The 72,089-nt window shown below is 42.0% G+C and overlaps 1 protein-coding gene and 1 long non-coding RNA gene across 2 annotated transcripts; one reads left to right on the top strand and one right to left on the bottom strand.

Moving 5' to 3' along the window:
- Window positions 1-10,211: 10,211 nt before the first annotated feature.
- LOC121043782 (putative olfactory receptor 5AK3) lies at window positions 10,212-11,539 on the top strand. Its single transcript, XM_040495780.1, is given in 2 exon segments — window positions 10,212-11,219; window positions 11,221-11,539. Coding segments are annotated over 2 exon segments (942 nt in total). The 5' UTR covers window positions 10,212-10,523; the 3' UTR covers window positions 11,467-11,539.
- Window positions 11,540-30,101: 18,562 nt separating this feature from the next.
- LOC121043421 (uncharacterized) lies at window positions 30,102-48,915 on the bottom strand. Its single transcript, XR_005796825.1, has 2 exons — window positions 48,755-48,915; window positions 30,102-30,880 (listed from the first exon to the last, which is right to left on the bottom strand). It is a non-coding gene; the product is annotated as an uncharacterized LOC121043421 (long non-coding RNA).
- Between the last annotated feature and the right edge of the window lie 23,174 nt (window positions 48,916-72,089).

The following is a 72,089-nucleotide window of genomic DNA, read 5'->3' as shown; positions in this document are numbered from 1 at the left end:
TAATTAGCAAGATGGCTAACTTACCATGTTTTCACTCATATGTGGATCTTGAGAAACTGAACAGAAGACCATGGGGGAAAGAAAGGGGGGAAAAAAGATACAAACAGAGAGGGAGAAAGGAAAGCCACAAGAGACTATTAAATACAGAGAACAAACTAAGGGTGGATGGTGGGGTGGGGAAGAAAGAAAATGAGTGATAGGCATTGAGGTGGGCACCTGTTGGGATGAGCACTGGGTGTTGCATGTAAGCCAATTTGACAATAAATTATATTCATAAAAAAATATATTACTCTAGACCAAAGTGGAAGAAAATATAGCATCACACACAAAAGTTTGGAACAAGAATGACATGGGGAAGAGAATACCTATAGAAGCTTAAAGACAAAGAATCCACCCACCATCCCTCATGAGTATTCACTAGCTGCTCCCAAATGTAGCTGGTTGTCCGTCCATCCTCCTCTTATTCCTTCCTAAAAGAATTCCTATTTTATGTTGCAGGTGATGCAGCCAGGTAAAAAATATATTGCACTTCTCAGCTTTTTTTGTAGTTGCGATGGCGTGTATCTTAGGCCTTTGGTAAAGGTAACATATACCAGTGGCATAGAGTGAAGAATTAACCTTAACCTAAAGAACTATCGTATCTTTGTCTGCAGGTAACTGGCATGATCTATAGGCCCTGACATGTCCTTCCTAATAAGAGTGTTTTTGGCCACTGGACAGTCTAACATTGTGATTTATGATGGAAGCTTTGAGACATGCCATATCATTTTCAAACTCCAGGGCAACTTGGGACTAAATATACTATCCTTAACCTCCAGGAGAGGTTGAGAATGAAAGTTCAGCCACATGAGCATTATGTCATACATAGTGCCACAAAGAAACTGGATACTAAAGAATACTAAGGGTGAGCCTCGCAGGTCAGCAATACTCCATATGTGTGGCCACACGTCGACCTACAGAACGGTAATACATCCCTGTGTAATATACAAAATACATGGACATTTTGTGTTTGGATCCTCACAAACCTTGCCTTATGTATTTCTTCCTTTAACTACTTTCAATGTGTATCCTTTTATTATGATAAAACTAAAATTTGTATGTATTGTGTTTTCCTGATGTGTTCGCCAGTTTGGGCTCTATTTAAATTTCCACAGGTTGAGTATCTTCTACAGAAACTTACTTCTCACAGTTCTGAGAGTTAGAAGTCTGAGAGCAGGGTGCCAACATGGTCAGGGTCTGGTGAGAGCTGCCTTCTGGGCTTCAGACTGCCAACCTCTGCTCTGTTCTCAGTGGTAGAAAGAGCTAGAGAACTTTCTGGGGTCTCTTCTATAAAAGCATGAACCCTACTCATCAGGGCTGCACTCTCAGCTGTGGGTGCAGGGCTAAGCAAATCACAAAAGTGCAAGTCAAAACCTTCAGTGCTGTGACCCAAAGCCCTCACCACCATATACCAGCACCTTGGGTTACGATTTCAACAGAAGGATTTGGAGGGGCACAAATATTCAGTCCATATCACGAGAGTTCAGTGAGTCATTCCAGTGAATTATGAAACCTGAGGGTGACTGTGGAAAGATCCCCACATTTGTTACCAGCCACAAATGGGTGTAGCTCCAGGGATCCCTGGATTTTTGGCATCTGAAGTGACATCAGTCCTATGGAAACTGTTCCCTCAGACTGTGTTTGCTAAGCTTTTTGAAAAGGGTGATCCCAAGCAGCGGAGAGCAGGAAGAATGAGCTATAGAAAGACAGAACCAAGGAAAGGGTGAATAACTTAGCTGGCATACACCCTAGGAACTGGAACTCAGTCTCAGTCTCTGAAGGACCAGACAAGTATTCAATCCTTCTTCCCCACTGCTTGAAGGTCAAGATATTCTTGAGGCAGAGAAGCACCTATATAGGTACCAGTCACTGATAGCACAGACAATGGTGTCCACCACAGATGCATGAAATCGAGTAGCTGAGGAGAGAGACACAAGACACTGAGACCTCTGCTACCTATATAATACATTTCCAGCCAGTGAAATGTGAGTGGAAGTCTGCTGGATTTGGAGAAAGCTTTCATTTTCCTAATGAAGTGTGTATATATATATATATATATATATATATATATATATATATATATATCTCATTGTCACCCTGCCTTCCTGGATCATTTTTTCTGCTTTGAAAAGGGAATATGATGTCTAGCACTAGAGGAGACAGGTTAGACTGTGGGGCAACCTGCATATGGGAAAGGCTAAGTCAATCACAAAGTGCAAGTTAAAACTTCCAAACTATTGTTATAAAAGAAAAATAAGTCCCTGTTTTTTTGAGCCAAAGTAAATTGGTTTTTTTCTACCAGGAGTAGGACACATTCCTAACTGAGACACTGGTCATGCAATAAGTAATGCTGAATGTTGATTCACCAGCCTTTTGAATGTAACGCTCCTTCTCAGGTATGCTTGTTAATCAAAAGCTACAGACTCACTGAATCTAGCCTTCTATTCTCACTGATTAAAGTTTTCACCCTAGCAACTTTCGAGCCCAAAACTTCTCAAAATATCTTATTCCACAGACTGTTATCTGAAACATTCTAATGGCATAAAGTGCAATTAGGAAAAAAAGAGTATATTTATCCAGGGTTTATTTTTTAAATATATACTTTTTTTTTTTGAACGTTTATTTATTTTTGGGACAGAGAGAGACAGAGCATGAACGGGGGAGGGGCACAGAGAGAGGGAGACACAGAATCGGAAACAGGCTCCAGGCTCTGAGCCATCAGCCCAGAGCCTGACGCGGGGCTCGAACTCGCGGACCGCGAGATCGTGACCTGGCTGAAGTCGGACGCTCAACCGACTGCGCCACCCAGGCGCCCCTTAAATATATACTTTTTAGAAAAACAAAAGAAAGAAGACACAAAGAGTATTTTTCTTCAAGTAAACAATGATCAAGGTGCTAATATAAAATATGTTGTTTCCCCTCTCCCCCACCCCCTCCATCAACCCTCAGTTTGTTCTCTATATTTGAGAGTCTATTATGGTTTGCACCCCTCCCTCTCTGTAACTATTTTTCCCCTTCCCTTCCCCCATCGTCTTCTGTTACATTTATCAAGTTCCACATGAGTGAAAAGATATGATATCTTTCTATGTAAGCAATGAACCATACATGGGAATCTACCTCCAAAACCAAGAGCACGCTCTACACACTGTATGTTAGCCAAGTTAACAATAAATTATATTTAAAAAATAATAAAAAAAATAAAAATCTCAATACATAAAAAAATTTTTTTAAATATGTTCAAATAGTAGTAACTGTATTCGCCACATTAGGGACATAGGTTCCTAAATTTAGACTAGCTTTGATTTCTTTTTTTCAGAAAACCATGTTTTTTTTACTGATTATGATGACAAGGTCAACTTTCTGGACCTGAACACAGATTATTAGACACATTAGGAACTGTTCAACATAATTTATCACAAGAAAATAATTTGAAGAGTTGTTTTATAAAAGGCAACACACACACACACACACACGAGTCCCTATGACAGGAACATGAATTAAATTTATCCTTTGTAGAAAGCTTGAATGTTATTCATCAGAAAATAACTACTCAACATTGTTTATTCCAATTCCAGCTCAGCTCCTGGAATCTCAGATTCCTGAGGGAACCAGTATTGATTCCCTTAGGCCCCTGCTCTAAACTCCCCAATTAGAAGGAAGCACAGAAAGACCATGGTGGTAATCAGCCCACACTGCTGCAGAAAGAGAATCTGGAGGCAACTCTGGAGTAAGTAAAACAAAGCAAATCCCATTTTTCAAATCAGCCATGTTTTCATCCCAGCGTGTGCTGGAAATGGTGGAGCAAAAGGGTCAGAACCAAAGTTCCAGTATGCTTCACCCAAAACCAGGAATAAGCCTTTCATCCCTGGTGATACAACAGCAATGGAGGGAGGGAACTGAACTGGACTGGGTACAAATGAACAAAAGATTGAAAGGCTGATTGAATGAATGAATGAATGAATGAAAAGTATACTATTGTATACTATTGCATGTGTTTTTGTTTGGTTTTTTTGTTTCATTTTGTTTTGTTTTGTTTTGTTTTGCATGTGTTTTTATGACCAATTCCGAGTAGCCATTCAATGCCTGGTCCTGTGCTGGGAATTTTACATCAATCACCTCACTTTGTCACATCATTACAAAGCAGCCTTTACTTCTTTCTCTTCCTCTTCCTTTTGAAAACAATTAAAACTATTTCAAAAAGAAATGGTGATGAAATTTATAAGTTTAAAGACTCTCTCCCCACTCCCATGCCCAAGGATAACCACTAAACATTTGATGTGATTCCTTCTTGAGCTTTTTCATGGATAAATAAAGAAAATGAGAAAAAGAGAGAGTGGATGTGAATAAAAGTGTTATTTTTAAAGGGTCCACACGTTATGTATTATTCTGCAGCTTTCTTTGCTCATTTGACAGTAAGACAGGAACACCTTTCCATAAGAGCATATATTTATCCCATACATTTTGGCCAGTGTGTTAATCTCATAATAAGTTTCTCTTCTGATTTATTTAATTCTATTTCCAAATTTTTGCTTTTATAAGCAGTGTTACGATAAACATCATGACCTTCTAAGTAATTCTGTGATCCCATTTTACAGACACTAGACCTGAGGTCAAGGGGAGTTACCCCTTTGAATCTATGAGGTGGTATGATCAAAATTCCAACCCAGGTCAGCCTATTCACTTTCCCTTCCACCTCATGGTGCTGCATATAAAGGAAGCTTCAGAAGCACCAGAGTTCAGTATAGGGTAGTCACGCTTGGGGGGTTGTCTCTTCTACTGGTTGTCCATAGTTCTTGAAAAAACGTCCCCCAATATCTCATGCATTTTATTTAAATTCAAGATGATTACATTGAAATGGTAAATGTCAGGATTCTATCAAGATTCTAAGCCGAGTAGACTCATGAGAATTCTAGCTTCCTCTGACCAGTGCCTTCACCCACTGGATAGAAGTCTCCTTGAAAGGGCTCTATTTCAACCCTTACCCCTCACTAAATGTTGAAGAGCACTATTTCTTTTTCCATCACTACAGAATTAAGCCACTCTATTCTTCAAGATATTTGAAAAAACCAGACTGCCCAGGAAACATTAACAACAGGTGCAGTTTGCTAAACTCTCCACCACTAAATGCACTTTCTTAGCTAAAACTGATCATCTCATCTATGGAGCTACAGCTCTGCCTGGCTTTAGTGACATGAGTACAGGAGATTTCTTTTTTTTTTTTTTTTTAAATGGTTTATTCAGAGGCTTTTATTTTTTTTTTATTTATATATGAAATTTATTGTCAAATTGGTTTCCATACAACACCCAGTGCTCATCCCAAAAGGTGCCCTCCTCAATACCCATCACCCACCCTCTCCTCCCTCCCACCCCCCATCAACCCTCAGTTTGCTCTCAGTTCTCAACAGTCTCTTATGCTTTGGCTCTCTCCCACTCTAACCTCTTTTTTTTTTTTTTCCTTCCCCTCCCCCATGGGTTCCTGTTAAGTTTCTCAGGATCCACATAAGAGTGAAACCATATGGTATCTGTCTTTCTCTGTATGGCTTATTTCACTTAGCATCACACTCTCCAGTTCCATCCACGTAGGAGATTTCTACTGATATAGTGGGGACATGGCTTTTCCTTTGTGAGGGATTTCTGTTATTGAGTAATATTTAAGGTGCATGAAAATATATTTAAGATAATGTAACAACTATTCATGGAGCCACCATCTAACTTCTGCGACTTGCTTTTTGTTGCTCATCATTCCATTTGAGAAATTTATCCACATGGATTTTCTGGCTCCAGCTTACTGAATTTTCACTACTTTATTTAATAGTATATTTTTCTGTGATCAACAATGCTTTGTGTGTGTGTATAAATATATTTATATGGGTACACTTACACGTGCATGTATTCATGTGTATATATATCCTTGCTTATGTGGTCAAGAATTTCTCTAGAATATGTACCTATAATGGAAATTCAGGAAGGCATATATTTAATTTTACTAATATTTCCAAATTTGCCCCCAACATGATTATGCTAATTTACCTTCTACCAGAAATATATTATTCCACATCTTCACCAAAACTTAGCATTTTAAACTGAAGAATACAAAATTATTTTTCAATGCAGCATTAATATATAATTATCAAATAGTGAGTTGTGTTTACTTTCACATTTCTTTTTTTTTTTTTAATTTTTTTTTCAACATTTATTTATTTTTGGGACAGAGAGAGACAGAGCATGAACGGGGGAGGGGCAGAGAGAGAGGGAGACACAGAATTGGAAACAGGCTCCAGGCTCTGAGCCATCAGCCCAGAGCCCGACGCGGGGCTCGAACTCACGGACCGCGAGATCGTGACCTGGCTGAAGTCGGACGCTTAACCGACTGTGCCACCCAGGTGCCCCTACTTTCACATTTCTATTGACCATTTAGGTTTTCTTTTCTATAATATCCTGATTGTATATTTTGTAAATTTTTCCCTTGGGATAATTTATAGAAATTCTTTACATATACTGGATGCTAATTACCTGACATTTATATATGTTGCAAAAAAAAAAAAAATTACCTAAGTAAATTTCTAGTCAGTAATTAGCCTCTTCTCTTTTACAATGTTGGTATTTTTAATTTAAAAATGGTTGGATTTTCAATGTTTTATTTTTTGTGCATTCATGTCCTATTTAAGTATTTTTCTGTATATCTAAGTCATGAGTATTTTGTTTTGTTTTACTCTCAAAGCTTTACAATTCAAATCTTTAATCCATTTGGAAATTATTTTCATAAAATGTAAAGTAGGAATACAAGATTATTTTTCATGTGTATAAACATTTATAGCACCAATGTATTGGACCATTTTTCACTGACGTACATGCTCCTGGCTTCATACATCAAGCTTCCAGAGGCCCATGGGCCTGTCTTTTATTTCTTTTTATGGATTCCATTGATCCATTTGTCCACCCTCACACCATTCCACACGATAATGTCTTTACTACTATCACTTTTTAAGAAGTTCTGATTCTGATAGAGTAAGTTCTCATCCTCTTCTCCTTTAAAATTGTCTTTGCTATTTTTAGGTATTTTCTCTCCCACATAAATTTTAGAATAAGTTTGTCAAGATGTATGTAAATTTCTTCCAAATTTGCTTAGAATTACATTGAATTTGTAGATTAATATGGGGGGGGATGTAATGTTTACAATATTGAGTTCCTCTCCATGATCCTGGTCTGTTTGGGTCTTCTTTAAGCCTTTAAATAAAGTTGTATTATCTCAATAAGGGTCATGAACATTCTTTCTTAGATTTATGCCTAGACACTTTATTTTTGATGTTATTATAAGATAAATTTTTTAATAACACTTTTGATTTCTGGCGAACAGAAATTCAATTGATTTGTTTATATTAAACTATTATTAAATAACTTTACTAGGCTCACTAAGAATTTATCTGCCAATTCTCTAGGATTTTTTATAGAGACAATTACATTATCTAAAGCTAATAACTGTTGTGGTTTTTCCTCATAATCATTTTACCTTTCATGTCTTCTTCATTTTGTTCTGGCTTCTGAAAAAATACTGAACAGATTCAGTCATAACAAGCATCCTTGTCTTATTTTTTATAGGCACTGTGTCTCATGATTTAATAGTAATTATGTTTAGTCCAGCAATGCAGTAACTTTTACCAGGTTATAACAGTCTCTACCTGTTTTCATTTTTGTTCTATTGAATCATGAAAAGTTATTGAATTTTACCAAACAATTGTTCTGTATCTATTGAGAAGATCATATGGCTTTTTAAAGAATATATCGATATGGCAAATTATATCAATAAAATTTCCAATGTTAAAAAATGCTTTCATTCCTGGGATAAATACAAATAGGTCTTGATTACTGATGGTAAGTACCTTTTCGCTGCTTCTGATGTTTCTTTCCTGCAAGAAAATTCAGTCTGTATAATCGCAGACTCTCTATCCCCATCTTATCCACTAAGTTCCTAAAAAGATGGCATGACAAGTCTGATTAGTAAAACTGAGAACAATCTGGCATGTTTTGCCCTGCCTTAATTCTTAGCAGCAGTCAACCTACTAAAGCCCATGCTCCCCTGAACTCCCAGAGGCACTTTCCCACCATGTGCAAGAGGCATGTTCCTATCACTGTCATTAAGACTGGGTGGGAAAAATATCAACTTATGGTGTTCATTGGCAGCAAATAATTTGACTAATAAACTTACAATTTGGGGCATGCCTGGCTGGATCAGTTGGGGGAATATGCAACTGTTGATCTTGGGGTGGTGGGTATGAGCCCCATGTTGGATGTAGAGATTACTTAAAAATAAAATCTTTCCAAAAATAAATAAATAAATAAACCTAAAATTTTCCCCCAGGTGCCCAAAGGTGATATTATGGTCCCCATACAGACATTATCTTTTATTTATCAACTTGTTCAAATCCAAAAAGGAAGAGAATAGATATTTACGAGAGCCTCTTTGATATCCTAGAAACTGTTTCTTTAATACATGAATGGATTTGGTCAATGAATGTGTATTTAAGTTGTTTGCATCTAAATTCACAAATGAGGTTGGGTCTAATTTTCTTTTCTCATATTTTATTTATTTTGGTTCCAATGCAATATTGACATGAATTGGAAAATGTTCTTTATTGTGATTTTCAGGAAGAGCTTATATAATATTAGAATTCATTGTTCCAAAAAAAATTAAAAAAAATAAAAAATAAAGAATTCATTCTTCCATAAATGCATGATAGAACTTTCCTATAACACAATGGGGACAGTGTTTGTTTGAGTAAACTTTAAAATATCAAGCAAAGTCATTTAATGGTTTTAAAATATTTAAATATATTTAAATATTTCACACACACACACACAATCACTCCAACTGTTATCACTACCCATTTAATCTACATTTTTCCTAAAAATTTTTTTTAAACAAAATAAATTTTCCAAATTATATGTATGGAATAAAACACAGTTCAACAAACATCATGTAGCAGCAAACAAGTATAAAATGGATAGTAAGTTTTATTACTATGTTTGACTTTCCTGGGTAAATGAATCAAGGCAGGAATGGAGTTTATTCCATTTTTTCCCCAAAAGAACAAACAATAGGGGAAAAAATAAGGTTTGTTATTTTAAATGTAGAGATTTCTGGTCTACGGAGAATACTATAGACAAAGATAATAGACAACAGAATGTAAGAAAATTTTTGTCAAGTCAATAACAGAGTGCTCAAACTATATAAAGGAAGAGCATCCATCCATAAATTGACCCACAGAGATATCGATAAAAAATATGATTCCAAAATTCTACAAAAATATACTATACAAAGATCAAATTAGTTTCTGGTTAGAAAATAAAACAAATTAAAATGGAGATGTCACTTTACAAGTATTTTCTGGTATAAAAACTATTAAGAAAATACCAATGTTCCCAAAAAAGTGAGGATATGGGAACCCCCATGAACAATTAGCAGGAATGCACACTGGTGCCTCCATTATGCAATGTGATCTGGAAAACTTGGTCAAAATAAATACATGCATACTCTAAGAGTCAACATTTTTTGTTCCTAGAAAAATTTAGTTATTTGTAGTGGACATACAGTGGAAATAAAAAACACTGAGTTATTTGTGGTGGAAACAAGTTGTAGGTGGCCGACTACCCATTGTTAGGAAAGCACATAGGTAAATTATGATAGATAGACACCATAGAGTAATGTTACTCAGTGTGTGGTCCCTGGACCAGCACCCCAGGTCCTGGACTCTCTGTTTCCACTCAATGATGTAATAAGAATTGAAAGTGAGACTAAGCATCTAAAACTATTACAGAATTTTGACAATGCTGATAATTTTTTATTGCTATATGCAACAATATTGATCCATGACATATTACAAATTTTACAAAGAAAATGCTCCTTTACCATAGATAACTTGATAAACACTTCCATAAAAGACTCTACTTGGGCATGAGTCCATGATAATAGAGGGAGCAGAATTAGTAAGGAGACAGAAAGAGTAAGGTGTGAATACAGAAAAAAAATTAAAGGAAAATCATATAAAAATTTATGGGTAAATCAAGATTTTCATACATAATAATTTATGTAAAATGGGATTTATGAATTAAAATGTATACAGCATAAAAGAAAGCTTAATTTTTAAAAGTATGTTTTCATATGTCCCCTAATTAATAGACTTAAGAAATAAACAAAAGCTTAAATTCTTAGTATAATTAAAGAGTCAGTTTTCACTCTCATAACAAAGAAACTGATCCATGGCAATTTTCCCAAAACATAGATCTAAAGTATCTAAAGTCAGATGTCAAGGTATAGACTTTAAATGTGAGTCAATTGTCTCATAGAAAATATCCTCTGACTCCATTGTGAAACCAAATATTATACCATTGCCAATTCCAAAATTAGTTAAAGGACCACAAGGTCTTAGCTTTCTCTGCTCTTCTTTCTTTACACCTTTCCAGCTGATACTTAATCTTTGCTAGCCATGGAACAAAACAATGGCACTGAAATAAGTGAGTTCATTCTCCTGGGATTTGCTGGTCAACGCAAGTCGTGGCATATTCTCTTCATAGTATTTCTAGTGATCTACGTGGCCATCCTAGTGGGCAATATTGGAATGATCCTACTCATCAAGATTGATTCTTGCCTTCATACCCCGATGTATTTTTTCCTCCAACACTTGGCATTTGTTGATCTCTGCTACACCTCTGCTATCACTCCCAAAATGCTGCAAAACTTTGTACAAACAGAGCAATCCATCTCATTCATAGGGTGTATGGTGCAATTACTAGTCTATGGTGCTTTTGCAACGACTGACTGTTACATCTTGGCTGCAATGGCAGTGGACCGGTATGTCGCCATCTACAATCCACTCCACTATCCAATAGTCATGTCCCAGAGAGTCTGCATTCAACTCCTATTTGGCTCATACTTCATAGGTGTTCTAAATGCCTCTGTAAACACAAGTTTTACTTTTTCACTGAACTTTTGCAAATCCAATAAAATTAACCACTTTTTCTGTGATGAACCCCCAATTTTAGCTCTCTCTTGTTCCAACATTGACTTCAACATCATGCTGCTAACTGTCTTTGTGGGGTTTAACCTAATGTTCACTGTGCTGGTTGTCATCTTTTCCTACATATATATCCTGGCTGCCATCCTGAAGATATCTTCCATTGCAGGGAAGAAAAAAAGCCTTCTCCACGTGTGCCTCCCACCTGACAGCAGTCACTGTTTTCTATGGGACTCTGTCTTACATGTATCTGCACCGTGGGACCAATGAGTCTCAAGAGCAAGAAAAAATGGCTTCTGTGTTTTATGGCATCATGATCCCCATGTTAAACCCCCTCATCTACAGCCTGAGAAACCAAGATGTGAAGGAAGCCCTAAAAGTGGTTACAAAGAAGTGCTTCTGGTTTGATCATTGATTTCTGATTTTTTACACTTGTAAACAAGACTGACAGTGCCAGTTTTTAAGAAATCAAAACCAAACTTCCAAGCAACATAAGAAAATTTGCTCAATCTTTCTAATACTGAGCTGCAAATTAAAGTTTAACAGTGAGATAACCAGTTTAAAGTAACTGGCAAAACTGAAAAAGAATCATAACACTTACTAATTGCTGTGATGCAAGGGCAATCATGCTCTCATTCATTGTGAATAGAAAATTGAAGTGTTACTTCACCCTAGAAATTATCTGGCAATATCTTTTTTTATGTTTTTAAATTTATTTTTGAGAGAGAGAGAGAGACAGAGTGCAGGTGGGGGAAGGACAGAGAGAGAGGGACACATAGAATCCGAAGCAGGCTCCAGCTCCGAGCTGTCGGCACAGACCCTGATTGGGGGCAGCGGGGGGCAGCTGGGTTCAAACTCACAGACCATGAGATCATGACCTGAGCTGAAGTTGGACGCTTAACCAACTGAGCCACTCAGGCACCCCGGCAGTATCTTTTTTAAACAAACAAAGAAACATCTTCAATTCAGAATTTCAGACGTGTAAACTGATCTATGGAAATAGAAATTCCAGTCTATAAGGTCATATATTTAATAGATATTAAATTGCAGCATTGTTTAGGAAGATAAGACCAAGAAAGTGAATATTGTTCAGTAGGGAAATAAATTCGTATTTGTTATGATTCCAAAATCTGTATCTGTTGCTACATAGCAAGTTTCTACAAATTTAAGGGCTTAAAACACAATTATTATTTTATGCTTTTATGGGTCAGGAATGTGGACACTGCTTAAATACATCCTCTGAGATGCTACAATCAAGGTGTCAACCAGGACTGAGAACTGAGGCTCAACTGGGGATCCAGTTTCCAAGCCCCCTAATGTAATAGGCAGGACTCATCTCCTTGCAGTTGTAAGACTGAGATTCCTGCCTTCCTACTGGCTGCCAGCCAGAGGTTTCGCCCAGCTCTTAAAGGCTATCCACAGTCTTTTCTGTGTGGCCCTCTCCATAACCCCTCTCATAACATGGCAGTTTACTTTTCAAAGCAGGGAAGCCATACGGTTGATCGGTATATATACCATGTGAAACAAAACACACCTCTATGCCCAAATCATACTGCCATTTCAAGACTCAGTCTCTCCTTGAAGTTTTCCCAGCTTAGCCTTTGTTTTTTGCCAACTTTCTACCCCTTGGGGGTAATTCTTTCTTCCACTGAGTACCTACAGCACTTTATTTATTATTTATCACTTCCTATATAAATTACTTACTTATAAGACTCTCACTACCATTTATACCATTGTCTTTCTATGACCTTTTAACATCTGGCATAGAGCCTTAGACACAGTAGGTATTCTATAAATATTGAATGAATAACTGGTGATAAAATACAATAATACTGACAGCTTTCTAACTGTAAGTTCTGTGAGTATGTAGCCTACACTAGTGGTCTTTAAAAACCTATCTGTGGGCAGCAGTATTCAAATGACCAGGAAAAGTTTTTAAAGTGCAAATAATCATTGCTTAGTCCTGGTGGTATTGATTCAGTAACATTAGCCAGAGGCCAATAACTATAAATATCTATACATGCAGAGTGTTTCTTAAGTTGCATGGTCCACTGGAAAGCAGTATTTAAGAGCACAAGATTTTAAATAGTTTACTATGTAGTTGATGTCCCAACTCTGTCACTTGCCAATACTGTCCTTTACAAATTATTTCATCTTTCAAACCTTGTTTCCCATAACAACACATATCTCAAGAGATTTTTTTTTTGCTTGCTTGTTTGTTAGTAATAGGTAAGCTAAAGAATAGAAATCATAGTACCTGGCACTAAGGTGTAGCAGTCTTTATAAAAATACCCTCATTTCTCTCTCTCTCTCTCTCTCTCTCTCTCTCTCTCTCTCTCTCTCTCAGTAAAAAGTCTCCCAAAACAAAACCAAACAAAAAGTCTCCCAGGGTTTGCAACATGAAATCTTTCCCCTCTGGGAAACTCCTCTCTTTCAGCAGAAAACTAACCAATGAAGACTGTTTTCTTTGATCCTGTCTCAGCATCTAGAGGCAGACACTCGAGGGAACAGACACTTACTCCCACACCTCAACTATACACTCTTTCTGTGGAGAAATCACTTGGTGAAACATAAGCCTGCACTAGCTGGGGGAGGGGTGGGGGGGGTGGAAATCTAAAGACAAATCCCCTGTAAATAAATCAAATTGAATTTTTCCTGTTCAGCCGTGCATTATTTTGACAGGGGGGAACCACAATAAAATCTATAGGGTTAGAGCCAATGTGCCAATATAATTAACTCCAAGGGTGGGTATAGTCATCTTCAGCAAAGTAAAAATGTAAATGGAGAGAGGAAATTATCAATCATATTGAGAAATTATGAAACGGTCAGAGAGATGACAGCTAACATATTAGCCATGATGTCCCCAGCTGAACTGAACAACTTTTACAGAATATAAGCAATAATAAGACAAGGCCACTCCATGAGTGAGATGAATTCAGACAGAGAAAAGGCCAGTCTTGCGACGATGTCTGAAAAGTGACAGGAACAAGAACTCAAATATTCCCCTTTCCAACGAAAAGGAGTAAACATCCCTTCCCTAATCACTTTAATGTCTCTCTTTCTGGTATAAATTACAAAAGTGTCTAATCATCAAATGCCTGGTAACACTCAAAACAGAACTTGCGTCCACTTCCTAAATCCTTCTTCAAATCACCCAGCGCAGGTCTAAATCCTTCAAAAGTCCTTCTCAGTTTCCTCTTCTCCAACACGCGGGGCGCTCTGAGATGCAACGTGGTTTTCCTCACTGCAGCAGGTGAGGGAGGCCCGTCTACATCTGGGCTCCTGGTGTTGGTTGGCTATTGTGTGTTGAAGGTGAGAACTGTGCCACGTGCATCTATTACCTCTCTTGAATTTGGCTTCTCTTTGTTACTCATTTTCTTACCGCAAAAGAAACTAATATGTGCCCATGATCTTTTAAAATATAGCTGGTCTTAAAGTTATTTTTATTCCTCAGCTTTCTTAAGTTTGCCATATATTTTTCCAGATGGAGTTTTCCTCACATAAGCACGCGCGCGCACAAACACACACACACACACACACACACACACACACACACATAAACACACACAGATTTTTAGTTAAAAAACACTTCACATACTATATACATTTTTCTGCAAAATGCTTTACTTACCTAACAGTACGTTATTAACAGTTTTTCTAAAAAATACACAGAGATATACCCCATTATTTTGGGGTGTTTCATGGAACCATAAACTATAGATTCACTCTCACTTATTTTAGCATCACCCTACCTACTGCTTATATTTTGGCATTAAAAAAAACAGTACTTCGTAGAATCCCCTGGATTTCTGGGTTTAAAGTCAATTTTTTCCATCTCCTTCTATCAAAGACAAAACGGAAGTTGAGGGAAATTACAGTTGCTGTCCAAGATCACCTACCTACTGGATGCTAGATTCAAGATGCAAATCTCGATCTTTCTGACTACAAAGTCTATCTACGTTTCATGGCAGGTGATATAAAATAAAACCTCAAGGTAGCTTGGATACGATATAGTTTGGACAACTCCAAAATGCTTGTATTATTCATCCAGTTAAAAGCCCCTTCCAGAACTTCTACTTCTTCCCAAGATGGAGTAACAGGGATTGGATTTACCCTCCTACCTGAAACATGAAAAAGTGAACAAAATATATAAACTAATGGTTTGCAAGACACTTGCATCAGGCTATAAAAGACAATGATTCTTGAGAAGCAGCAAACAAATGAGCTGTAAAATTTCCCAGACTTCTGCCTTAAGAAAGTTTCCAGACCACAGTGCAAAAAGGTTAGTAGACTTTCTAAAGGAATGGAGCTGAAAATCTGGACAGACCAAGGAAACCAGGGTTTGCAGGACAAGACACTGAAGAAAAGGAGTTGCACAGACAGAAAACCCTAGATGTGCAAAGGGCCCCTCAAATATTTAGCTGAAAGCTGGTCAGTACACTTTCTTCCTCTATGCATTTTTTTCTCTCAGTAAAAATATGTAATATCTGTGTCTAAAACTATAGAAATCTACAATGACCTTTTTGTCGATTTTTCTCTTTTCTAGTAGGTGACACAGGCAGGGATCAAAATAACTTTAAAAGCATATTGCAGAATTCATTCCTTCATTTCATCTATTCCCTGCCTTGTTCCCAGGAAAAGTTTAAAGTATATTATGGACTCTCTAAACACAAATTTTAATTTTTATTCAAGAAAGTTTAACACACTATAACACAAAGCCATTTTGTCAGATGTCATTCTGCAAAGGTGATTTTAATGGTGAAATGCCCATTTAATAAGTGAACATAAGCTTTATATTTAAGGCAAATTATTCTGCAAAACTTCATCACAGATGATCAGAGATTGAGGTAACTTCAGTGAACACCAGCACCGTAATCCAATGATGTATAAAAGAATAGAAGGTGAGGAATGTACCTCCTTGATCCTTGTGAGTTTTCATATTTTCTGGCAGATGTGAGCATAAAGAGAAGCAGAGAAATTGGTAGAAAAATGACACCTTTGCCCTAAGAATTGTAAAAGAGAACCTGGAGAAAATCAAACACTGGGAATAAGTCTCCTGGAAAATCATTTCATGGAAGAATGGAATTACAACAGCATCATTCCATGGAAAAAAGCCATGGATGTTCTTCTTTTATGTAAGACAGTTTATTAAAAGCCTGGAGACAGAATCAGACTTATTATTAACTAAAATTAGTATAGGCTTTCTACATGTCCACATATAGAAAATACATTATCTCGTTAGCTTTAACAAAATAATCCTCATTTCAGATTATGAAAAACATGTAACCCCTATTTTCACATTATGTAACTCAGAGCAGTTGAACAATCTGTTCAAACCACATAACTAAATGGTGAAACCAGGGTTTTAATTTAATCCCAGAGACTGCACTCTTGACTAATTAGATAGATAAATGATTGATTGATAGAGAAAGAGAGAGAGAGAAAGAAAGCATTGGAGGAGCAGAGAGAGAGGGAGAGACAGAATCCCAAACAGGCTCTGCACTGTCAGCATAGAGCCTGATGTGGGGCTCAAACTCACAAACTGTAAAATCATTACCTGAGTCAAAACCAAGAGTAGGATGCTTAACCCAATGAGCCACCTAGGCACCCCCAAGGCATTTTTTTAAGTTTATTTATTTTGTGAGATTGAGAGGCGGGGGCGGCTAGCAGAGAAAGAAGGAGAGAAACAATCCAAAGCAGGCTCCACTCTGACAGTGCAGAGCCTGATGCTGGGCTCAGTCTCACGGACCATGAGATCATGACCTGAACTGAAATCAAGAGTTGGCTGCTTAACCAACTCAGCCACCCATGCACCGCAGAGTGTTCATGGAATTTTTAACCGAGCTCTTGTAACTATATATCTTACCTTTTCATTACCTTTCTGCAGTTCTAATGCCATCGGTCACTTTGTCTGTCCTGAACCCCCAGTGACTCTTCATGCTCCCATATACATATCAGCATAGCAATCACTGCCTTCGTGGAGTTGAACTTGAATATTGCATCAGTTGCCATGATTGTCATCATATTCTCCTTCACATATATCTGGCTGCTGTCCTGAGGATGTGCTCAGGGACAGGGCTGTGGTTCCCACCTAATAACTGGCACCATGTCCATAGGACCCTCTCTTATGTGTATTTACAGCCTGATTCTAACAACCCCAGGAAAATATGAAAGTGACTGCCATGTTTTACACTTGCAATTCCTATGTTGGACCCTTGATCTACAGCCCAAGAAACAAGGAAGTGATGCAAGCAAGAATACAATAGCAAAGAAGTGTTGAGGAACTGGGCCTTGTTTCCTAATATTAGGCACGAGGAAATATCCAAGCAACAGTTTTTCACAAGAAGCTATTTGCTCAAAGCAATTTCTCCAATGTTGAGATTCCTAAATCCCTAAATTACATGAAAGGTTACCAAAAATCTTCACAGAGATGAATCTATCTGGAGAGCAACACAGCCCTTCTGCCTAATGAGCAAGCCTCTCTTGCTAATGACTGATCTTTATAAAGAGTATGAAAAAATAGCAATAAATATGCTTACAGCAACATCATTCAAAGAGTATCTGAAAACCAGCCAACGCAATATTAATCTGAGAAAAGCAACATCCACTTCCACGAACAGCTAAGGTAGAAAAGAGAACTTTTTGTACACTGGGAAAGCAGGCGAGAGTCCATAAAGACATCTGAGGTAGATTGGAGTGCAAAAGAAAATATTAAGCAAATATCTATGAAGATCCAACACAGAGCAGAACCTCCAGGATAGTCAACAATAAAAAACTCTTCCCAGATCCTATAAGTACACAGATCTCATATTATCCCATCACCAATAGTGCCCAGATGCTCTCTGCCAAGATCTGAAGCCATTGGAGACCCCAGAGACAGAGGACACCTCCAATTGGCCAATGGCTGTGGTGACAGCCATGGCCAGCAGTGAGCTACCATAACAGACTTCTGACATCAGGCCTAGCATCATTCTGCCCAGTCACTAGCATGGGCTGGAAAAATTATGGAAAGCTCTCACCCAGCATCACAAAATCTTGTGGCTGTGTCAATGCAGACAAGCTCTGTGTCAATGCAAACAGTGACAAAATTTCCCTTAACCCAGCATTTCCCAAAATGGAGTCCAGAGAACTTATTCTCACAAGCAGCTCAACATGAAAAGGCCTCCAAGGACAAGAAGTAGTAAAAATTGTAAGTTAATCAATATCCTATTTGTTTACCACTGAACTTTCCAGAAGTATATAACACAGGAACATGCATTTTGAATCTCTAAGACAGAAAGAGCCTGAAGTATTTCCCAAATTTGTTGGGCCGCAGGACTCTTTTTAATCTATGGGCCATTGGCTGTACTGTCTGGATTCTAAAATACACATTTCTTTCATGATTTAATATTTCAGATGTTGGGATTCTCTTAAAATCCAATGTACACTTAACAGAGCAATAAAATTATTGTAAAATTCCTGCTGACTGTCAATCTATCTAATATAATATGACATAATATGGGAAATACACATTAACAGTTTGGAACACAAGTGTCCTGTAGTACGGTTTGAAAAATACCTCTTTTTTAAAAAGAGCTGTTTAAATATGTTTATAAAAGTAACTAAAGTGGGCACAACTTGGGCACGAAGCTGGGGGAGGAGCCAAGATGGTGGAACAGCATGGAAGGTTTTTTCTGCATCTCCTGTCCATGAAATACAGCCAGATCAACGCTAAACCATCCTGCACACCTGAAAAACCGATGTGGGGGTTCACACAACAATCTGCACAACCTGAACCACAGAACTCAGCAGGTACGCGGCATGGAGAGGTAAACTGGAGGAGAGAGAAGCCACAGAGGGAAGGATGCTGTTTTTGCGGGGGAGAGAGGACGGAGTGGGGGGGCGGGGGTAGAATACGGAAAAGCACCCCCCCCAAAGCAGCTAGAGAGAAAGTGGAAAAGCGGAAACAGCCGCAGGGACTGAACTAAAAATAGAGAAAGGAGAAAGGAGAGGGTTTAAAATCCATTAAAACTTTATCAACAGAGGGAGCTCAGAGTCTGAAACTCCGCAGCTCCATACCTGGAGGTGCTCTGGTGAGAAGGGCGAATCCCCAGGAGCAGACTGGGGTCCAGGTGTCTTCAGGCCACATGGCAGAGGCAGTTTCCCTGCTGGGAGGACATCTGGTAGAGGCAAAAGCGCACAGGCAAAAGCGCCAGCAGACCCCGGAGAACAACCACATTCGCTGGTGCCAAAGCAGGGTCGTGGAGGGTGAAGCCTGGTACCAGATATGTGTTGTGATTTTCAGTAATCCCTGAAATGCTGCTGCTACACGATCACGTGAATTTTTTCTGGGGTGTACTGGCATCCAGCCACAGTCTCTGGACATCAGCGGTAGCACGGTCTCGCGAACGTTCCTGGGGGCGGCCGCGGAGACCATTGCTCATTGCTCAGCGAGACCCTCCCACAGAGGATCTGAGCCGGTCAGAGCTGCCATCCCTCCGAACTGAGGTGTCGGGCAATACGGCCGCATCTGAGATAAAACTCAGGAGGGAGGTGCCGCCCGGCAACCTGACGGCTTGGTCACAGACGGTGTAAAAGCGGGGAGTGGATAGAAGCCGGAGAAAAAGGACTGGTGCATGATTGTTTGTCAGGGAGAGCGCGGAGATCTGATCGGAGAGACTGGATGCCTGGGTGACGCCATGTTCATCCGTCCCACGCATGCGCATACACACCTACAAACACCACAGCAATCCACCCCAGTGAGCTAAGCAGCGCCATCTACTGGAGAACAGGACCATTACACTAAGCGCTGCCCAACTGGGCCAACCTTGCTCTTCACGAACACCACAAATTTCTCCACCTGCTTAGTTTACTGACTATAAAGTCCTTCATAGTTTGACTTCTAGGAGAAAACAATGTAATTTCAATCATATTCCAGCCTGTTCGCTGGTCCATCTATTCAATTTTCTTTGTTGTTGTTGTTTCTTTTCTTTTTCTTAAATACATAAAGAGAATAAATTTATTTTTGTTTTCAATTTTTTTTTCTTTTTCCAACGTTTATTTATTTTTGGGACAGAGAGAGACAGAGCATGAACAGGGGAGGGGCAAAGAGAGAGGGAGACACAGAATCGGAAACAGGCTCCAGGCTCTGAGCCATCAGCCCAGAGCCCGACGCGGGGCTCGAACTCACGGACCGCGAGATCGTGACCTGGCTGAAGTCGGACGCTCAACCGACTGCGCCACCCAGGCGCCCCTCAATTTTTATTAAAATATTTTTCTTTATTTTTTCTACTATTTTTTTACTTTTTTGTAAATTTATCAAATTCTACTTTAATTCCGTCGTTTCATTTTATTCTATTTCATTGTATCCATTTTCTTAAATTTTCAAGTGTTTTCCCTTTTTTTCCCCCTTTTTTCTCTATCAAGCTCCTTTCAATAACCAGCCCAAACCACACCTAGGATCTAGCATGATTTATTTGATTTGTGTGTGTGTGTTGTTTTTAATTTTTTAGCTTTATTATTTTTACTTATTAATTCCTTTTCTTCCTTCAACATCATGAAACAAAGGAATTCACCCCCAAAAGAAAGAGCAGGAAGAAACGACAGCCAGGGACTTAATTAACACAGATACAAGCAAGATGTCTGAATTAGAATTTAGAATCATAATAATAAAAAACTAGCTGAAGTCAAAAACAGATTAGAATCCTTCTATGTGGAGATAAAAGAAGTAAAAGCTAGTCAGGATGAAATAATAAATGCTATCACTGAGCTGCAATCTCAAAGGGATGCCACAGCGGCAAGGATGGATGAGGCACAGCAGAGACTCAGCATATAGAGGACAAACTTATGGAGAATAATGCAGGAGAAAAAAGAGGGAGACTAAGGCAAAAGAGCACAATTTAAGAATTAGAGAAATCGGAGACTCATTAAAAAGGAACATCAGAATCACAGGGATCCCAGAAGAGGAAGAGAGAGAAAAAGGGGTAGAAGGGTTATGTGAGCAAATCATAGTGGAAAACTTTCCTAACCTGGGGAAAGACACAGACATCAAAATCCAGGAAGCACAGAGGACTCCCATAAGATTCAACAAAAACTGACCATCAACAAGGCATATCATAGTCAAATTCACAAAATACTCAGGCAAGGAAAGAATCATGAAAGTAGCAAGGGGAAAATGTCCTTAACCTACAAGGGAAGACAGATCAGGTTTGCAGCAAACCTATCCAAAGAAACTTGGCAGGCCAGAAAGGAGTGGCAGGATATATTCAATGTGATGAATTGAGAAAATATGCAGCCAAGAATTCTTTATCCAGCAAGGCTGTCATTCAAAATAGGAGAGATTAGAAGTTTCCCAGACAAACAAAAATTAACAGCAACATGCAGAAGGTTGAAACTAGACCACTTTCTCATACCATTCACAAAAATAAACTCAAAAATAAACTCAAAAGGACCTAAATGTGAGACAGGAAACCATCAAACCATAGAGGAGAAAACAGGAAAAGACCTCTCTGACCTCAGCCATAGCAATTTCTTACTTGACACATCCCCAAAGGCAAGGGAATTAAAAACAAAAATGAACTACTGGGACCTCATGAAGATAAAAAGCTTCTGCACAGCAAAGGAAACAACCAACAAAACTAAAAGGCAACCAATGGAATGGGAAAAGATATTTGCAAATGACATATCAGACAAAGGGTTAGTATCCAAAATCTATGAAGAGCTCACCAAACTCCACACCCGAAAAACAAATAACCCAGTGAAGAAATGGGCAGAAAACATGAATAGACACTTCTCTAAAGAAGACATCCGGATGGCCAACAGGCACATGAAAAGATGCTCAACGTTGCTCCTCATCAGGGAAATACAAATCAAAACCACACTCAGATATCACCTCACGCCAGTCAGAGTGGCCAAAACGAACAAATCAGGAGCCTATAGATGCTGGAGAGGATGTGGAGAAACGGAAACCCTCTTGCACTGTTGGTGGGAATGCAAATTGGTGCAGCCACTCTGGAAAACAGTGTGGAGGTTCCTCAGAAAATTAAAAATAGACCTACCCTATGACCCAGCAGTAGCACTGCTAGGAATCTACCCAAGGGATACAAGAGTACTGATGCATAGGGGCACTTGTACCCCAATGTTTATAGTAGCACTCTCAACAATAGCCAAATTATGGAAAGAGCCTAAATGTCCATCAACTGATGAATGGATAAAGAAATTGTGGTTTATATACACAATGGAGTACTACGTGGCAATGAGAAAGAATGAAATATGGCCCTTTGTAGCAACGTGGATGGAACTGGAGAGTGTTATGCTAAGTGAAATAAGCCATACAGAGAAAGACAGATACCATATGTTTTCACTCTTATGTGGATCCTGAGAAACTTAACAGAAACCCATGGGGGAGGGGAAGAAAAAAAAAAAGAGGTTAGAGTGGGAGAGAGCCAAAGCATAAGAGACTCTTAAAAACTGAGAACAAACTGAGAGTTGGTGGGGGGTGGGAGGGAGGGGAGGGTGTGTGATGGGTATTGAGGAGGGCACCTTTTGGGATGAGCACTGGGTGTTGTATGGAAACCAATTTGACAATAAATTTCATATATTGAAAAAAATAAATAAATAAAATAAAATAAAGTCTGTAACAAGAGATGAAGACGGGTGTTATATCATAATTAAGGGGTCTATCCACCAAGAAGACCTAACAATTGTAAACATTTATGCTCCAAATGTGGAAGAACCCAAGTATACATAAATCAATTAATCACAAACATAAAAGAAACTCATTGATAATAACACCATAATAGTAGGGGACTTCAACACCCCACCCACACCAGTGGACAGATCATCTAATCAGAAAATCAACAAGGAAACAATGGCTTTGAATGACACACTGGACCAGATGGGACTTAGCAGATATATTCAGAACATTTCATCCTAAAGCAGTGGAATATACATTCTTTCTTAGTGCACATGGAACGTTCTCCAGAATAGATCACATACTGGGACACAAATCAGCCCCCAACAAGTACAAACAGATCAAGATCATACTGTGCATATTTTCAGAACACAACGCTATGAAATTTGAAATCAACCACAAGAAAAAATTTGGAAAGGTAACATATACTTGGAGACTAAGGAACATCCTACTAAAGAATGAATGGATTAACCAAGAAGTTAAAGAGGAAATTAAAAAGTACATGGAAGCCAATGAAAATGATAACACCACAGCCCCAAACCTCTGGAATGCAGCAAAAGCAGTCATAAGAGGGAAGTATATAGCAATCCAGGCCTTCCTAAAGAAGGAAGAAAGGTCTCAGATACACAACCTAAACTTACACCTTAAAGAGCTGGAAAAAGAACAGCAAATAAAACCCAAAAACAGCAGAATACAGGAAATAATAAAGATTTGAGAAGAAATCAATGCTATGGTAACCAAAAACAAAAACAAACAAAAAAACAAACAAACAGTAGAACAGATCAATGAAAGCAGAAGCTGGCTCTTTGAAAGAATTAACAAAATTGATAAACCACTAGCCAGTTTGATCAAAAAGAAAAAGGAAAAGACCCAAATAAATAAAATCAAGAATGAAAGAGGAGAGATCACAACCAACACAACAGAAATAAAAACAATAATAAGAGAATATTATGAGCAATTATACGCCAATAAAATGGGCAATCTGGAAGAAATGAACAAATTCCTAGAAACATATACACTACCCAAACTGAAACACGAAGAAATAGAAAATTTGAACAGACCCATAACCAGTAAGGAAATAGAATTAGTAATCAAAAATCTGCCAAAAAACAAGAGCCCAGGGCCAGATGGCTTTCCAGGGGAATTCTACCAAACATTTAAGGAAGAGTTAACATCTATTCTCTTGAAGCTGTTTCAAAAAATAGAAATGGGAGGAAAACTTCCAAATTATTTCTATGAAGCCAGCATTACCTTGATTCCAAAACCAGACAAAGACCCCACTAAAAAGGAGAACTATTGACCAATTTCCCTGATGAACATGGATGCAAAAATCCTCAACAAGGTATTAGCCAACCGGATCCAACAATACATTAAAAAAAAATATTCACCATGACCAAGTGGGATTTATACCTGGGATGCAGGGATTTATACCTGGGATTTATACCTGGGATACATTGATTACAATCAATGTAATTCACCACATCAATAAAAGAAAGGACAAGAACCACATGATCCTCTCAATAGATGCAGAGAAAGCATTTGACAAAATACAGAATCCTTTCTGATAAAAACCCTTAAGAAAGTAGGGATAGGAGGATCATACCTCGAGATCATAAAAGCCATATATGAATGACCCAACACTAATACATCCTCAGTGGAGAAAATCTGAAAGCTTTCCCTCTAAGGTCAGGAATAAGACAGGGACGTCCACTCTCACCACTGTTATTCAACATAGTATTGGAAGTCTTAGCCTCAGCAACCAGACAATGCAAAGAAGTAAAAGGCACCCAAATCGGCCAGGGGGAGGTCAAACTTTCACTCTTCACAGATGACATGATACACTATATGAAAAACCCAAAGATTCCACCAAAAAACTGCTAGAACTGATTCATGGATTCAGCAAAGTCGCAGGATATAAAATCAATGCACAGAAATCGGTTGCATTCCAATACACCAACAATGAAGCAAAAGAAAGAGAAATAAAGGAATTGATCCCATTTACAATTGCACCAAAAACCACAAAATACCTAGGAATAAATCTAACCAAAAAGGTGAAAAATCTATACACTGAAAACTATAGAAAGCTTATGAAAGAAATCGAAGAAAACACAAAAAATGGAAAAAGATTCCATGCTCCTGGAGAGGAAGAACAAATATTGTTAAAATGTCAACACTACCCAAAGCAATCTACATATTCAATGCAATCCCTATCAAAATAACACCAGCATTCTTCACAGAGCTAGAACAAACAATCCTAAAATTTGTATGGAACCAGACAAGAACACGAATAGCCAAAGCAATCTTGAAAAAAAAAAAACCAAACCAGGAGGCATCACAATCCCAGACTTCAAGCTGTATTACAAAGCTGTAATCATCAAGACAGTATGGTACTGGCACAAGAAGAGACACTCAGATCAATGGAACAGAATAGAGAACCCAGAAATGGACCCACAAACATATGGCCAACTAATTTTTGACAAAGCAAGAAAGAATATCCAATGGAAGAAGGACAGTCTCTTCAGCAAATGGTGTTTGGAAAACTGGACAGCAACATGCAGAAGAATGAACCTGGATGACTTCCTTACACCATACACACAAAAAGAAACCCTCAAAATGGATGAAAGACCTAAATGTAAAACAGGAAGCCATCAAAATCCTCAAGCAGGCAAAAACCTCTTTGACCTTGGCCACAGCAACTACTTAACACATCTCCAGAGGCAAGGGAAACAAAAGCAAAAATGAACTATTGGGACCTCATCAAAATGAAAAGCTTCTGCACAGCAAAGGAAACAATCAGCAAAACTAAAAGGCAGCTGATGGAATGGGAGAAGATATTTGCAAACGACCTGTCAGATAAAGGGTTAGTATCCAAAATCTGTAAAGAACGTATCAAACTTAACACCCAAAAAACAAATAATCCAGTGAAGAAATGGGCAAAAGACATGAATAGACACTTCTCCAAAGAAGACATCCAGATGGCCAACCGACACATGAAAAAATGCTCCACATCACTCATCATCAGCAAAATACAAATCAAAACCACAATGAGATACCACCTCACACCTGTCAGAATGGCTAACATTAACAATTCAGGCAACAAACAGATGTTGGCAAGGATGCGGAGAAACAGGATCTCTTTTGCACTGCTGGTGAGAATGCAAACTGGTGCAGCCACTCTGGAAAACAGTGTGGAGGTTCCTCAAAAAATTAAAAATAGAACTACCCTATGAGCCAGCAATTGCACTTCTAGGTATTTATCCAAGGGATACGGGTATGCTGTTTCGAAAGGGCACATGCACCCCAATGTTTATAGCAGGACTATCAACAATAGCCAAAGTATGGAAAGATCCAAGTTTCCTTCAATGGATGAATGGATAAAGAATATGTGGTATATATATATGGTGGAGTATTACTCAGCAATCAAAAAGAAAGAAACCTTGCCATTCGCAACTGCATGGATGGAGGTATTATGCTAAGCGAAATTAGTCAGTCAGAGAAAGACAAATACATGATTTCACTCATAAGAGTACTTTAAGATGCAAAACAGATGAACATAAGGGAAGGGAAGCAAAAATGATATAAAAACAGGGAGGGGGACAAAATCATAAGAGACTCTAAATATGGAGAACAGAGGGATAACGCAGTGGTTGTGGGAGGGGGGATGAGCTAAATGGGTAAGGGGCACTAAGGAATCTACTCCTGAAATCATTGTTGCACTATATTTTAACTAATTTGGATGTAAATTTTAAAAAATAAATTAAGTAAATAAAAAAGTAACTAAAGTGAGTTGACTATTGAAGTATTTACCAGAAAATACCATTTGAAGAATATCTTCAGCTCTAAACAGAATATCACATTTGTATATACATAATCAATATTCTATTCAGTTATTAACACAAGTGCCTTAAAGATTTCCAATAGAAATTATGCTATTTACTCTGTTCTAGTTATTGTGGATGTTAGATGTCCATTTTTTTAAAAAGTACCTGATGATTCATACTGGCCATTTCACACAATATACCTATTTTGGTGAATTCCTAGCCCTTGAAAACACTTATTACTGTCATTTTTTACTTAATTTTAATATGTCAGCTTTATTCCTTGCCCAAGGGAAGTATACCTTGCAAACATTTTCTGGAATCTGCTCAGGCTGACCCAAAGAGTAGAAGTTAATTCCAAACAGTTAAGTTGGAGAAGAAAGTTAATTCCAAGAGTGGTTGGTCATTCCTACCCATCAGCTCTCCCTGACCATGCCTCCCCTAACAGGATACCACCCATGGCCTTAAAATAGCCAAAATGTTACTTTCTGTACTCCTTGGTAGAGCTGATGTAACAGAATAGCACCAAACTGTAATTTATTATCTCACATTTCTGGAGGCTAGGTGCCTGAAATTAAGGTGCTGACAAGGTTGTTTCTTTCTGAGGGCTGTGAGATAAAGGTGCTGTTCCAGGCCTCTCTCCTTGGCTGGTAGATGGATGTCTTAACGTGCACACGGTGTTCTCTGGATCTATGCATCTGTCTCCAAATCTCCCCTTTATGTAAGGACAAGAATAATATGACATCATTTTAATTTAATTAAAATATCCCTGTAAAGACTTTCTCTCCAAATAAGGTCCCATTCTGAGGTAGTGACGTTTAGGACTTCGACACGTGAATTTTGAACAGGCACAATTCAACCCATAACAGCATTTATAGTAAAGGCCACTCAATTGTTCAGGACAGTAGGAATCTAGACCCAAACATCTAGACCCAGAACAAAACCAGATCAATCCTTTATTCCCTCTTCCTTTCTTGATAGATGAGTCTCTGGGTGGCAATTTGGACCTGAGTGCTAATAAATGCTCAGAAGTATGACTTAAGCATAAGGAAGAATACAAAAAGGTGAGAGATTATTATTTAAAAAACTCAATTTCAAGCTTAATTACAACCTCCAATAACACCAGACCTGAAATCAAAATTCCATGATAATAGCCAATAATGATGATAATTATAGCAACCATTTACTGAATAGTTACTATGTGTCTGGAATAGGTACTGTATATGCATGATTTTATCTAATCCTATCACTGTATGAGGTTGATACTTTTAATTAAATTTGATACGTAAGTAAAAAGCTTACCATATAAGCTGTCACATAGTGTATGTGTAATAACCAAAGCTTACATACGTGCCTAATGGATAAGGAAACTGAGCTTCAGAGATACCTAGAATTGCACTAATAGTGAAAGATGCAGGCTATATTTGGATAGAGGCATGTTAAATTTTACAGCCTGAGATCTTATCTACTAAACCATGCTGCAGCCCATTCCTACCCCTGTGTCACAGAAGCCTAAAATTATATAAAACCCAAGACATCCGTTGCATCCTGAGTCACTGGAGCCTTTTACGCATGCCCCTATTTAGTCTGCGGAGCTTGAAAATTACTATTTTAAGATCCAACTAGGACTTTAGAAATGTGATTTGTGAACTCCCTCTTTCTCCAGGACCCCTTCCCCCAACACACACCCAGGTAGTACCAGAAACTTTATGAGCACCAGGAATGGTCCCAGCTGTGCTTCATGAACCGAGATGGCTGATAGCGTCCTGTTTCCCAGACCTAAGTGACCGGCTGGTGAAAGAAAGCCATCCCCGGCCACGGAGAATCCCAAGTAGTTTTCAAAACTGACTCTATTTCACGTTTTCTGGCTTCCAGCAGTCCTGGGGACCGCAGGCCCCAGCTCTGTGCTTGATCCACACAGATCAAGCACAGAGCTGAGCTCAAGAACTTACCTGAGCTCAAGAACTCAGAGTCAGCATGTTCCTGGGGTCTTCAAAATCGGCCTATTTGGGGTTTCTTCAGGTTAAAAGAGCTGTCTCAGCAGAGTCTCTGCAGTCAGGAAGGTGGGAGTATAGTGTAGCCTTGCCCCTGCCACCATTGTCCCCTACTACTCTTGTTGTCAGTGGAGGGGACACTGTGGCCCAGCCCAGCAAAACATGGAAAGTTTTCAGAGATGCATGTTCCTTAACTTGACATCAACTGGTGAATGTACCAGATTCCTCAATAAATGAAAGTTGGTTGATTGAGGAAGAGCCCTCTATTTGCTTAGTTTCTAAATCAATTGTTCTCTTTCAACTCACATTTGGGTTGCCATTTCCTTTCCTTAATTTCCGCACCAGAACTATATACAGTGTCCAGAAATATGCAAAATACTTTTACATATGCCATTTTATCTGACATAACGACTCTGTGAATCCACTCTATGTCGTTAGCCCCTTTTGTAGACACAGAAAACAATATCCAGGATGATTCAATGGCTTTCCAAATCCCTTAGCTAGGGAATCACAAATGAAGATGTATATTTATGGGGTTTTTTTTATTCTTCTGTTTTCTTTCCATTACAATCCATTGCATCTCCAATTCTCAACACTCTCTTTCAACTCTGGTGTCTCTTATTATATTACATAAATCTTACTTGATCAACTCAACTCAGTTTTCAATCTTGTTTGACATTCCTGAATCAATTTTCAGAAATTCATTTCTTAAACAAGTGGGATGCATGTTTGGTGTCATATTTTGAGCTGAGTGAGGGCATAAAAATGAGGGAGCCAGACATGGCATCTCCCTTCAGGCAGTTATAGTCTAGTATTACTGCCATAACCAGTCCAGAACTTAGCTTACGATGCCAAGAGCGTTGAACCAATGAGGATATGGTTCAACCATATCCAAACACAGGGAACAAAGGGCCTTTAATAAGGAACTTAGAGTTTAATTCCTGAAAGTGTCCATCAGGAAGAGTCCTGAGTGCTTGGAGAGATGATTCTAGAGGCTAAAATGAACCATCTGCAAACAGGTCACCCGGCTAGCTGTCTGTCTGCAAGAGTTGAGTAAATTCATTATGAAAACATTTTTATCTTACCTTTTTACCATGTGAAGTTCTCAGACTGAGCCAGACATAAGAGCTTCTGGAGTCTATGTTTTCGTAACAACTATTCATAACAACAGGGAAAGCCAGAGTCAGTCTAACTAATGCAGCCAAATCACAGTCTACACTGGGGAAAGGCCCCGGGCCATTACTGTCTGGAGCTTTTGTCTCTAGTCCATAGCTCTAAATTTCACAGGGTCTCCATGTTTTCATTTGTAATCTGGGAGCTGTAATAACCTGTCAAAAATGTTTGTTAGGAAGATTCTTTGAGAAAATATAGTCAAATATCCTATGAAAACTCTCCTTATATAATCCCTCCTGGAGGCTCTGTTTTAAGATTTTCTTAAGCTCAAAAGAGCTACCATTTTTAGAGTGGTAAGTAAGTTTCTGCCATCTGGTTTGAAGAATGAAATTTGCCTTTGCAAGAGTCTATCATTCTTGGAGGGAGCTCATCAGCATATTTAGTTTTGCAGATGTTAGGTGAGCATTCATTTTTTGTTTATTTGTTTTTCAGAGAAAGACCTGAATAAATCACTCTAGGTTATTGTCCAAGGATTGAACTGGCTTCAGTTTCATTTTGATACACAGACTCAAATAACAACATCCAGACTTAATTTCTTTGCATCATTTAGCTCTGCCTCCTTCCTGGGTTGTCCTCAGTCTCTAGCTGGTCTCCCTCCTGATAAAAAATGTCTATAGCAGCCACACATGATTGAAACCAGTGGTGGACAGAAGGCATTTCTTTCCAGGAATTACAGAAAATATCTCCTCAGAGCTTACTGGCTCAGCTTAGATTGTGTGCCCCTCTTTGAAACAATTGCAGAGGGGAGGGATAATCAGCTCATGCCGAAGACTCTGGAGGTGGAGCTAATCCTTCCCGACCACAAAACTAGTGGGAAGAATGGCCTGCCGGGGGAAATTTACTAAAATAAGAGATATTAAACACTAGACCACAAGTGATAGATGTCCACTTAATTGGGGAAAGCGAGATTCCTATGCACATCATTTTAATACAACGTTGATTAAGATGGGCCAGGTAAAGGTGTGGGCAAAGGGCAGAGAGCAGAGAGAGCTTGATTCTGAGAAGGATCCAGGAATGTCACTTCGACTTGAGCACTGGTGTTGATTCTGCTACCATCACAGTGGAAGCTGGTCTTATCTCATCTTCAGGCGACCCAGGTTCCAGCTGCTACTCCACGACCAGCCTGTCATGTCATACATACCAATGTAGTTCTCCTCCATACAGGTTCCTTGCCTACCAAATAAATAAATAAATAAATAAATAAATAAATAAATAAATATGTGATCTTAAACTCTTAAGCCTCTCCAGTTCTAATTTTGTAGGATTCTTACAGTGGCATCCTCCTTTTCTGCCCTCAGGTGCCCAGATACCCATGCATCCCTTACACTGTGATGCTTCAGCTGGTCCTGCCCTCTCTGGGTTCTGCTCTGTCTCCTGTCATCAGCCGGCCTGACATCAACTGCTTTTCTGGGTAATGAAAGATATGGGATTGTTATTTGCATTTTGACAGAAGCCTTCTAAAACTTGTGCTTTAACATAACAGATTTATTACAAGAATGGAAATTTGAGTATTTTGTTTTTAATCAAGTGGGTGGGACATAGGGCCTTTCTGAAACTATCCATGAACTTAGCTGCCTTCACATACAGCTAGCAGTACAATAATTAGGAAAACCAGACTTGGGGAAGCCAAGATTTCAGACTTTGATATTTATATAATGTAGAGGGCAACAAACATATTAAAGAACTTTTTATACAAGCATTTGTAATTCCTCTTTGACATAGGAGCTCTGAGTTACCTCTAAGGTCATTTCCCTGAAGCAAGCATGGAGACATTGTGAATTATGAGGTCGTGCTTTGACAGTGACACATTGTCTTGTGTGGCTCAGAGAGAACATGAAGGAATTGCCCTAAGGAGAGAACTGATGTCTCTGGTCAACAGCCCTCAAGAGCTGATGGCTCATTTGCCAACAGCCACCTGAGTGAGCTTCAAAGAGGATCTTCCTCCATAGAGCCTTGAAATAAGATCACAGATCTGGCTAACACCAGTAAGACCCTGAGCCAGAAACCCTCAGCTAAGCCACATCTGGATTCTAGACTTGAAGAACTGATAGGATAATAACTGTCCTTTATTTTAAACCACTAAGTTTTGGGGTAATTTGTTATACAACAATAGAAAACTCATATAATAAAAGTAATCAAAGATGCCTTTCAGAATCTTGTACAAAAAAAAAAAAAAAAAAAACACCTTTTCCTTCTTGCCCTATATCTGTCTCTTACTCTACAAATCACTTCTGGACATTTGCCATGCTTTAAAAGTCCACTATTTTTCAGGCAATTGCTGGTCTAAACAATTTGATAATTTCCATGAAATGCGCTCTTTCCAAGAAATTGTATAGGTATCCATATCTCAGAAAGGTTTTTTCTCATTAAAAAGGTAGTCCTGGGGGGCGCCTGGGGGGCGCAGTCGGTTAAGCGTCCGACTTCAGCCAGGTCACGATCTCGCGGTCCGTGAGTTCGAGCCCCGCGTCAGGCTCTGGGCTGATGGCTCAGAGCCTGGAGCCTGTTTCCGATTCTGTGTCTCCCTCTCTCTCTGCCCCTCCCCCGTTCATGCTCTGTCTCTCTCTGTCCCAAAAAAATAAATAAACGTTGAAAAATAAAAAATAAAAAATAAAAAATAAATTAAAAAAAAAAAAAAAAAAAAAGGTAGTCCTGGGGCGCCTGGGTGGCTTAGTTGGTTAAGCGTCCAACTTCGGCTCACGTCATGATCTCACAGTTCATGGGTTCGAACCCCATGTCAGGCTCTGTGCTGACAACTCAGAGCCTGGAGCCTGCTTCGGATTCTGTGTCTCCCTCTCTCTCTACTCCTCCCCCGCTTGTTCGTTCTCTCTCTCTCTCTCTCTCTCTCTCTGTCTCTCTGTCTCTCTGTCTCTCTCTCTCAAAAACAAACAAGTGTTTAAAAATAAATTTTTTTAATAAAATTCATTTTTAAAATGTGGTCTCTGGGAAGTTGTGATAAAACACTTTTATATTTTAACATTTATATTTCTAACATATATATGTTTTGTATATTATATGTATAGCTCCCACGGGATTCTGTTTGCAGGCACCTTAGTTAAGATGAATTTGCATTTTATATTAAGAAGTCTGGACTATGAGAAGAGGAACAAAGTCCATACAAATACCCTAAAACAGCTGGTGAGTGAAAGCTTATAAACCCCACTGACTCCCAAGAGATCATTTGGGGTCATCAGCTGACATTTTTAACAACCTTTTCACCTACTCATCATGTTCTTCCCAAGCCCCAGCATAACCATCACAGGTAAGTGGCTTCATTTGCCAAAAAGCAGGGGGTCCAGCCCTTAGGAAGAGTCCCCATGGTGACTCTTAACTTTGAAAGGTCACAGCTGCTGCTAGAAGAAGAGATATTATTGTCCCTGGGACATCATTGGGACTCTATTAATATTCCATCAAAGTCCTCTAAGGTTTCTCTCTGTGTCTGAATCCTTCATTGGTTTGGTGTTAGACATTATACAATTCACTTCATCCTTCGAATTCCAATGGACTTTTAGTCAAATCAACACAAACATTTTTTGTGTATCTGTTTGTTAGGGCAAGGGGAGTTGGGGCGAAGGGAAAGACAAAAATGACTAAAACACAGAAGTTGTTGCTACAAGGTCAGAGACTGTACAGACCTGGATAAACAGGTTCAGCAGTAGTTTGACAATGACCTCGAGGGCACTGGAGTAGAAAGCTGAAGAACTAGAATGTTAACTTCAGCTGGGCCTCTAGACCCACATGTGCGTGGGCAAGTGACTTCCTTCTCTAGGCCTCGGTTTTTTCACCTGTACAGGAAAGAATTTGGGCTGGATCAGGGATGCTGAAGTCGGAGTAATTCTAGGATAGCCTCCCAAGATTCCCATCACCCAGCGTACACACTCTGTATAACACAGTCCTCGTGAATACAGGTGGGATCTATATATGTAAGGGCTCTCGCTCCCATCAGTAAGTTATATTCTAAGGAAAAATATTTTTAAAGATGTAATTAAGGTCCCAAATTAGTTGATTTTTCAGTTAATCAAAAGGGGGATTATCTGACTTAATCTTTCTTGAAAAGAGAGACTGAGGGGCGCCTGGGTGGCTCAGTCGGTTAAGCGGCCGACTTCGGCTCAGGTCATGATCTCTCGGTCCATGAGTTCGACCCCCACGTCGGGCTCTGTGCTGACAGCTCGGAGCCTGGAGCCTGTTTCAGATTCTGTGTCTCCCTCTCTCTGACTCTCCCCTGTTCATGCTCTGTCTCTCACTGTCTCAAAAATAAATAAAACGTTAAAAAAAATTAAAAAAAAAAAAAAGAAAAGAGAGACTGAGTCTTTCTTGAAAATGTTTTCCTGCACACCTGGAAGAAGAGAGTTGCTGTGTAGTGAGCAAGACTGGCACACAGAGGATCTCTGTGGGTCCTTGAGAGCTGAGAGTGACCTCCCTCTGACAGCCTGCAAAAAAATGGGGACCTCAGTCCTGTGGCTGCAAAGAAATGAATCTGGCCAACAACTACGTGAGTGTGAAAGAACACCTGAGCTCCAGGAAGGAACAGCCAACATTTTGATTGCAACTTTGTGGGACCTTGAGCAGAGAGCCCAGATAAGCCCAGCGTGCCCAGACTCCTAACCCACAGAAGCTGTGAGATAATAAATATATGTTGTTAGAAGCTGCCAATTTTGCATTAATCTGTTTCACAGTAAATGGAAAATGAGTATAGATTCTAAATGAGTTCCATCTCACCTGCTAATTCTAACAATTCATAATGTCTGCCTGGAGCACCATATTGGAAAGGATTCAAAATCCTTTTGTAGATTAAGCTACAGAAAGTGTCATAACTGATTAATAAAACCTACCATGGGGGTTATTAGTTTGGACTCCTCTGATTGTAAGCAACAGAAAATATCACCTAAATTAGCTTAAGGAGGGAGAAGGAATTGTTAGATCTGGCATTTCTTCAGCAAATATTTACTGAACCCTACTGTATGAGATGTTCTAAGCACTGAAGTTACAAAAAAGATGAGTCCCTGACGTCAGAGCTCACATTTTAGAGGTCATGGGAACTAGAGACTTGGGTTCTTGAAAAGAGACTCCAAGCCCTCAATGGCAACCCCATGGAGGAAGTCACAGACTATTGGAGAACATTCCTCAGATCACATCAAAGCTGGAAGAGCCTGTACCTTTCCACCAAGTGCCCATCAGTTTCCCACAAGTAGCAAGGATCTAAGACCCAGGGTGCTCTCTATGATAATCATGTGATATCATGGAAAGAGCACGGAACTTAAAGTCAGTGTCACCAGGATTCAAATCCTGGCTCTGCCACTAATTATGGGATCATCGACAAGGTACCATATTCTTTGGAGCCCCTCGTCTATAAAAGTGGGGATAATGACACCCACCTACAAGTTCTTGTGTGATTGAGTGAGATAACATGACACATGGCAATACCTAACAGACACCTAGTAATGAACGGGAATAACAAAGGTGGAGCCTGCACTGTGGCATGAACACGCACTGGCATATTGGACCAGGAACCACAAGTCCTGCACAGTCTACAGGCTGGTGTAGATGATAGTTAGGACCCTGGAATTTGGACCAAACTCTCTTGGTTAGAATCCCAGCTCCACCATTTACTAGCTGTAGGGCGTATTTGAATTTCATAAGTTACATGAATTTCAAAGTTATTTGAACATTCCATGTCTCATTTTTGTCTCTCTGTTAAATCAAGATAATAATAGTCCCTAATTCATAGGGCTCTTGTGAGAGTAGAATGAGTTCAATAGATGTAAATCCCTCAGAACAGTGTCTAACACGTTCACACTCAATAAATGTTAGCGATTATCATTATTATTCATCCATCCAACACATATTTGTTGTTCCGAGAGCTTTGTTAGGGGCTAGAATTGCATAAATGTATGTGGTTTGCTCCTTGGAGGATCTCAGCACAAACAGATAAATAGATTCTTTTAATTACAAAATGAAATCATAATCACAGCAACAGAAGACTTGAAATACTGTGGGAGTCCAGAAGAGGGAGCCTAACATTGGAAGAAGGAGAGAGTCTTCCCAAAGAAGGGAACATGGCAACTGTACCTTATTTTAATAAGCCATATAAACAGGAAAGCCAAAAAGAACGGTGGAGGGAGGCAAAGCCGCTGAAAAATTAAAAAGATCCCTACCTGAGAAACATCACGCTGAGGGAAAGAAAGTAAGAATGAGATTCCTAACGCTATACAATTGCTGAAATACCAAGACTTGCATACAAAATGACCACTTAAATTTTGCAAAATCACATACAAAAAATCAAAAATTCTCATGAAATATACTGAATGGGAGTGTCGAGAAGAAAATATAAACGCATAAATAACAATTTAAAGAGAAAGAAAACAAGATCATCAACACCCAGCGGTGGTGACGCATCATCGGCTGGGCATGGGAGTGGGGGAGCAAAAGATGTGGAAATTTGCCAGCGAATATTGCATCTGAAATTCTGGAAGGGTCAGATCACAAGGCATCACATCATTTGATCTGAATTCTCAAAGGTAAAGTTATGAGCAGTGCATACACATGCTCAGACACACAAGTTTAATTGTGAAGACGAACACAGGCCCACCTGGGCCATCAGGAAAGGATGCTTCAGGTCTGCACTAGCCTACCTGGCCCACTTATGAGTTATAAACTGGTGCTTGCCCTGGACAAACTCGGTAGTAACAGAGCGCACAGGTCAGCAAGCAAGAGTGGAAGCTGGATGTCGGCACCACGAATGCCCTCAGCAGGGCATCCTTGTGCAGAATGCAGCTGCACAACCCTCCTAGAAGGTCCTGCGGATCAAGCCTCCAGAAAAATCCTGAGCAGCCCTAAACCACACACACTACAAAGAAGCAAAGGCACAGAAGGTGCAGATGGTGAGAGCGCCCCCTTCTGGCAGATCCAGGAGCACTGAGCCTCAGAGGGGGAAAGTTGCCAATATCAGCCTCCCACGTCAGAGCATTTCCTGCACTTGGGAAAGACTGTCTCTTGCAATGGGAGATAACATCCCATCATCTTCAAATGGAATGTATATGGTGCTGCTCTAGGAATTCCCATGACTTTTTTAACTTCAAATCATTTTCCCCCTGGCCAAGACAATGTAACCCATACTCTGCCTTTCTTTCTCTGGCCTAGGATCTTTATGGAGAAGCTACACCCGCATTCTAAACTGGAAAGAATGGGTGGATGTTAACATGTGGCAAAGGGAGAAGAGGTAATGGGAAGAAATGGAAGATGAGATATGGAGGGATTAAAGGAATAAGCAGCCTGAAGTGGTAAAGAACAAATCCTAATCAAAGTGGTTTCTTTACTTAATACAAAAGATTAAAAATCTGAAAAGGACTTTTACATCCATTTACATCATAAGTTAATGGGATCTTCACAACAGTCCTGAAGAATCAATATTAAAATCATGAGTAGTGCTGGAGGGGGAAGAAGGGACATCACGAAGGGCAGGATGGGAGGGATCAAATCTCAAGGTCGGGAGGCCATGGCTGGCTCCTTACCAGAGGAGAAAGCATTTTTAACTGTAGAAGGACATAGCAGGCACTCAGACACTGCTAATAGGGTTGTAGACTTTGCAGACAAATGGATCTGGATTCCAGCCAGCTAGAGATTTGGAAAGTCCATAGTCATTCTGAGCTAATTTTCTTATTTACAAAAGGGGATATAATAATAACCACATCATAGGGTTACTTGGAGGGATAAATGTTTACAAAGTGCCTATAACCATTCAATAAATAGAAGCTACTATTCATTCATGTACTCAATTAATATTACTGAATGCTTTTTTGAGTCAATCACTGATCCAAGCCCAGGGTACAATGTTTGGCAAGAGACAGACACGGTAATTGTCCTCATGAAACATACAGTCTTGTGGGGTACACAGGCAACAATAGAATAATTGCCAAAATAGGTATTAATCATAAATTATTCTAAGTCACTCTATCCTACCACTTTTTCACTATGTCTCATGCCTCATGTCCTTCCTTCTTTAGCTTACCTTCCATGGTCAATCACCATTGCAATCCTCTGGGAACACACTTTCAACACCTTTGTCCCTCTCTTGCTTTGTCATATTCACTTGGTTAAAGCATAGCTCTAATCCAACCCGCTGGAACCTCTGCACTGTTACCCATTCAACTAACAGAAACACAGGCTACCATGTTGGCTGGTCCCACTCTATCCTCTCACCGTCCCAAAGCCCCTGCTGCTATCTGGCAACCACACTGCGTGTCCTCAGTCCATCCGCTCTCTTAGCCAACTGTTTCATCCCATCTCTTCTCTCCTCCAACCTCTAACATGACTGCCCCAACCTTCCTCATAGCTAGAGAATCCGGTTATTTCACAGAAAATTAAAAAGAACTTCTGCAATTTTTCTTGACCAAATCTTTCCCGCCTGCCTGATTCTCTGTCCATCTACTCCTACCATCCCTCCCACGCTCACGCTCCTATTTAAAGCTAACCTCTCTATTTGCACACCAAATCCCATCTCTTCTTGCCTAGTCATGAACATCGTTGTTGGCATTTTCTCCTTCCTCTTTTACAGCTTCAGCTTCCCCCTTTCTCCTGGACCATTCCTATCAGCATCCAAATGTGCTGCTATTTCTCCCAATATTAATATAACACACACACACCCAAAATCCTTACTGGTCCATCCCTTTTCTTCTCTTTACAGCAAAACTCACCAAAAGAGTTGTCTAAACTCACTATGTCTAAATTTTTTCTTCCAATTCTCACTTAAATCTACTCCAAACAAGTTTTTGTCACAACTGCTTTTCTCAAGATCACCAGTAACTTCATGTGGCTAATTGCAATGCTCAATCCTCAGTCCTGAGCTTACCTCACCTTTCATTAGCACTTAACACAGTTGGTGATTCTCTTATACCTCAAACACTTTCTTCACTTGGCCTCCAGTTGCCTGGTTTTTCTCTGACCTCCCTAGCTGTTCAACCTGCTTCACTGGTTCCTCCATATGTCCTTGACCTCTAAGTGAAAGAGAGTCCTAGGGATCAGTCCTTGAATCTCTATTTTTATCCATACGCATTCGTAGCTTTAATACCATTTAATACCATCGATGCCCATGACTTCTAAACTCATATGTCTAACCCAGATCTCTCCCCCTTTTGAGTAATTATACTCAACAATTACTCTACACCTCTACTGGAGTATCTAATGGATATTTCAAATTTAACATAAATGTTGCAAATCCCCAGATAGTCCCCCTACAACCTGTTCCTCCTGAACCATTTCTGATCTCATTTAACAGTGGATCCATGTTTCCAGTTTCTCAGATAAAACACACTGGGGTCATCTTTAATTCTTATCTTTCCCCACATTCAATATGTCAGAACATCCTCTCAGATACAGTTTCTTCTTTTGCCTATATCTTCAATATATATCCTGAATTCTATTGCTTCCCACCATTTCCTCTGCTATGACCCTGATTTCAGCCAAGCTACAATCACCTCTCCTTCTGTATCTTTGTAATAATTGCCTAACTTATCTCCCTGCTTCTGTATGTATCCTCCTACAAGCTATTCCCCACACAGGAGCCAGAGGAGCATGCTAAAACAAGTCAGATCTTGTCTCCCTCTCTCTGCTTAAGACCCTCCAATGGGTCCTAAGCCAAGCTCTTTACCACATGCTCCAGGGCTACAAGGCTGACCCTATCACCTCTTTAACCCCAGCACCAACCACCCCGTGTCCCTCACTCCATTCCAGCCATCCTGACCTCTTGCAACTTTTCCAAAATGCCAAACTTGCCTCTGCTCCTGGATCCTTACCCTGGCTGTATTCCCTCTGCCTGCAAGTCTCCCAGATATTGGTCGTCCTCACTCCCTCACTTCCTCCAGGTCTTTACTCAAATGTTGGCTTCTCACTGAGGCTTGTCCTGTATACCTCACCTAAAATTCACCCTCATATACACACATTCCCTTACTCCTGTCCTCACCTTTTATTTTCCTCCTTCAGAGGAGGAAAATTACTATAATTTACTATGTATATTTGTTTTGAATTAAACTATGAGCTTGATGAAGACAGAGATTCTTGCCTGTTTCCCTTATTACCATCTATCTGGAGCCTAGAACAGTATTTAGTGCACAGTAACTTTGAAGGAATGAATGAATGAATGAATGAATATGGAACCTGAGTTTCCAGTAACTTTAGTAATTTCTCCCAATTACAAATGTGACAACTAGTAAGTGTCACAGCTAGAACGCAAGCCTCTTCTCAGGACGCCCATGTTTTCAAGATGGGCGTCTATCCTTCCCGAGCCAGGATAGAAAACTCTCCATGCCTGTTTGGAAGAGGCTGCCCAAGATTCCCATTCTTCCTGAATTCTCATAAAATATTTATAATCCTATGAAATAAGTTTTCCCGGTGCTCCTGCTAGGACTTATTATTCATCTTTAATTTAGTCGATCCAAACAGACAGAAGAAGAGTTGCTGCCCTATGAATAAAGAAGCACATAAACAGCTCCCTAAATTCCAAGTTGCAATTAACAATTCCAGGGAGCAAAGTGACTTTATATACACCAAGACAGCCATTACCAACCCTGCTATAAGTACTACACCCACAGAGAAGACCAGGCCTTATTTCAATTCACAAGGCCACCACGAAACGAAAATCCATTCGTGGAAATTGAACTTGATATAGCTCTCCCCTTCAGGGCACCATTATCTAGAAATTCAGTGTCCTGACTGGCCTGGGAATGTTATATTAAACTGATAGAATTTCCACATTTGCTGAGCGCTAAACTGTATGCAAGGCAGTCTATTTTGTTGAGAGATGGGTGTAAGATAAAAATAAGAAAATAATACCATTTTGAAATGTATTATGTGTTGAACTAAGAGCTTGGTAATCAGTATATCATTTAATCCTTGCAGCAACTCTGCAACATGGTATAATGTCCACGTTATGACTAGGAGCTAAGTCAGCTCATCTTCCCACAGGCCATAGACAAATAAATACCACAGTAGAAATTCCAATCCAAGTCCCTCTGATTCCATGTGTCCTTACCTAGTATGCCAGACCAGCTTTAGCTAAGATGGTTAAGAAGTTAAGAGGGGGTAAAATTCAGACTCACCCCTTGTTCCCAGAAGCTGAGATTTCCAACAAAAAAACATCTAACTCTGATTTTTTGTGTGTGCTGATCACTGGAATGATACCTGTCAGGGAAAACATGTATCCTCTATGCATAAGACATTTGAATTATGTTTGAATTATAGGAAAGGTTAAAAGACTGATACGAGGTAAAGGCAATCCCAAGGGGAAGAGACGTCACCTGAAAAAAGAGAAAATCTTGAATCGACTAAAGCAACGATCTTCATATGTACAAGATCGAAGGTACATACACATCCCCACTCTGCAAAAGAGATCAATAACTATACCCTAAGAGGAGGACCCTCACACTAAACTCCCACACATGGCATCTGTTTGGAATTGTTAAAGGAATAAAGAGAGCATCAGCCCCTAAAGTTCACTCCCTTTGACCTGAAGGTCTCCATCTTTTTATCTTAAGATCTGAACTTCCAGATAGGCAATGGGTTAACAACTTGCATCTAAAAGCTAAAAGCCTCTAGGAAAATTACAATCTATAAATCACACCTCACTCTGTATTGATTTACTCCCTTGGCTTCCTTCTGACCCAGCTGAGAGCTAGCATCTGATGCACAGAGTATTGATGGGGAGGAAGGAGGGGGAAGAAAGAGGAAGAAGTAATTGCAGAACCTGAAATAGACCCCAAAGGGGCAGGTCTGAGTGAAGTCCTGAGGCTGAGATGTCTGTAAGAGCTTAGACACAGGAAAGGATGAGACCAATGCTAGGAAGAAGGAATCATTACAAGGCACCGAAACCCAATTCAAACCGGCCTAAGCAAATTAGGGAATCGACTGGATCATGTCTCGGGTCTAAACTGTGAAGTAGCTAAATGTGCAGGCTTTGCCACCACTTTGACTGATGCAAGATCTCTGCTCAAACCCTTACTCACCATAGGACCTTCAGCGTGTTAACCTAACTTCTCTGGGCCTTACTTCGCTCATGTGGGTGAGGCCACGATGATAAATTCATGCCTACTTCATTGATTCGTTGTGGGGATTGGGTAAATCAACACATGTGTTATGGGTTGAATTATGCCGCCCAAAAAAGATATACTGAAGGGCTCACCCTCAGTACCTGAGAATGTGACCTTATTTGGAAACAGGATCTTCGCAAATGTGATCGATTAAGATGAGGTCATACCGGAGTAGAGTGGGCCCTTTATCCAATGTGACTGCTATCCTTCTAGAAGGGGAAAAGGGACGCGGGGACACAGACACAGGAGGAGAGCACCATGGGTTCTTGGAGGCAGGATGTGCCACAGCTGCCAGACAAGGAACACCTGGAGCTACCAGAACCTGTAAGAGGCAAGGAAGGAATCTCTCCTTCAGGTCACAGGGCGCGTATCAGTCCGCTTGGGCTGCCGGAGTCAAATACCGTGGACTGGGCAGCTAGAACAACAGAAATTCGTTTTCTGGCAGATTGGAGGCTGGAAGTTCCAGATCAGGGTCCAGCAGGGTCAGTTTCTGGTGCGAGTTCTCTTCCTGGCTTGCAGGGGACCAACTTCTCACGTGGCAGAGAGAGAGCTAGAGACTCTCTTGTGTCTCTTCTTATAAGGACAGTAATACTATCAAACCAATGGCCAACTCTATGATCTTATTTACCCATAACTACTTCCCTATATGCCCTTTCTCCTGAGGGTTAAAGATTCACATATAAATTGGGGGTGGGGGCCTAATTCAGCCTGTAGTCAAGAGCATGGCCCTGCCAACACCTTGAATCTGACTCTTCAGTCTCCAGAATTATGAGACAACACATTCGTGTTGTTTTCAACCGCCCAGTTCATAGTGCTGGGTTATGGCAGCCTGTGAAAATGTTGACAACTTGTGAAATGCTGACGCCAGTGCCTGGTACCTAGTATCTAAGACATGTCAGCTGTTATTATTACAGCTCAGATGCTATTCCATCCAGGTCCTTAACCAATGTCATCAGGAACTTCTTCCTCTTTATCTCTCAGCTTTGCGTTCACCTGGACTCAGCCTCAAGAGCCCTCGTGGCGACTCACCCTCCTGGCGCTCCCTGAGAACTCCAGTCTTCTAAGCCACCAGCCTAGGGGCTCGGCAAAGAGACACGCCTCTTCTGAGTCATTCTGGCAGAAGTCCTGGGACGGAATCTATTGGCCTGGAGGAGGTCACATGCCCATCTCTGAGCCAATCACGGCAGCCAGAGGGTGCGGTGCTTTGGCCAGACTTACCCACCCTGCAGCCATGGCTGGAGTCAGCTCCCCTTGGACCGCGTGGACCCAGAATGGAGACAGTGGTTTGGAGATGGAAACTCAGGCTGCTAGCGTCAGAAGGGGTGCCAGGATGTGGAGGAGGCAGAAACGACGGATGATCATCGCGTGGGATTGATTTCAGCCACCTGAAGTTTATCAACATCCCTGAAGTTTTCATTCTGTTCGCGGCACTATACTAGTAAGAATTACTGGCGATGAACCACGGAAACGAGGTTCATTAACTTAAACAGAAATGAATTTTCTGGGGTCTCTGCTAGCTCAGAAAGCTGGAGAATCAGCCTTGCACCCGAGTGAGCAATGCTAACCCCGGCCAAGGGCTTCCCTGTGTTCCGCCAGACAGAGGCCAAGGAGCACGGATGTCTTGTCCCTCTTCTGGCTTCTGTGCAAGAGGTGGGAACCTTCCACCGACCCCCTCAGGATTCCCTCCACCAACCGAACGAGTAGACCGTCTGGATGTTGAGCCGACAAAAAGAAAGGTTGACTAGTTTCCTGCTCAATGGCAGCACGGAGGGGTCATGACTCAAACAAGGCCCTGGAGTCTTCCAGAACCCGCGATCCAGGTGGGGACTGCTTCAGAACCAACCAACACCCAGGTCAGAGGGCAGGGCCAAGCCCACCCAGCGAGATACTTTGCGGGAACCAGAGAAAGTTCCACTGGAGAAGTGGCAGCGAGGCAACGAGGGGGATTTCGACGGGAGCCCAAGTGCAGGAGTCGGGGTAGAAAAAGAGGGTTCGGGAAGAAGCAACGGCAGGAGTGAAGACCTGGACAAAAGTAAAATCAGGCAAATGGAACAGGGGAGCCTTTCTTTGTTTTGTAGCAGCATCTCAGTGCCTCAAAGATGGTCTTTCAAAACAGCTGTTCCCCAACAACTACTTAGGGCTTGAAATCAAGGAAAGCATTCCCACGCCAATTCCGCACTCAAAATAGAAGCTGAAGAGACACAGAAATCTGAGGCCACTATGACAGCCCGAGTCGAAGCTTTTTATGGAACAAAGCGCTCCGTGGGCCCCGAAGGCCTCCCTCCTCCTCCTCACAACTCTGCCACTTGTTCCCCTGAGCGCCCAGTCACTTGTTTCCCTGAGCGCCCACTGCCACTTGTTCCCCTGAGCGCCTTCCGTCAGGCGGCCTGGAGGGAGCAAGGGCGAGCAGCCCTCTGGGGCCAGCGCCAGCCTCCACTTCCTCTGCACCCCTGCCAGCGTGCTCTTCCCAGGAAGGATGCGGTCCCCAAGTAATGAAAGTCGTCTCCGGCTTTTACTGAGTGCTTGCCAGGGCTAGAGCTGTGCCGAGAGCCTCGCTCAGGTGACAGCCTCTTTGGTAGGTGCTGCTCTCATCCCCATTTTACAGAGAAGGAAACTGAGGCGGAGAGCTATGGAGTCATGTGCCCACGATCACTTGGAGAGACCTGTCATCCTGCCTCACACCGCACCGGAGAATGCGAACTGAAATCTCTTGGGCATGGGACACTTGTCAAAGGCTGAGGGAGGGGAGGGGCCCGGGAGGGGGAGGGGCGAGCTGAAGGTTGAATACTTGCAAGGGGCCAGATTCTGGGCTGAGTACTCTACACAGTGAAGAAAATACAAGCAAAACCTATGTAGCAGATATACTACAATGTGAATGATTTAATGCCACGGAACCGTGCATTTATATAGGGTTAAAATGGCACATTCTATGTTATACATATTTTACCACAACAAAAACATCTATCCGGTAATACTATGTGGCAGGTTGTGCTCTGCCCGGGAGCCAGCGGCCCTGGGAGGCAGGCGGCATTTCCCATCCCCAGGGGACAATGAAGAAGTGGAAATTCCCAGAGGTTCCCAGAAGAATGGAGGAGTCCCCTTGGTCAGGGTCCCCCAGCTGGGGCCCGCTTGCAGTTCCATTCTAGTCTGCTGTAGATGGTGGTATTAGCAGTGATAGTGCGAGTTCTGTTAGTGTTAATTAGTATCATTCATTACTGATTGCATTATTAGAAGAGATATTAGTCCTAATGCTCTCAGTACTCACTACAGTGCCCCCCCTTAACCGCTGCCTGGCTTCCCACGGTTTCAGTTATCCGTGGTCAGCCGCGATCGTGCAGTAGATGATCCCTCTGACACATCATCCAAAGGTCAGTAGTACCTAACGCTGGGTCAGAACGTCTACACCAGTCACCTCCCTTCATCTCATCACGTAGGCATTTTATCATCCAATATCATCGCAAGAAGAAGGATGAGTACTGTAAAAGGAAGATATTTTTAGAGACCCTATTCTCATAGCAATATGCAGATGTTATTTTAATTGTGTTATTTTATTATTTGATTACTGTTCATCTCTTACTGTGCCTTGTTTACAAATCAAACCTTATCATACATGAGTAAGTGCAGGAAAAACAGAGTATATATAGGATGAAGTATTATCTGAGGTCTCAGGCATCCAGTGGAGATCCTAGAACGTATCCCCTGCCGATAAGGGGGACTGCTGCGCTTAGCATAGATTTAGAAGCAGCCAGTGGGGTTTTGAGTCACAACTGCGCCATCTATTAGCTGTGTGATCATGGGCAAGTTAGTTGACTTCTCTGTGCCTGCCTGCTCATTCTTAAAAGAGGGGTAATAAGAGTGCCTCTTTCACAGGATCGTCGTGTGGACTGAAATGAGATAGTTGGTCAAAAGTGCTTACAGCAGTGCCTGTAAAGCAGGCAGGAAATAAAATATGCTACTACTAAGTTCTGCTGGAGGGAAATTGTCTCAAGGGGCTGTGCAACTGGCCTGAGGCCACATAACTAATGAAAGAGGAGAGTCTCGTGCCTTTTCTGGCCACAGTGGAAGAAGGAGGATGTTCACGGGGACAGCATGGTACTTCTCGCAGCCATCAGAGGACCATGACAGAGGGATTTCTGGAAGAGATCTTAGATCAATGAAGGAAGGCTCAGATATCTTGCTGAGTAAGGAGCTCTCTGATAAATCTATAAAATTTAAAGCTATATAGACAGTCTGTCCACAAAATGCATACACGGGAAAGATGAAAACCTACAGCCAAGTTCCCAGGATTCTCAGAAACCTGAAGTTCACCCCCCATCCAGGGGAGCCCTGTGATAAGAACTCCTACCCTGGATGACCCAGCCCAAACCCCACACCCGTTTTGACTTAGAAAGAAATCTACCAGACAGGATACGGCAGCAGTTCTCACTTCTGTTTGTGATTCATTAAGTCCCTTGTGCCATACAAGAATGTAACTTCATAACAGCCTTCCGGAGAGATTAGGATTCAGGGAGACACCCTATTTTGAGAATCAGGGGTTTATAGGACTCGCCCAAGGTCACTCAGGTAAAATGAGATCAGTGCGGGACTGGCCCTGAGAAATGACCCCACCTAAGGGGTCCTGACCCCATCCCATGGTCTCTCCACCTTCACACAGCCTAAAGATACTTTCAAATGAATTAAACTTTGAAAACTTCAAAACAGCTCTGCAAAGAAAAAATTCTGCAGAGAAAAAGAAAACTAGAAGGGAATCCACCAAGATCTTAGTAGTGGGGGCTCTGAGAAAACGGGATGTAACCTTTTTGTTCCCTTTTACTTACTTTTAAATATTCTTCCAACTTTTGTGCAATAAATATGTATTCCATATGAGATCTTTGAAAGTAAATCTTCATTCAATATGTATATGTTCATATTTTGGTTTCCTGGGCAAATATTTCATTTAGAATATTAACCCACTTAATTTATACTTATCCTTGCTTTTTACTTTTAAAAAATGAGGGATGAGTTGGGGAACTGAAATGAATTTACTTGACAGTGAAGCATAACAAAGGTGGGATGGAAAACTCTAGGATTTGATTAGCAACTCCGTGAAGAAGTGCAGACGCAGACCTACAATTTTTAGACTTCTGTATTGAACTTGAAGAGACAAAGAAATTAATAGTGCAGCCTTGGATGATTCAATAAAGCATGTGTTCTCAGATCTTTGGTGCTTTTATAAGAATGCCATTAAGAAGAAGAAGGTCAGGAAGACAGAAAAATGCCTGCATCCTGGGAGTGTGATAACAAAAGAATAATGAGCGAGCCCTACGTCTGTCTAGCACTTACCAGTCCTCAAAGCCCATTTGTAATAATTAGCAATTGGAAAGAACCCAAATGGCCAACAATAGGGGAATGGCTAAATAAACAGTGGTCGATTAACTCAGATGGAATACTTCATAAAGAGAGACAATGGTGAACTCCCAGACTCCGCTGATTCTGGAAATGTCTGTGTGACCTCATGTTACCTAAGAAAAAAATGAAACACAAAGTGGTGCCTTGGGACTCCAACAAGGCATTTTCAAAACCAATCACATTAGCTTCTCAGGCAAGATGGAGAAATGAGGGCTTCATTGTTAGAGAAAAGAACGAATGTCCGATTCCAGCTCCCTCAGAAACTGGCTGAGTAGCCAGAGAGAACTTAAAGGCGATCCTCTATTTGTGTAGATAATGCATTTCTGTCTCTAAAGTTTTTCAAAAGACTGAGTTGGTAAATCAGCTTGCATGTCATGAAGAGAATTCTTTTCCCAAAGATGAAAAAAATATGTAAAATCTCTAATACGTCAAGCCTTCTTAAGATGATCTCTCTGGCTTTATTTCTAGCAATTCATATCATCTTTAATCCCACTCTTGTTTTCAGCTCAACCTGATATCTGAAGGCTTAAGTCAAGAGTTCACTTTTTTTGGCATCCCCAACCAATTTCATTTTAGTGTCAGTTTGCATTGAGTATTAAATACTAAGTCTATTGTCAACAGCATTAGAACCTAATTTTTTTCAAGGTTCCACACAAACCAGCAAACCATGAGTCAGGCATGAGGGTCTTGGCCTTGTTCTATCTGACATTTTTGTCTCTGAGATTCAGCAAAGAACAAATTCAAATAATGTAAGAACTTTTAGTACAATGCCTGACACATAATTTGTCCTCGGTAGATGGTTACTAAATTTTATTTTGGATGATAGTTTGAAGATTAATGGCAAATAATGGTGCAGACAGAATACTATCTTAAAAATAGAACAGTGTTAGCCTAGAAGAAGGTCCCTGCTAACACACACCAGGGCTCCTGGCTTTGCTCACCGTAAGATTTTTATCCCTGCATCAAGCGGTGATATAAAGGTCAGACCATCAAATCTGTGAATGGCGAAAAGCCAAGAAGGGGAGCAAATGTCTTGGCTGATGGGACAAAAATCTAGAATAATTTTGCCAAGTTCTAAGGTATGGTTTATACATACCAACATGAAAATTGATGAGGGCAATGGAAGACCTTTCACTTACATTCAAAAAGACTAATTGCCCAAAAACAGGTTGGAGAAAAAATAACTTAACTCTGGCATGTGCAGAAAGGGTTTAGGGACTCTGGCTAGCAAGAAGTCCGTCGTGAGTCAGTTACAATCTGACTCCACAGAAAGCTAATACCTACTTAGGATGAGGGGCAAGGATGCTTTGAGAGCTTTGAGGTTGGTTCTCTTAAACTTACTGTAGGGGTGCCTGAGTTAAGCATCTGACTCTTGACTTCAGCTCAGGTCATAATCTCACAGTTCATGAGATCAAGCCCCATGGTGGGCTCTGTGCTGAGTGTGGACCCTGCTTAGGATTCTCTCTCCCTCTCTCTCTCTGCCCCTCCCCTGCTTGTGCATGCACACACACGCTCTCTCTCAAAATAAATAAATAAATAGATAGATAGATAGATAGATAGATAGATATTTTTTAAAACTTACTTTAAAAAGAAAATAAGCAGGATAAGATTTGTGTTTGGAAGAGAGTGACCAGAGCAATCAACGAGAGGACTCATGGCTTCATCATCTGCAGAATATTTGAAGTACCTGGTCAAAAGAAAATGTTCTGGGGGATATAATAGCTTACTTCAAATGCTACCAGCTATAGATGAAGAATTAATATTTACTGTGTGGCCCATCAGGGTAGGATCAAATGTGAAGTGAGAAGGCTCAACCAATCAGGACTTTCCAGAAATGAATCACATTGGAAGTCTACCTTTAATGGAGGTGTTTGAACACAGACAGGAGAACTGCCAGCTGGCAAGGAGTAGGAATTCCAGAAGCATACAGCGATAAGGAGGCAGGTGCCCTTAAAAAAAACAACCTCTAACTTTGTTCCCTGTTCTGATCTTGTGTCTGTGACCATTTGAATTTAAGTATGCAGAAATAAGTGTGTGCAAGGCTAAAATTGGAAGTAAATACAGAAAGATGTGAACAACTGACAGTTTAATGTGCATTAGGTTCCTTCTTCATTTATCCAAACTCCCTTCCTCATACCATGTAAGAAATGTGCATGTGTATGTGATGTGTGTGTGTGTGCATGCAATAATAACCTAGACCAAAATATATATAAATTAGAGAAGGCCAGTTCTGAGAGCAAAAAGCAAACAGCTATATTAGAATGACGGTCACTTAGGTTCTATGCAGTCACTAAATAAACTATAAATTTGGCACTGAGCTTCCTGGTTGCCAAAGCAAAAATGGGGAAAGTCATCAGTCACATGATTCTCGAGGTTCACAAGAAGAAAATGTATTGGATCTTCAGAGCAAGCAAAATTTCTCCTGGCACTAAGTCCTGAAGAGACTAGGTCTACAGGGCCACTGATTAATGTCAAACCCAGTGTCCTTTACAAAATCCCTGCAGCAGACAGAATAATGTGCACCTTAAAGCTGTTTTTTACTGTTTTAGAGGACCAAGAGTGTGACTGAAGGGGTCAATGCAGCAGAAACAATTCTCTACGGACCTGGAAAACATGGTTTGAATTTTTTTACAGTCTGGGTAACCTAAAAATTAGTAGTATCTAAACTGTATTTTTTAAAGGGGTGGATGATGTAGATTGCAGGCTATCCTTTCTACGCATTACTTCTCTAAGCCAGTTAGAAAGTTTGAACTTACTCTCTGCGATGAGGGGCCAGTCCTCTTTAAGTTTATAAGTGTTCCCCCCTTTTTAACTCTTTTCCTTAATGCCCAGCATGTTATGCAGGGCCCCGTCTTCTACTGGGGATGTTTACTGTCCCCAAACTCTCACCTACAGCCTCTATATACAGCTCACTTCTCCTTTTGTGGTACTAGACAGCTTGTGTGACATATATCCTCCCACTGGGAACTAAATTAAGACATCAAAATCTTGTCACATCAGGCACTTAATAATTGCTAGTTGTTTGCTAGCACTGTTCATTTGGGATGAATGCAAAATTCTGATCCTGAAAGAAAGCTGCCAGTTTCCATTAACGGTAGAAGTCAATTCAAATACCCTGACTGTGGCTAAGGGTGGAAAGCTGATAGAGAAGGGGTTAATGAGATTCTACCCACACCTTGAACTAGCGTATCCTGATTCAAGGACTAGTGATCCTTCTCATCAGTGTCCTACTGAACGCTATGTATGGGTGCAGCTAAACAGGAGACTGGGGCGGGGGTGGGGGGGTGCGCAGGGCGGGGGGGAAAAAGGCATGCAATAATGACCTAGCGATTATTACTATAACTTACGTGATTGGTGCCAGCCACACCCGGTCCCTCTCTGCCACACTCTGATCGACTTTCTTTCTAATCTTAAAGTTCTCTTTCCTTTCTTTATTGATTGTCTACCTCCTCCAACTAGAATGTAAAATCTTTAAGTGCAAGGACCTTGAGTCTTTGCTATCTCCAAGGCCGAGAACAATACTTAACATTTCGTAGACACTCAATTAATACGTACCGGGCTCACTGGGTGAATAACTGAGCAACTGAAATTTACCAACTAGCTTGGTGATGGCGGTAAATCATTTTTCCTCTATGGGCTTTTGTTTCCTCCTCTTGAATTTTTTTAAATTTTTTTTTTACTTTATTTTTTGAGAGAGAGAGCAGAGCAGGGGAGGGACAGAGAGAGGGGGACAGGCTCTGAAGTAGGCTCTATGCTGACAGGCTGACAGCAGCAAGCCCAGTGCAGGACTCAAACCCACGAACCATGAGATCATGACCTGAGCCAAACTCAGATGTTCAACTGACCGAGCCACGCAGGCGCCCCCTGTTTCCTCCTCTTTAAAGAAGGGGTTTGGGCCAGTGTGTCTGAGATTGGCAGCTGCACACTAACACGTGTTCTCTCTTCTTCTGTGTCCTCTCATAGGGGACCTAACTGAGCACGTGGCTACCCAGAAGTTGGGTGGCCATGTGGCTAAGCTCCTGCCACTGGAATGTGGATGGAAGTGATGTGTGCATTCTGTGCTGTAGCTTTTAAGGCAATAGAGGTGCCTCCTCCATATTCTCTTTTCTCCTTTCCTGCCAACTGCAAACTGTGCATAACAGCCCCCCACCCTGCATGAGTGCGGTGAGAACACCCAGGAGGATGCCAGAGCTGTCCAGCCAGACTTGGCACATGCTATCCTGGACAGAGCCCAACTACTCACCCCAAAGAGAAAAATGAGTCATTGCATTTGGGGGTCTCTTTGCCAAAGCAACTTAACACCCCCCAGTGAGTACAGCCAGATAATCTCTGAAGACCCACTCCTGCTCAGAAGAGCTTGATTGGTGACTGATGTCATCGCATCTAATCACTTGCTGCATTTAAGAAAGCTGTATTCTCAGGGACCATCATCATGTAAAAAAGATACACTTAAAATGTGATCTTAAGATTTTTCTCTACTTACAGGAAGGTGCATTTCTTGGAGACAAAATTTAGTTTTCACCTTTGAAACAACCACCTGTACCAGCTCAGTGGAATCAGGGTCAAACACTTGGCTTCTTCATGAATCACAAGAAGTACAGTAGCAATAATCTGATAAATCGCTATGGTTTTGCATAGAGAACACTACCTGTTCCGTCACGGCTCAGAGAGGTTTCTAGCAAGTGTTCCCTCAAACTGTGGCAAGCATACCAGAAACGAGATGAGATATTGTAGGCAGGACACAAATTGTTTTTAATTTAATAGCTATGTTATTTTTTTTAAGTTTATTTATTTATTTTCAGAGGGAGGGGCAGAGAGAGAGAATCCCAAGCAGGCTCCATGATGTCAGTGCAGAGCCCAACGTGGGGCTTGATCTCACGGACCTCAAGATCATGACCTGAGCCAAAATCAAGAGGTGGTCACTTAACCAACTGAACTGCCCAGGCGCCCCTAGCTATGTGTTATTTGAATGCGTATTTAGTGCGCCTTCTATTTATGGCAAGCAACTGTGCTTCTCAACAGGGTAACATAGTTTTCCTTAAAAACTAATTTAAATAAATAAAAGATGAGTCCGTTTATAGAAAAGCACGATTAGCATAGGAAATAACAAAAATTATGATGGTGGTATGCACACAGCTGAACCAGAGAAACACAACAGTAACTAGGGGGTAGACAGAGAACACATCACAATATCCGCATCGTGGGGATGAAATCATGGCTCTCAAGTGGCATTGCTCAACCAAATCAGCAGACTAAATGATTAACTCAAGTTGAGATAACTGATAACTAGCCCTTGTAGGCACCTTTAGGTACAAAATGCTTTTTCTCGTTATCTCTCTTAGTTTCGTAATCGAATGTATTCAAATGTAAGATTGGAGCAGGTGGAAAATAACACAGAGTTCTATCTTTTGAAAGGCTGAGTATGTACCATGTTGTGTAGAGCAGTGGTAAAGGAGAGTCCTTGTGGGCTTTAACAGCCTAAGATCTATGCTCAGAATCCAGGTCTGTCACTCCCAAACTGTGGGCCCCTGGGTCTCTCACTCAACAATTGTAGGTAAACCCTGGCTGAGAACCTGTAACGTGACAGGCAGGGATTTAGTGCTTAGGATACATCCATGAACAGACCAGCAAGCACCCTTGCCCTTGGGGAGCTTAACTGCCAATGAGGGAGACATACACTAAACACAATAAATAAGTAAATTATATAATGCACTAGAAGGCCAGAAGTGGTCTGTAAAAAATGGGGAAGCGGGGAAAAGAGGAAGGGAACTGTATGAAACAGAGGGATCATGGCAGGATTCAAGGGGAGGTGGCATTTGACAAAGACTTGAAAGAACCTGGGGCATGAGTTAAGCGAGTGTCTGGGGAAAGAAGGATCCAGCGCCGGGACTTCCTTAGCACGTTGTAAGGGCAGGAATGATGTTGAGACAGTTTTCAGGGGCCACCTCATTGCTGTCCCTTCTCCCTGGGGGATTTTATGCTGGGTATTATCCAATTTCTGAAAACCACTGATTTATATGTTTAGTTGGACGTTTAAGGTGGAGGGGTAAATCCAGCCCCTGTTTCTCCCAAGTTCAGTTCTGAACGTGTTGAGTCTGAATGGCCTACTGGACATCAAAGTAGAGACAGAGGGTTTACTAACATGCATCTTAGCTCCAAAGGGTCCGATTCAGTGGGTCTGGCGTGAGGCCCAGGTGATGTTGTTGCTGTTGGTCAGGGACCATTCCTATGATTTTTCCCCACAGTCTGGCCAATGTTCTTCTTATAAAAACATAGATCTGGGTGGCTCGGTCAGTTAAGCATCTGACTCTTGATTTCAGCTCAGGTCATGATCTCATGGTCCGCGAGATCAAGCCCCTCATCGGGCTCTGCACCAACAGTGTGGAACCTGCTTGAGATTTTCTCTCTCTCTTTCTCTCTCTCAAAACAAATAAATAAACTTGAAGGAAAGAAAGAAAGAAAGAAAGAAAGAAAGAAAGAAAGAAAGAAGAAGAAGAAGGAAGGAAGGAAGGAAGGAAGGAAGGAAGGAAGGAAGGAAGGAAAAAGAAAGAAAAAGAAGAGAGGGAGGGAGGGAGGAAGAAAAGAATGTTACTTCCCTGGTAATAACCTGAGCTAGCTGCAGAGATCTGGAATGTCTGAACCTTGCTTTCCCTTGCCAGTCTTTCTAGCCTCCCACCCCACCCTCCCCCATATCCCTGTGCAGGACCATTTGTGCAGTACCCTGCAAGCACCAGGCCCTGGGGACCTCGCCCACTGCCTGTCCTCATGCTGTGTCTTCGTTCTAGAAGGCCCTCCTCCCACCACCATGATCTGCAAGAGCAAGTCTTAGTCATCATTCCAGTCCCTTCTGTGAGCCCTTCCCTTCCCCTTCTGTTGGCTCCCATCCCTCTGCCACCACTTGGCACAGAGTTTTGTTTTTTTTTTTCCAGTGGGAGGAGGGACATCTTTAATCCACCGCTAGTAGAAATAAGAAAGGAAAAGATCGATTAGTACAAGGATAGAAAAACTCTGAATGTCAGGTGGTTCATAAAACAATAAAAGTAAAGGACAAAATTGGGAAAAATCTGCAATTAATATGATTAACATAAGCTTACTTTAACACCGTCAAATGTAGAGATTTGGGTTATGCTCCTTGGTTCATAGTACATTATTTTTTCCCATCTGTTAATGGAGTCGCCACCTAGTTTCTTCATAACTTATTTAACATATCTGTCTTCCCCCATTATACTTAGAGCTCCTTGAGGGTTCTTTAATTATTTTTTAATTATTCTTCATTGAATCCCTTTAGCTTTGTTCCTAATTGGAAGGTAAAGACCCCTGCGAACTTCTTTTCAACTTGCAGGAACAGTGTTAATTGTCACGATAAAGTGGGGTGAGGAGGGAGAATCAGCATGTAGAGGTCAGAGGTCACCGAAGCCTCGAACAGCACAGGTTCACACTAGCAAGAATGGTCCCATGTCCCTTGTGATTTCCAAATGTCCCTCTAGACATCATGAGAGTGAAAAGCATGTTTCTCATTATCTCCACTTAGAACCTGTTTTACAATACACGCAAAATATTTTTTCCACAATTTTAGCATACACTGAATTTTCCTGGATTGCACCTACCACATAAATGGAGGAAAGCTTGGACTTTGTTTTGCTGGGAGCTTGGCCAAGAAATGTGACCATTCGGAGAAGTCATATTATCAAAAGCAACACTCTCATTGGACTTGAGCCTCCATGACGTGAAAATCACTCACTCTGCCTTCAGGGCTGTTTGTGCCACGACAACATACAGACGCAGCATCTCTTTTATTACATCGTCCAGAGCAGCCGTGCTTAAGCATTCGAACATTAAATGCTTATTTTTTAAGCTACTTACCTTCTATTTCCCCTTTCCTTTAGAGCTAGAAGGCTAGATGGGTCTTTTTTTTTAAAAAAAAACTATCTCTGGAGGCATGTCATTCCATTTCATTGCAGGACAGGAAAGGAGCTGCACTTAATTAGAAAGTGTTACCAAAGGGTCATTTCATATGATAAGCTGTGACCACCGTCTACAGAATCATAAGGTGGCATTAGAAGCCCTTCGCTCTGATGCCTCTGACCAATCTCCATTCCAGCCTTCTTCCACCTCACCTTCTCCAGCCATGGGGACTCCCGGCTGCTCCGGAGACACCATAGGCTCATCCTTCTTCACACATGCCCTAACCGTCCCCCACTCCCCTCCCCTGGATGTTTTTCGCCCCTTCTATTGAGTTTCCACTGAGCCCTGCTCAGATATTAGCTCCACTCTAAAATCTTGTCCAGCTCCTCTTCAGGGCCGTCCTGGGCCCACTGGTCGTATCATTCTGTGTCAGCACCCTCACCCTGGCTGTAATCACTGGTTTACAGGTCTTCCTGTCCCCCCAGTCTAGGGGCTCCCAAGGGATAGCAGGTTTGTTGAGGGCTTTGGCTTGGAGTCATCCAGCTGGATTCAGATTTACCTCTGACATGCTCTCCATGGGTGATCTTGACTGTGGACAATATAATTAAGTTTTCTAAACATCAATGTTCTCATCCACATAGTAAAAGAAATAATGCTTACCTATCAAAGAGTTTGAAAGAATTAAATGAAATCGTGTATGTCCAGCAAGCACCTAGCTCAGTACCTGTCCCTGAGTAAATGCTCGCAAAATAGTAGTTATTGCTGTCATTGCTGTTAGCTTTCATTCCTTACACCTTGCATATAATATGACATATAGTGGATGTTCCGTAAGTGTTTGCTGAATGAATTAATTTGCTTCTAATACACTACTCCTCTAAAAATAACTTGTTTTTAAGAATCGTTAATTGTGGAATACCTAACCTCAGTGAAAGCTATTGAGAGATTAGCCAGAAGATTTTTCTCTCTCTAGTTGCACCACGAAGACAATCCACTGAGCCAACCCCTCCCTGTGCCTCTCTTGACCATTTATAATTAATCTGGTTGGCCCAGATCTCAGATGAAGGGAATTAGCCAGAAAAATAGAGATGGTTGATCTTTTTATTCAAGCCTCTGTGCCAGAATATAGATAATCCTTTTAAAGGGGAATTTTTAGACTCTGTGGGAAGACCTGTCTCATACTCTGTTCCAATTTAAAGCAAGCACTGGAATTGGAAGGGAGTCAAGGACTCTGACACGGATGGGGGAGGAAGGGAGCATGCTCATTTCACCCACAGAATTGGACAGAGGGAGTAGAGGGAATTCATAACAATTCCAAAAGGAGAATTGAAGAAGGAAAGTGCATTCAATCACAAAAAACAAACCAGGGAGATTTTCCTATTCCCTCCTGCACTGGCAATTACATTGATTCTCCACTCCCAAAAATAAGCAAAGAAATGAAGGATGTATTTGGATTAGAATCATTTTTTTACACAATTACCCAGAAATGTCAAATAAAAGTTGGTGTTATTGAAATAATTCTTGTATTCTGCCTTAATAAGGGCTAGATGTTCAGAAACTTAGAGAGATAGAATTTTAGAAGAATGCTAAGTGATGATTTCTTCCTGTTACTGTCTTTATGTTTAAATGCCACACAGGCGGCATTTCTGCAATTACCATTACAAGTTTGATAAGAATGGGTTTTCCGGGAAAACCATTCGGAAGCTGATTAATTTTTCAGCTGTCCTTTACCAGCACTTTGGTTAATTGACAGCATTTGGTGCAGTTGTCAAACTTCCTTAGAAAAAAGAAGCTGATCCAGGTAGTTTTTGGGTCCTATTAAAATATAATTTATTTCAGGGGCGCCTGGGTGGCTCAGTTAAGCACCCAACTCTTGATTTCAGCTCAGGTCATGATCTCAGGGTTCCTGAGATGGGGCTCCTCATCTGTGCTGACAGCACAGAGCCTGCTTGGGATTCTCTCTCTCCCTGTCTCTCTGCCTTTGCCTTCCTTGCTCTCTCTCTCTCTTTCTCAAAATAAAGAAACTTATATATATATATATACATATATATATCACTTATTTCAAGTATCTTTTATCTATTATATATATCATTTATTTCAAGTATCTGTTATCAATTATATACATATATAATCTATTTCAAGTACCTTTTAGTTTTGTGTTCTGTTTGCTAGATATAAATGCACTTAGGGTGTGAGTGGCTCACATCAGACTCAACCGCAGTGCATCATTAACTAGCCAATAAATGCTTTCCTTGTTCACCCTTAGGGAAATGTTTTCCATCTCTCATGCTGATACTTGGGATCTCTCTATGGTTCCACCTGCCATTTCTCCTTCTTGAATAGACAGAGGTTCAGACAAGTCTCAAAATTAAAAATCCTGAACTAAAACTGGCCCGAGCACTTCTCGGTTTCATGAGCCTTCCAAATCCCTTCAAGCCCTGGCCTTTGTTCATCTCTTCTCTTCACTTTCCATCCTTGTCTGGCTATTTCAGATTCCTTTAAGTTTCTCAAACATGCTCCGCACATTCTGTTCTCTCCGCCTGAGATACTCTTCTCTTTCCCCTTCCCACTGTGGCTTATCCTTCAAGCCTTGGTTTAAACCTCACTTCTTCCTGAAGGCCTTCCTAGAGCCCCTAGATTGGGCAAGAGGCTCATGTAATGTGTCCTTGGCATGGCCTGTATTTCCCCACTTATGTAAGGATCAGTTTCCTTCACTGAATAACAGGATGTACTTCTGCCTTGGGCACACTGCTTCTCCATTATTGCTATCTCCATTTTTACATACATTCTCTAAACACTAACCGAATGAGTAGATCAGTGAGTGAATCAGCTGTCCTGCACACCTTTACATGGTAAGAGCTTATTCCTTCTCGAACATGAATTAACCAAGGTCTAGCGAGCGGAAGAGATTTGCCCAACATCACTGCAGCATTTTGGCATCAGAACTAGTATTTAAATCTCCAGCAGCCGGTGCAGTGCTATTTCCATTCTTTCGAGGATTACAAAACGTCCACTAGGGTAATAAGTGAGATGGGAGGGGCGTAAGACCACACGCAGGGGAAGGGGTCTGTGATAAACTGAATGATGCACACCCACTATTCGGGTTGAGTCAATTGTTGCCATAGAACAGGGTCCAGCGTTGCCAGAGCTTACTTTTGTATTTTAAGAATGATAAATCCAGAACTTTGTGTGAAAACAGTCTGATGTTTTACTACCAGCCAAAAAAAAAATTTTTTTTTATCGTAATATATTGTGCATTCCAAACAAAACACTCAAGGACCAAGCGGGGCCTCCAAATCCCCATTGTGCTACCATCACATCTGTCTGGACTGAGCTCCTTCTTGCTACACAACTCAGCCCCACCCTTGGAGTCACCCTCCTGTTTTCCAACAACCAACACTTGGCAATTCCACAGCCACCTCCTGAAGGAAAATCACTCGAGAATCAAAAAATTCAAGGAAAGACATTTGCCTTTTCCCAGTAAGAAACGCTTAGCTCCCCTGTCTCCAACTGCTTCAGAATTGATGGACCCCCACAGCATTAAACTCAGTTCCCACACAGGCTATGATGACTTTTCTGATCTCACGTGACAGAAACCCAAAACGACAAAAGCAGAAAACCAATTTTAGTCTTCACAGAAGGGTCCAAAGGACCATTTATATGAAGATGGAATTCTGGTTTTTATTTCTGGGAGAAGATGGTACCAAAGTTTCGACTTTCCTTCCCGGTCCGTTATGACTAATCAGTGTGTGAGGGAGAGAGAGTTCTAGCATCAGACTCAGAGGGGTTGGGTTTGGGGTCTGTCCCTTGCACTCGTAGTTCTGTGATCTCAGGTAAGTGGTGACCTACTGAGAGCCTTAGTGTCCTCATAAAACAGATAAAACAGGAGGCAGAGCTATCTCCACATAAATGTTGAGTTAACAATAAGCACCGCTAACTGGACTTTGTTATTCCTGTGGTTCTATTCTGGGTAGAAAATGCCTGGTCCCCAAATCACTGCTCTGTGCCTGAGTGTGGTACAGAACCTCAGTGGTCCAGAGAATTAACTCACCCAGAGAGGAAATCCCACTTCTGTTCCCTTGAGCCTGTTCATCTAATTTTCATCCAGTTACTCTCCTCATTCAAATACTGACACAAAGTCATGAGTCCTCCCCACCACTACTCCGTCACCAACCTCTCTGTCATTTCTCAGGGCACTAACTGATGTTCCTCGGGCTGCTGCAGACACCATTCTCTGCACTGACCTGTGTTTGCTCATTTGACCCTCACGTCCAAGCAAATGGGTTGAAACCCCCCACAACTGGAAAGTGGTGAGGTCAGGATTGGAATCTTGTTTCTCTGGTTCTTGATGCTGAAGAGATGTCATGATACTCACTTCCCGCCATAATATTTACCTACCGTGGTACTTACTTCCCCCTTGACCCACAAGAAAATGGCCCCACCATTTCTTCGTTCAGTCATTCCTTCAGTCATCAATTATGGGAGAAGTGTCTACAGTGTGCCAGGCCTCCATGAAGCTTACAATTCTAGTGGGTAAGCCAGTAATAAATACCAAAGAGAAAAAAAATGCAGCAAATAAGATGGATATGAGGTCTAGAGCAGAAGACCAGGCTGGTGATTGGAACACGGAGATCCACGGGCAGCTAGTTCAGCAGCAGGCACAGAGGGCACATGAACCGTAGAATAGGGGGATCTGTAGGAAAGGAACCTATTAAGTCCCAACTCTGTGCCGAACACAACGTGGGCAATGTACGTTGTCTAATTCGTCTTCTACCCATCTTATTTCTCTGAAACTATTATATCAATTAAGAAACCAGAATCTTTAATAATTTTATTTTAGCATTATTGATACTCCTCCAAGGAAGGTATTGTTGTCCCCTTTCACAGATAATGAGGTGAAGATTAGGGAGGTTGCCTAATTGCTTGAGGTTACCCAGCTGAAAGTGACAAGAGCAAGATTCAAACCCAGGAAGGACCTCAAAGCTGAACGTCTGTCTTCCAAACTACCTTACAATGGTCAATAAACAAAGAGGCTAGGTGGCTTGACAATAGAAATTTATTTCTCACAGTGCTGGAGGCTAAAATTCCAGGATCAAGGTACCAACATGTTTGGTGTCTCCTGAGGCCTCTCTCTATGGCTTGCAGGCAGATACCCTCTCATGTGGCCCTTCCCTGTGTGTCCCTGGAGTCTCTCTCCTCTGAGAGGGACAGCAGTCACATTGGATTAGGTCTCCATCCCCGTAACCTCACTGAACCTTCAGGCCCCTTCTCTAAATATAGTCACGTTGGGGGTTAAGACTTCAATGTATGGATTCTGAGGGGCCATAATCCAGCTCATAATAGCAGGTGACAGAACTCCAGCTCTTTGGGAAGAGGGAAGAGCTGATTGAGAAAAGCACAGCCCCCGCCCCATTACAGTGAGAGCACAAGCTCTGGCCAGAGGGCGATCAGGGAGATGGGGCCGGGGTAGGAGCTGAGGGGCAGACTGACCCTGAGTCACCAGCCTCTGATGCAGAGCCCTGTACGTATGCTCAAGCAGCCGACTTATGCCCTCATTGCCTCAACCTGCAGAGCCGCAGTAGGAGGGGTCGTAGGCAATGCGGCTGTGGGACAGGGAGCTGGAGAATCATTTCGCTCTGTCCAAACAGTTGGCCTCCATACCCTGGCATGTCTCTGTCAGCTCACAGCTCTCTTTACGCAGCTATCTCTTGTCGCTCGTTACAAAAGTGTGTGTGCGTGTGTGTGTGTGTGTGTGTGTGTGTGCGTGTGTGTGTGTGTGTGTGCGTGTGTGCGTGTGTGCGTGTGTGTGTGCGTGCGTGTGTGTGTGTGCGTGTGTGTGCGTGTGTGTGTGTGTGTGTGTGTGTGTGTGTTACTGTTATCGTTATTCTAACCAGAGCCTGCATTTCTTTGCACCCAATACTGGTGTATCTATCCCCATCATCAATGAGCTCTATTTAATCCATGTACACCAATATCACCCTTTTCAACTGTGCACATGTGTGTTTATGTGTCTGTCTGTCGACCTGGGAGAGTTAAGCAGAAAGAAAGAATGAGCTAGAAAAGAAGCAAGAGAAAGAAAAGAGGGAAGAGAATGAAGTAAGAATCATGGGGCAGGGAGAAGGGGGAAGGACAACCAAGGAACGAAAAGCCGGGGAGCCAGGCAGGGGTCCGTGGCCTGTACAGTCAGGCAGATGATGGTGGAGGAATCCAGAAGGCTCTACAGACAAGACCAGTTGTCTTGCCTATGGGCCTGTGGTCACTTGACTTATAGAGTCTAGGCCAGTTTCCCAACCACCGTGCCATGCTCAGCATAGCCAGGCTACGCCTGGAGGGCTAAAGCCTCTAAGAGCATCTCTGGCAATGAGCAGCTTGTAGCATCTACCCAGGAGGCCAAAAGAAAGATTATTGGTTTGTATTCATGACAGGTCATGGAAAAGGTTAGCGAGCATTGCTCCAGACTAGCATTTCCCAAAGCAGGGGAAAAAAGCGTTCTGCTGTCATTTTAGGACATGCTGTATATTGTATTCCCTTTTGTAAATACACTCACAAAATGGCATTAGCATAGTAATTGCTCTGAGGAGTCCTAAGTGTGGGGGGGTTGAGGTGGGGTTTTAACTTTGCTTAGGCCTCCTGATATCACGCTGGTTAGCGTATGTCCTTAAATCTAGTTCAATACAGCCAAGGACAGGTGCTATGATAACTCCCACCCCAGACTGACGTTCTTTCTCTGCGGGAACCCTGACCAGGTGACCTGCTCTGAAGCAGATACAATCTCTAGGATCACGTGGCCATCTTCCTGGCCAAGCAACATGTTCTGAGCAAGTCAACCAAAACATCCTTCCTGGCCTAACCTCATGCTTCAAAACCCAATACCTTCTCCTGCCAAGAGTTCATAGCTAGAAATAAACTTGTTGCAACTTGTATGTTGAAGCTTGGCCAAACAGGAGCTTGAATTCTTAAGGTTGAGAACGGGGCTAAAAATTCACTATTTAAGTTGTAGGAAAGTCGTGTGAGCCTGAGAATCTAGAGAATGTGTATGATTCCGGACAGATCACAATTCTCTTAACAGGCCTCAGTTTTCGGGGCACCTGGATGGCTCACTCAGTTAAGTGTCCGACTTCGGCTCAGGTGATGATCTCATGGTTCGTGAGTTCGAGTCCCACATCAGGCTCTGTGCTGACAGCTCTGAGCCTGGAGCCTGCTTCAGATTCTGTGTCTCCCTCTCTCTGCCCCTTCCCCTCCCCCCGCTCAAAAATAAATAAATATTTTTAAAAAACTAAAAACAGGCCTCAGTTTTCTAAATCTAAAGAGTGAGGAGAGGAGAGGATGACATTAGGGGCTGAATTGTGTTTCCCCCCAAAATTCATATGTTGACATTCTAATCCCAGTACCTCAGAATGTGACTGTATTTAGACATGGGCCTGTATAGAGGTCATTAAGGTAAAAATGAGGTTCCATGGTTGAGCCCTAGTCCAATATAATTGGTGTATATATAAATATACATGTATATATATGTGTATATATATGTAAATACAATATACATGTATTTATTGTGAGGTGAGGGAGGGAGCAGAGAGAGAGGGAGAGAGAGAATCCCAAGCAGGCTCCTCCCCGTCAGTGCAGCACCTGACTCTGGCCTTGAACTCACAAACAGTGAGATCATGACCTGAGCTGAAACCAAGAGTCAGACGCTTAGCCAGCTGAACCACCCAGGTGCCCCTAACTGGTATCCTTATAAAAAGAGGAGATAAGGACACAACCATGTGAAGACAACTGGGGAGAAAGCAGCCATCCATAAGTCAAAGAGAGGCCATAGAGGAAACCAAACCTGCTGACATCTTCCACTTGGACTCGAGCCTCCAGAATTGTGAGAAAATAAATTTTTGTTGTGTGAGCCACCCCAGCTCTGGCATTTCACTCTGGCAGCCTTGGCAGACTAATACAGATATCTGGATAGACCCCGCAGAGCCAGCACTTGGTTACCTATCCAATATCCATTCCCTCCTATTTTCTTGCTGACATAACCCACTTTTATTCAAAAATCTACCCTCTCCCATGTGACAGAAAGGAGATCTGACCACCAGCTCACAGGCACCGTGTGAATAAGCAATTGTGTTCAGTTTATTCCTGTTGCCAGTGATTAGCTCAGAAATAGGCAGAAGACCAAACTCAGGCCGGAGGCCTGGGGAGAAATCTCCTGGGGGCTTCTGGGAAGGTTTCACCCTTCATGGAGAGACACAAAAGATGTGGTCTCTTGCTCTTCTAACAATTCAAGTGTCTAAATGGGACGTCTGAAAGATCTGCAGCTATTGGGGACCTAGCAGGAAGCCAGCCTGAGGGCAATTTCCTAAGGATGGCAAAGAAGAGAGGCAGGTGCAAAAGCCTCTGATATTGGCTCAAGCAATCCTACAGTACATCCCAACTCACCTTCCAGTGATGGCAGATGGAAAAAAATGTCCTTTTAGTAAAAATCAACCAGAGTTTTCTGTGGTTGCAGCTGAAGGCATCCAATCGGATGCACTCACTGATCCTCTCCAGCCCTGTGACCTCCTTAGCAGCTGTGTTCCTAAGACTCCTGGTAACAGCTAACCCCTTACAGAAAAACTTACAAATAGCCCCCTGCAACCCTGTGAGGCAGGGACTATCTTTAGTCCCATTTAAGGAAATAACAGCGTTCAAAGAGGTTGTCACTTGGTTAAAGCCACTCTGAGATGCGGTCAGTACATGAGATCCATCTGGTCTGGGATCCTTGCTTTACCCACCATCCACCAGAACCTCTAAAATCCAGAAATTTTCCAATCATCCAGAGGGCCCGTGGGGGCCATGGGAGAAAAGTCCTTAGCCACCCAGAGGGCTTCCATTTGACATATTTACCTTTTCAGAATTTCTTACGCTCTTTTAAATTCTAAATCGCTGCAAAATTATTAGGAAGAGCTAATAAGCAACAAATTTAGTGTTGTACTCAGGATTCTTCAGCTAAGATGATAAATCTCCAACTAATTTCTACCACCTTTTCCAAAGAGATTTTACCATTTTCCAAGCAAAACATTGATATTTTTTCAATAGTCCAAAGGCGTATGGTTCTCCTTTTTCTCTCCAACGCCCCCCCCCCGACTTTGGTTAAATTTTGGTAATTGTTTGGGAATTTTTGTACAAGTTACTGGAAGGAAAAGAGAATAGAATGTAAAGAGGAAGTGATCTATCATAGAACAGAAGTAATTGACCTTGAAATGTAACAGAAGACTTTATAATGGACCTCATAAAGGAGCCTAACCAGAGGGGCATGAAATACTGAAAGCATTAGCAAGAAAGCCCATGAGAAAATCTTTCATAGAGTTTCAAAAACAAAACAAAACAAAACAAAACAAAACAAAACAGAGGTCTAGAAATTTTAGGTACAACTTTTCTTGATTGTGTAGGAAAAAGACTAGTTATCCAATCATTTGATTACAAAGAACCCATCCAAACTAACTTAAACAGGAGGAATTTACTGGAAGAATATAAGCGTATCCTACAAAAGCCAAGAATAGGACCATCAAAAACAAAAAGTCATTCAGGAGCCAAGTCAAGTTGTCCCTTCTCTCTCTCCCTCCCTTGCTTCTCTTTCTCTCTCTCCTTTTCACCCTCTTTCCTTGGTCATTCCATTTGTTTCTAATCCATTCCCTCTGCAGATGAACTTTCTCTGTGCTGCTCGCACCTGGCCCTCCATGTCCCGGTATGGCCCTCTCAGACTTCAGTTCTGCATCACCTGACAAGGCTAAGACCTACAGCAAGCTAAACCATCCTCTCTGTGATCCAAGTCCAGACTTCCTGGAGATGGTCTGACTGGTCCAGCCCAGCCTCTGGGCTGGTTTTTCCTGAGTCAGGTGTCCGCCCCTTGCCCAATCAGCCATGACAGAAGAAGCAAGAGTATGCAATAAAAACATGGCTACAAGAGTCCATCTCTGTGTGTGTAGGATGGGATGGAAAGGCAGAAGGACGACCCTCAGGTTAGATGGTGGTTGTGTCCTCCAAAAGACATTCCCAACATGTCTTTAGAGCCTTCTTCCATCATGAAATTCTTGGTTGGGAGAGTTTAATGATGGCACGAATGTGCCCAGTCCACTCCCTTCATTTATTACCCGGAAATGCAAGCAAGCAGGAGAAAGGGATGGGAGGAGGCACCCAGCCCTGCTCCTCAGTTACAGATACTGGGCCCCAGGGTGGTGTTTTCCCCCACATGGGGCGGGGAGTGATATAGTATCTTCAGCCTGAGCAAGGAAGCACAATCTCAGTAGCTTGCTGGCCTCCCCTCAGCTAGTTAGCACTTTCATCCTCAGCCTCTGGCTCAGCCCCCAGACTAACCCTTTCACTCCCTCCATGAGTTCCAGGGGATGCCGGGTTCTCAAGTGCTCCTTGGCAAATGTATATCAGAAGTGGGGCAGTGCTCCACTCAGACCACTGGCCTACGTCCCTCACCCACACTGACCAGGGTGAAGGCTCTCTCAAATGAAAAGGGAAGCCCTGCAGGAGACACCGCCCACACCATGACCCTCACTGCACGCCTGTGGTTCCCTAACCTGCAGCATGCGGTTCCTGACCAAGCAGGTGGGCATACACTATTCCTCCCGCCTAGAGCCCATCTCTCTTCGGTCACAAGTTGCTGAGGCCCCGCTTCGGCTGTGGTGTATCATACGAGAAGGGTATTACTTGAGTTCATGTCTACCTCCTCCCACTGAGTTAACTCCTTAAAGGCACTTACTCAGGCCTTGCTCTCAGACACATTCCCTGGGCCTCAGGTGATGCCTGTGCATCAGGGAATGTTTGAAGAAAGTGAGAGAGAACACAAGTGAGGGAGGGAAGGAGGGAAAGGAACAAGGAAGGGAAAGACCCTCCTGCTCCTTAACAGTGACCCTGACCAACTCTGCCAAGGGGTCTGGGAAAATGGAGGCTGGTGGTAACCAGGAAGGGCAAACTTCTTCCATCTGTCATAACATACAAAGGCCCACCCCTCTGAGGCCACCAGCAATTATCCCAATTTTACAGAGAGGAAGGACAGGAGCTCAGGAAGGAAAGGGAGTTGGAAGGCCACCAGTCGATCTCAATGCCCAGAGCCAAGGGGATCCCTTTCTGCCAAGAGGACTCCTTCCTGGCCAGCAGAGATGCCAGAGCCTGGTGGCACCCTGGGCTGGGCAGCCTCCGTAGGGGGCAGGAGGGGGGACCTGGAGGTGGTCCCACTTTGAGCAGCCACCCGGGAGCCAGCCCTGCTCACTGTCCAGTCCCTACCAGGAACAGACGCTGCCTTGTTCCCCTGGGTCCAGCAGCCTGACGCCTTCTCAGCTTTCTGCCAGCCCCTGCTCTGTCCTACATCTGGGAAGACAGTGAATAAGCCTTCCTTTCTCTCTGGAGCTTGTTGCCTTCAAGGTATTTATAGACTGCTCCCGGCCCTGCTGAAGCATCCTTTCCCTCCTGTTTAAATTTAGCTCCCTTTGTCCTCTTCTCCTGACTTATCTCCTGATCCCGCCTGGGTCCCCTCTACTGCCTTTGTTCTCCCTGTGTTTGTTCCACATCTTTCATCTGCTGAGCCGAAACCATCTCACCAAACAGTTGCTCTGAAGCCTTTATGTAACTTTCTCCAGGCTCAGGCCTCTCAGCAGGTCCCCTCTCTGCCCACTTTCCACCTTCTCTTGTAAAAAATACAAAGCCTTCATCTTCATCGTCCCTCAACCTAGCCTGTTTACAGAAAGGGAAAATGGGCATGACCAATTTGCAAACAGAGACAGAATCCACGGTTTCCCAGTCTTGTGTGCCCAAGGCTATTTTGACTTCTAAAAGTTCCCTGTTTCAATGCCTGTACCCTGAGTCTCAACCCGGAATCACTTTCACTTGTGCACGGAGAGATATGTCAGCATCTTGCACATCTTTGTTCTCTTAGGCCCTGAAACCTTCCCTAAGACAATCTTATCTTAGTGCTGGCAAGAGCGGCTGCTATCAAAATCCGGAGGAGGGGAATGCACTGCTTTGACTCTAATAACATTTAATAACATTTAATAGACATAATATAGGTTGAGACTAAGTGTCCCAAGTTCAGATTGTCCAGGGGTCTCCAATTCCAATGCCTCCAGGAATCAGGCAGGTAAAGAAACAAATGAAGCAGCCACTGGCCACAGGCAGTAGGGACCTACAGCTTGCGTGCTGCATCTAAAGGAAGTTGCATGCCACGCTGCCCAGATTTTCTCATTTTTCCAGAGAAGCCAAGAATCTGGACTTTTAAACATTGGCAACTATTGAAATTTTTCAAAACACTGTATAAGAAGAATAGAAGATGGGCCACATGACATCCACAAGCCTCACTCCTCACCAACTCCCTCGCCACGGCTTACAGACCAAACGGCCCTTTCAGTTCCGCTCAACATTTTTGTGGCTCTCAACACGTGTGGCTCCATGTCAACCCTTCTGCTATAACCACAGAGCTTGCCTCTAATCCAAGCTTCCTGTTTCCTCTCTGTCCTCTCTTTCTGCTTGGCAAAGTGATATTCATCTTCAAAATTGTCTTCCAGAAGGCCTTCTGTGGTGTACCAGTCAGGATGAGCTAGGTTATACTGCAAAAACAAATAGCGTTACAATCGCCATAGCTTAAAATCACAAAGCTTCACTGCTCACCCGTGCTATGAGTCCTCTGTGGGTCTGCTGGGGCCACGGCTTCAAGCCCCTCTCAGACTCAGGCTGGTGGAGCGGCCACCATCTGAAACATTGCCGTCACCATGACGGAGAAAAAATATGATGAACGACAGACTGGCTTCATTTTCTTCACTGAAGTACAGTTGACGCACAATGTTACATTAGTTTCAAGTGTAGGTGCCCTGGCTTTTAAATCCGTTCCCCAGAAGTAACATTCATATCCTTTCTACTCATCCAATTTCCCAAAGTAGATGACATGGCCATATCCAGTGTCACAGAAAGTGAAAGTACGTCATTTATCATTTACCTGGAAGGTGGGAAGATGGAAATATTAGCAAACAGCACTTAATGACGTCCACATTTGGCATTTCCACTTTTGGAGAGGTTTTTAAGTGCTACTCAGTGGTTCCAAGTTAATTCGTTTATTTATTTAACGGTAATGACTGAGCAAAGTCCTGAGGTCGCGATGTGGGGACAAGAGTAAAAGCTTGTCTTCCTTGCCTTCAAGCGAATGTGACTTATTAGAGGGCATCCATAGATCTGTGTCAAACACTTGAAAACAAGGTACAACATGGGAAGCACCACAGCCAAGTGTAAACAAAATACCGAGCACAGGAAAGGCAGTAAGCATGGAGAAGTGGTATTCGAGAAAAATCCCCAGAGTGGGGGAAGGGAGGCATGAACAAGAAAGACTGTACATCCCAAGCTGAGTCCCTCCATCCCCGCGCTCAGGACCACATGGCAAGTCAAAATGCTACCCAGGCACAATGTCCTCATAACTAGTCCTACATCTTGGTAACCCCCACCCCTGTCTAGCTGCCAAGCCTAGACTGGAACCAGTTCTTAGATTCAAACTTCAGCTCTTGTAATGACTTGCTAGATGACTTTGGGCAAGTCATCGAACCACTTGTGTCTGTTTCCTCATCTGTAAAATGCAAGTATTAATAAGACTCACAGCATTGACGTGAGAGTTGAATCCACTAATAGAAGGTTCGGTGCATAACAGACATCAGGGCAGTGGTAGCTGGCATCCCGTTCTCCTCTTGTCATTGCCTCAGTCTGCTTGTCTTCTTGTCTCTTCTTTCTTTTTTTGTTTTTTACATTTTTACATAAATTAATATAATTTGTTGTCAAATTGGTTTCCATACAACACCCAGTGTTCATCCCAACAGTCTCTTCTTTCTTCAAACCCTTGGTTACAAGACTGCATTTCATAAACAGTGGGCTCTTAGGTGTTGATTAAGATGGCTCTTGCGTGGTCCTTGGAAGAAGATTTGATCCACACAAAACATAAGGCAGAGGAAGAGGGTCCTCTGCTCTCAAGGTAGGTCCCCCTGAACACATCCCATGTCTGCCTCATCACCTGTGAAATTCTCATAAATCTTTTTTCATATACCCCCCTGCCCTAGTACTCTGTGAACTTCTAAACAAAGTCAATTTTTCAAAGGGACATGCCACAGTGTACAAATCTCACAAGACGGACTCCAAAGGAAAAGGGGCTTCTGTCCTATACTGCCCATAGGAAAGTCCCTTTTGGAGAAGGGCATTTTGTTTCACTTAATCCAGCATTTTCTGGGTTGAATTCTGACCATGATAACTTTATTTTGCATCTTGTGCACATTAGGAAATGGTGTGCAGAGGCAAGAACTATTTCTTATTCATCCACTAATCCACATACATGTGGATACTGTGAGGAGTGTAATCAGCGTGGGGAAAAAGCCAATAAATTGAACTAAACTTGTTACATAATCTCAAAGAAAATGTTTCCACCCTGGGCTTCAATTTTAAAATGAAAGAATTGGACTAGAGAGTTGATAAGACTCTTTATATCCCCTGTTAGTAGCCAGTCTTTCATTAGAGGTTTTTCCTTGCCCCCTTCCAGGTCATTATTGAGCCTCGTTATTTTATTCAAGATGAGAGCAAGAGCAAAACTGTCAAACCCCCACAGGCAGGAGGCTGGCAGGGGAAATGCTCAAAGCTAGCATTTACTGGAGGGCTTTCTGGGGGTCACGGCACCTCATTACAACAAGCAGAACAGAAATAATTCCCATTTTACTTAAAAGGCATCAAGGCATAGAGAGACTACGCTATTGCTTAAACAAGCCTATCCAAATGGCAGCGATGGGATTTGAATCCAGGTCATTTGACTCCAAACCCATCCTCTATATCATTAGGTACACTGCCTCTAGGGGCGCATGAGATGCAGGAGATCAGTCTAGTTCACTCTGTTTCCTGTTAAGAGAGGATAAAAAGCTCCAAAGATTTGCTTCATTTCTTCAGAGTGACTCAACACGTTGGCTAATGTGATGTTTGTCTATCCTTAGATTATGACTTTCTTTTTGGTGTCAGTTTTCAGGAAAGAGTGCAGGGAAGAGTAAAATTCCATGCATTTCTTTTTGTCAATTACCATTTTAATAATTATCTAGAGCACTTCCAGGAAGCACTCTCATATCCATTATCAGGTATGGTTTTTACACCGGCCTCCATGTTGATTTCACAACTGAGGGAACGGAAGCTCCAAGAGGTGGAGAGGCTTGCCTAAGGCCCCACGCCAATAAATCATGTATCCCGGATTTGAATTTGGTCTTTGGGCCTCAGTGAAAAGGTCCTGAGGAGCTCTCACCATGATCCGGGGCACTTGGCTGCCAAAGTCAATACAGGTAGGGGGTGGGCCAAGTTAGTAAAGCTATAGGTGTGAATTCAAGAGGACTTGGCATGGAGAACCTGGAACTAGTCGGGAAACCCAACATGACAATCAGAGGGGAAGGAGTGTCCCTCTCTCTTCCTTGGCATTGGGAGGACGGGGACACTGGGGGTTAAAGTCCTCTTCATACGCTTGCTCTTTTGCTGCTTCCTCTCTAACCTTCTTTCCACCATCTTAACCACTTCCCAAATCATGGGACTGGGACCACTTTTGCGTTCACCCACAAACATACACCGAGACCCTTCTATATGCCAGGCCACTGCGACATGTGCTACGGGAGACTAAGATGCGATACGTACGAATCACTGGACTCCGGGGAAGGTGACTGACTTCAGGCTCAGGACACGCAGAGGTGGCGTATTTGGTCCGAGTCTGGACGGAGCCCAGGATAGGCAGGAGCCCTCTGGAAGGATGGTGTGGGCTGGAACAAAGATTGGGCCAGTAGTATTTCAGGCAGAGGGAACATGTGAAGAGATCTGGAATGCTTTCTGATTAAAACACATGAGCGTAGAGGGCAAGTGTCAGGGTTGAGGTCGGAAAGGAAAGAACAGCCAGATCTTGATGGGCCTTGAGGTCCAGCTGAACACATGGAACTTTATCTTTCGGACTGAGGGAGCATGCCCTATGAGCTAGGGTTGGTTTTCACCTATCTTTGTTGTCCTGCAAGTCTGCTTATAAGAAGCCCTCCCTCGGGGCGCCTGGGTGGCGCAGTCGGTTAAGCGTCCGACTTCAGCCAGGTCACGATCTCACGGTCCGTGAGTTCGAGCCCCGCGTCGGGCTCTGGGCTGATGGCTCAGAGCCTGGAGCCTGTTTCCGATTCTGTGTCTCCCTCTCTCTCTGCCCCCGCCCCCCGTTCATGCTCTGTCTCTCTCTGTCCCAAAAATAAATAAACAATAAAAAAAAAAAAAAAAATAAAAAAAAAAAAAAAAAAAAAGAAGCCCTCCCAAAGACCCAGAAACTCATTCAGAAATTCTCATTGTAATTAGAAAAGAATGTGAAGACCAAAGAAGAGAGAAACAAATATCACTCCCCTTGGTCATAAAGGTTACCAGAACTTAAGGCATACCATGCCATGGGGTCACCAACAGGAACAGGTAGAGGTCTCCGTCCCTTGCCTAAAGCCCGGGAGGCAAGTAGAGGCAGGTCCTCAACACAGACCCTCTCCTCTCCCCTCGATGTGGCTCTGTATGAAAGGAACATGAGTGCTTATCCTACATCCTTCCTAGTGAAGCCAGCCTCCCCATATGAAAAGCTGAGTAAATGACAGTGGTGAGCCTCTGGGACAGGACTGACCCCCTGAGCTCTCATCCTCTGTAGCCTTAGGGAGCAGCTTCTCTGAGTGTTATGCACAAACTCGGCACAGGGAGGCAGTGTGGGCCCGTGGTCAGCCTCAGCCCAGACACCTTCTAACAGGGACCAGGGACAAACACATGAGGGAAACACACCCAAATAACAAAAGTAGGAGGAAAGGGAGAGGAGTTTCTACAACAAATTTACTGAGGTTTATGTTTAACATAAGAGCTTTTCCTCTGGGAAGTACCTCTAATCTATGAATCCAGTCCTTTGAATCTTGAGACAGAACCCTGACAAGCAGAAATCTTAGGAAAGTCCTCAGTCCTTGCTCATTTCCTGGGACTGGCGCTTAACCCCA

This window comes from Herpailurus yagouaroundi, unplaced genomic scaffold (assembly GCF_014898765.1).
Source record: "Herpailurus yagouaroundi ecotype Mexico unplaced genomic scaffold, PumYag 187, whole genome shotgun sequence".
NCBI classification, from domain to species: Eukaryota; Metazoa; Chordata; class Mammalia; order Carnivora; family Felidae; genus Herpailurus; species Herpailurus yagouaroundi.
Note: the sequence above shows the minus strand (reverse complement) of the source record. Positions and strands in the feature narration are given on the sequence as shown.